A 72089-nucleotide genomic window follows, 5' to 3' on the forward strand; every position below is an offset into this window, starting at 1 on the left:
CAGATTTATATTAGCAGCTAAATTATTTAAATCCTGTGAGAGAGCATAATCAATTGTTTCCATGTAATATTTACATTTGTCTATTTGTGATATGGAATGTTAATTATTTAAAGGCCAAACCGACACGTTCGTTTGTTTCAACAACTGTCTATCTTTTTTAAAGACTTATTTGACGAACTAGAATATTACAGAATATTTAAAGGCATTTTAATCAGATTTCAAAATAATATTTTGATTTATGTAGTATTTTTTATTTTGACAGTGGACCACCAAGCCAGTCGACTTCCTCCTTGCAGACACGCGAATGGGCGTGGCTTCACTCAGGCTCTCTCATTGCGATTGGCCGACTCATTCACATGGAAGCCGCGTGGCTCCGCCTTTAGGGGGCGTGGCCTGCCTCCCAGCAGTCCAGATAAAGGCGCCGAGAGAAGGGAGGAGAGGCTCCGCTATAGCAAGTGTCTGACAGGCGAGGGAAGGAGATAAGGTTTTCAGCGCCTGGAGGACCCCTACGTTGGAGTTCCTTTTCTGGTTCTCAAAAAAAAAAAAAGCTCAAGGACACTTTTTATTCTTTTAATAAGTTTAACAACTAAAGTGTTTAAACTTTAGGTGTTTTTTTTTTCGTATTGAGAAAACCCAAACAGGACGGGAAACGAACGAGGAAGACTGACAACGACCCTCCCTCAACCTCCGCAATCATGATGTCGATGAACAGCAAGCAGCCTTTCAGCATGCACCCCATGCTGCATGAGCCCAAATACACGCCGCTGCACTCCAGCTCGGAGGCCATCCGCAGGGCCTGTCTGCCCACACCATCGGTAGGTCCACCTAATACACTTCTGCAAAAAAAGTCAGCTATGCATGACTAATATTCAACTTTAAACCGCTGAAAACTGCAGAATAACATGCAAACGTTATTATTATTATTTTGTGTATACAAGCAATTACCTTAGCCACTAAAAAGTGTTATCTTGCAGTATGGTTTATGATTATACAAACGCATAAGGAAGCTTCTAGATACAAGTGTCATGCATATTCAAAGTGTCTCATTTCATTGTCGGCACAAATTATTCAAAAAGGGGGGCCATTGTAAATATGAATTTTGGATGAATATTATCCATGCAGACTGACACACATTGGAGATTTGAAATGCACAGATGTTGTTTATTCGAACTTTTGTTTTGTTTTTACAGTAAAAAAAAAAGAAAAAGGTATTTACTGCAAGTATATTCTGCTATAAATTGGACCGATGCATGTCGCAAAGTAATGAATAAAACAAACGAAAATATGAAGCAAAATAATAAAATGTATTCTAAAAATCCATTAAAAATGTTCTGTATCATATAATTAATTTTACAATTGATGACTTCCTCACAAAATCAATTTGACCCATGATGTAGAATGTGCAAGATCTAGTAAGAAATAGTTTATAGCGGATGCACAACACACTTGAATTAGAAAATAAAATGATTCATTTTTATGTCCACATCCTGTCGCAATATTGAATTGATATTGTTGTCAAAATGAGCATTATTGCATCAAGACATAATGTGAACCATCAATCACTTAACTATTTATTTATGAGACGTTAGCACTTAATTATTATTTACTTATTCATTATTCTGTACTCTTTTATTTATTCACTGTTGTGTTACAAATTGAGTAGAAAAAAATGCGTTAAAACTGCCATGATAAGAAAGAGGTAAGGGTTCAAATCTGCTTCCTCCTCCTCCTTTTCGGACACGGTGTAATGTAAAACTGGAAATATGTTTGAGTTTATTTCGAACATGCATGCATACAACATGATACATCACAATTTCCAGTTCCTCTATTCAGCATGTTCGAAAAGGAGTAGGAAGAAGCAGAGCTTATTTAATCCTAACCCTTTTTCTTTTACATAGCATTTGCTAAAACTTTTGTTCACTTTCTGTTCTCAATTTATTCACAATCTAGTCTATACGTAATAACAATACAAATAAATAAATGATAAATAAATAATAGATAAATAAAATGATGTATTATACTGTAATTGTGTGAAATAAACCATAACCATACCTGATGTCTCCGCAGCTCCAAGGCAACATCTTCGCCGGCTTCGATGAGACTTTGCTGCAGAGAGCGGAGGCCTTGGCCGCCGTGGACATCGTGGCCCAGAAGAGCCACCCTTTCAAGCCGGACGCCACGTACCACACCATGACCACCATGACCGGCATGGCGTGCACGCCCACCTCCTCCTCGGCGCACCTGCACCACCCGTCCGTGCTCACCTCGCACCACCACCCGGGCCACCATCAGTCGTCGCAGGGCCTGGAGGGCGACTTGTTGGAGCACCTCACCCCGGGCATCTCCCTGGGAGGCATGACCGGCTCGGACGTGTGCTCCTCGGCGTCGCACAACGCGGCCCACGCCGCCCACATGAACGCCATCAACCACATGCAGCACCACCACCACCACCACCACGCCCAGACCATGAACATGCACCAGCACGGCCTCGCCTCGCACGGCGGCCTGGGAGGGGGCGGCGGCGGCGGGGAGGCCGAGCCGGACCCCCGGGAGCTGGAGTCGTTCGCCGAGCGCTTCAAGCAGCGGCGCATCAAGCTCGGCGTGACGCAGGCGGACGTGGGCGCGGCGCTGGCCAACCTGAAGATCCCCGGCGTGGGCTGCCTGAGCCAGAGCACCATCTGCAGGTTCGAGTCCCTGACGCTGTCGCACAACAACATGGTGGCGCTCAAGCCCATCCTGGAGGCCTGGCTGGAGGAGGCCGAGCGGGCGCAGCGGGAGAAGATGGCCAAGCCGGAGATCTTCAACGGCGGCGACAAGAAGCGGAAACGCACGTCCATCGCCGCCCCGGAGAAGCGCTCCTTGGAGGCCTACTTCGCCGTGCAGCCTCGGCCCTCCTCGGAGAAGATCGCCGCCATCGCCGAGAAGCTGGACCTTAAAAAGAACGTGGTCCGGGTCTGGTTCTGCAACCAAAGGCAGAAACAGAAACGCATGAAGTTCTCAGCCACGCACTAAAACATTTTTTTTTTTGCAAAAAAGACAAAACATGGACTGGCTGCTACTTTTTTTTTTTTTTTTTTTTTTTTTTTTTTTTAAAGGTGCTGCACTTCTTATCTTAACAAGCCATTTAGTTCCTTAATTATTCCAGGACACTAAATGTCTTGTTAAGATGACTCACAACAACAAAGGACCCTTTAGCAGCCTTTTTTTGCTTTTAATTGGATGGACACGAAGGACACTTGTGGACTTAAAAGTTGGATTTATTCAACAAAAGAAGAGTGGGAAAATGACCGTGAAGGCACCGCGCTCGGACTTCTTCATTCCTAAGGCAATTATTGTACAAAAAAAAACATGAGAATAATAACGATGGGGATGGAGGAATATCATCCTCCTTTTAGTTAGGACATATCTTTTTATATTTATCAGTGTACATACGTGTGAACCGATGTCTTCGTTTTTTGGTTGTCAGCGTTTATTTAATGGGGCGAGGGAGGGAAATGAGTGTACTGTTGAAATTCAAAAAAAGAAAAATAAACCACACGCATGGTTTTAAAAGAAAAGGGGGTGAGTTTGGACAATTCCTAGCGCAAGTGAACGCATCGCAATAAGAAGAAAAGGGAGAAAACACACACACACAAAAGCACTAATTCTTATTACACACACATTCACACAGCAGTGTTGTACTGTAGCTGTGTGTCTACCTCATTACTACACAGTGTTTCATGGTGATTTAAACACACACCTTCACTAAAAAATAACAGGAACCAATTTTGGGATTTTTTTGTTGTTGGTTGCACTGGTTTTTGATGGTGAATTTAATCTAGAAGACTCACTGACGTGTAAAGCTGTTGTATGTCCACCACAATGATGCTTCGACAATCAATTATTATTATTATATTTATTTATAATTCATTGTCGACAACCAATCAGTTTGCATATTATTTATTTTAACCCTCGGAAGCACTTTGTCGATAAACTGAAGGGAAATAATAGTTGGCCTTATTTAATTATTTAGAAATTTTTTGTCAACACTATTTTAAGCCCTTATGCTTCTATTTATTTAAATTAATTTATTTTGGACCTTTTTTTTTTAAACGCATCTATTTCATTTGTGAAAGTGTGTTTTCAATGTGTCTGTGTATGACAAACTGAAATAAACCGTGCACGTTTTACTTGATTCTCTGTGTTTTTTTTTGTTTTTTTTTGGTCCGAGGAATTTTAAAAGTTGTTGAAAAAAATAGATATTATGGCGCAGCTGCTGTTGGGAAACAAGAGAAGTAAAAAGACTGCAGGGAAAATCTGTTTTGCAACACTAATGAATAGCATTTGACACTTGGCTGACTTTTACATTGATCAACATTGACTCTATGGAGGAATGTGCTCATGACGCCTTCTAACTTAAAACAATTACAAATCAAATCAAAAATAAAATAAAACAAGGTTTAGAGATTAAACTATTTTATTTGAATTATTTATTTACAAGGTATCATTTCTAAATAAAAACAACCACACATTTGACATAATAACATTTACACCTGGCAAAAAAATTAACAAGTCAATTTATTGGCATTTATATATATATATATATATATATATATATATATATATATATATATATATATATATATATATATATATATAGCATGCATGTAAGAAGACCAACAACTTTCTTCATGCATATTTTCTTCTAGCATGTGGGGACATTACAAGATCTCACAGAAATTAATAAGAAAATCTCAAAACTAAACATTTCAAATATATCCAAATCGACATACAACTTCCTTAAATTACCTAATTTGTGCTTAAAGTTAAATTTTCAACCCCCATCAACTACTGTAATAAACACCCTACTAAAGCTTTTATTGTGAAGACCCAAGAAAAAATATATAAACAGGATCAGGAATATTGTAAGCAAAAATGCAGTACTTTCCCAAATAACTAAGAAACACATTGTTTTCATAAAATCCATTGAAAAAAAAAGCTGACACCTGAAAAGCATAAAGCACAATAAAATCATGATTTTTTTTTATTTCCTGCATTATGCAAATCAAACCATAGCTGCATGCTTATGAAGCCTGAGCAAACAAACTGTAATCCAAAATGTCATTGTTTTTTTTTAAATGTATGTGAGAAAGTGTCTATATATGCTGTGAGTCTCTAGACTCATTACTAATGAATAAAACACATCAGTGTGATGATACTGTATTGATTTCTTGCACGTCTTGGTAAAGACGACACTTTAATCTGTCACAATATTGAAAGCGGAGCCCGGGTTAGAATTTATTGGATTTTGCTGCAAGGGCATGCAAAAATTATATACCCCTTCAAATTATAACGAGACAGTTACTGGCTGTCATTAAAGTCATTAATTGTACTGACCAATGTTGAAGGAGTTGTGTAAACCTCCTGCTTCAGTTCTGCCAATGTAAACCAAAACATAACAGAATAGCTAATGTTATAGGTAGAGGAGGCTGAAAAATAAACATGCTTGCAGTCAATATTTGGCGCCTATAGCAGACAGTGCATGGCTGCCATGTTGTTCTATATAACAAAGAGTTTACAACACGGCTTCATCAAAGTTTAATCAACACGCTGCTCTCCAGTTGAAGCCTATAAATTATATATAATTGACCGTGTAATCAATGTGAATGCTGTATCAGGTTTCCCTGAGACAAAGTGACAGAATGCTCATTTGATGTATAAAATAAAGTCAATGAATCTAAGCTACAGAGTAGGAATCTTGTGATTATTTGTTTTAAACAGTTAAAATCATATTGGATATTTGTTTTATAAAATGACAATCGGGTGTACAAAGACACTTGTGGCTTTTTAATGGCCAGAAGCGGCATATTCTTAAGTAATTGAATAAACAGAGCACAAAATACTAATACCATTTTTTTGTGGCCTAAAACACATATCTTGATCCATTGGATTGTTTAATAAGCATATGGTAAACATATGGGAAGTTTGGACTTATACCATATAACATATACAGTTTAACAATCAATCAATCAATCAATCAAAGTTTATTTATATAGCGCTTAATCACAAGTGTCTCAAAGGGCTGCACAAGCTTCTTATATTTTAAAAGTCTTAATTAAAACAGTGTATATAATAAACTGCATCTGATGCTTTACTTCAAGTTAACTAACATTAGCAGGCTGACAAACAAACGCATGCCAAAGGCAACAGGTGGCGCTGCAGCTACTGATCGAGAGTTCTTATTCTTGAGGTAAAATAGCTTAATAGTTAAGCACATGTTTAGAATAAAATGTACTGTAATAAATGGAGGCCAGTTACAGTATGTATGGTTTGTTATTTGTTTGGAAATGTTGCTCTCGTGATGATAAATGATAACGTTTGGGTTCTCGAGCTAAAATTGTCCAGTCAGAGGGATGAAAAAAGTCATTCAATAATGAAATGGAAACAATGGTAATGTTACTTTGTGGAATCAGTCACAGAATAAGCTATTTCATTATATGCACTGTAAAAAAATGTTAACAACATTTAACATTTTTTTCTAGTGTAAAATAATGTAATACAAATTTACTGTAACATTACAACAAATCAATGAACAACTTGCAACACCCTTATATTGCACAGTAAAATGCTGTAATCATATAGTCCTCTGTAATATCACAACAAATTACTGTCAATTACACATCCGTGTACAGTAGGTAGCAGGATGCTGTTAAAACAAGAGTAATAATTAAGAATAAAAAATACAATTGTGGAGTTACAGCATGTAGCTGTAATTTTATTGTAATTAACTATGAAATTAGAACTGTAAAGTTACAGTATTTTGTTGTAACTTTATTGTAATTATCTGTCAACAGCTGTTAAGGTATTTCACAGTAAAGTACTGTAAACATTTCTCGGAATGTAATTAAATTATTAGCCAGTAATGTGCTGTGAATTTACAATAAAAAAGAAATTCAGGGTGGCTTTTTGATTTATGTTTGTCATAATAAATAATAACTTGGCAATTACTATGTATTGTGTAAGCTTGGGGAAGAAAATCCAATTTCTTCTTTAATGAGTTGAGAAAATGGTAAACAGTTTGATGGCACAACATCCTATACAGTACAGAAGTATACACTCATCACTGAAATTAATGTCATATCTATGTTGGGGTCCATAATTACTGATTTGATGTCCTAAGGTTTGAAGTTTCAGCTTTTATTCCAGAAGCTTAATTTTATCCTGTATTTTATCCTTTTCATGTGTGTTTGCGATTGTTGTCCAGCTCGCTGTGTCCACAGTTCCGCTGTTAATTTGAGGTTAAAAAAAAAGAAGTCTAGTTTTGTATATATATATATATATATATATATATATATATATATATATATATATATATATATATATATACATACACACACGCATATATACACACACACACACACACACACACACACATACATACATACATACATACATACATATATATATATATATATATATATATATATATATATATATATATATATATATATATATATATATATATATATATATATAGCCATACACACATACTGTATGTATAAGCCTGTAATGTCAAATACATTGAAACTTGTGCACGTAATTATTGCTTTAAAAATGAATCGATGATTGTATTCCTTCCTGGTAAAAGAACTGTCCCAATAATTAACTAATAAGACATTCCAGTCTATATGATGGCTGTATGTAAACTTCTATATTATGTGTGAATGTGAGCTATGCATGCAGTTAATTCCACTCTCCTTTCAGATTAGTCCAACAACTCCTCTTCGCCTTGTGTGTGTGTGTGTGTGTGTGTGTTTATTTCCATAAAGCAAGGAAGCACATTTTCATAAATAGACCTTGGCCGAGCGCTGCGGCCATAAAACTTTAATGAAGCACCGAGTCTTGAGTGCAGCGCCAGGGCCTTGGAGAATCAGCCCTCTGTTACATTACTATGGCTCTCTCTCTTTCTCCATCTCTCACGCACACACATGCACACAAACACACATTCAAAATATACACACACATGCAAACAACCCCCCCTCCTATATCTTCCACATCCCAATCACACACACACAACCCAGCGCAGGGCAGCAGGCTGCTTATTGACAGCGTGGCTGGAATGGGACCAGGCGGCGGGAAGACCGTGTGTGTACGTGTGTGTGTGTGTGTGTGCGTGTACAATGGGGATTAAGATGGAGGCAGTGGAAGTCTAATCTGTGTTTTTTTGTTCCCTTATTATCACTATACACTATGTCTTGAGGGGGGCCTGACCTCCGTTAACACTCTGTAATGGGGAAAATTCATTGTGGCAGCCGTGACCACACACACACACACACACACACACACACACACACACACACACACACACACACACACACACACACACACACACACGTTTTCCGACACACAATGGAAGTGTTCAATTCTGTTGATACAATATTTATTACTTATGTACATAGATAAAATCAGAAGTATGATCTTTTTTTTGGAGTAGAGAAACACACACACACACACACACACACACACACACACACACACACACACACACACACACACACACACACACACACACACACACACACACACACACACACACACACACACACACACACGCACACGCACACGCACAAACACAAAAGGCCTCTGCTGACTCACTATTCAGTTTGGTCAAATATTTATCACTGACATACATCCATAAAGGAAGATCCTTAAAGAATGAACAGCACACACGCACACACACACAAACTATGAACCGCAGCACACAAAAAGGAGAAGATTTGTCCAAACATGCACCCCTGCTTTGTTGCCTGTGCTATTATCTTCCTGACAAATAAAACACACAATGGCGCCGTTGTTAAACGTCAAAGTATGACCCCATAAATTGAATCGACTTGAAATTTCTCACACACCTCCTCTACAAAACACTCGCTGTAACTTCGGGGTGTTTAGCCAAATCACCGCCAAATCTGTCAGACATCTTTAGGGGTCTGACAGGCGCATGTCTGTAAAATTTGATCAGGATTGGTTGGAAAAACATGGCGGTCATCGAGCAAATCGTCTTAGCGATTGTCCATAAGTCATTGACAATAATGATTATAAAACCCTTGAGGGTAACTGTATTACTTCCAAAGCATTTTCACCACAACTCATAAAGATATTTTACAGTCATGCCTAAAAAAGAGGATGTACCTCGCTTATCGGAGCCATCACCCATTAATGCTCTACATGTAATTGATCGTGGCACAGAGCCACAGCAAAATAAAAGCCGCCACAAACCCCCAAAAAATGTTTTTGAATCTGTAAACAAATTTGAGTAATATATTGTATGAATGGTTATATATATATATATAGGCCAGGGGTCGGGAACCTTTTTGTCTGAGAGAGCCATGAAAGACAGATATTTTAAAATGTATTTCCGTGAGAGCCATATAATATTTTTTAACACTGAATACAACTAGATGCGTGCATTTTTAAGTAAGACCAACATTTTTAGAGTATAATAAGTCTCTTATTCTTTTTAATAACATTGTTATTCTGAAGCCAACCAATAATAAATAAAATACTTCTTACCATTAATGCGACTTCTTGAACAGGTGCGGTAGAAACGGATGGATTGATTAAAATGCGTGAGAATGTTTTATATTTTGAACGTTATTTTTAACACTGTGATTACCAGCTGAATTATTCATTACTTATCGTGTTAAGCAATGCCAGCTAAGATTTATCTGAGAGCCAGATGCAGTCATTGAAAGAGCCACATCTGGCTCTAGAGCCATAGGTTCCCTACCCCTGATATAGGCTATTATTTACGCACTACTGACTAGTGATGCACCAAAATTATGGCCATCGAAAAAAAGAAAATATTTTGATCACCAAAACAGTACTTGAACATATCGGAGATACACTATATTGCCAAAAGTCTTTGGCCACCCATCCAAATGATCAGAATCAGGTGTCCTAATCACTTGGCCCAGCCACAGGAACAAGCACTTAGGCATGGAGACTGTTTCTACAAACATTTGTGAAAAGAATGGGCCGCTCTCAATTAGCTCAGTGATTTCCAGCGTGGAACTGTCATAGGATGCCACCTGTGCAACAAATTCAGTCGTAAAATGTCCTCTCTTCTATATATTCCAAAGTCAACTGTCATCTTTACTATAAGAAAATGGAAGAGTTTGGGAACAACAGCAACTGAGCCACGAAGTGGTAGGCCACGTAAACTGACAGAGAGGGGTCAGCGGATGAATCACACTTTTCCATCTGGCAATCTAATGGACGAGTCTGGGTTTGGAGGTTGCCAGGAGAACAGTACATTTCGGACTGCACTGTGCAGAGTGTGAAATTCGGTGGAGGAGGAATAATGGTGTGGGGTTGTTTTTCAGGAGTTGAGCTTGGCCCCTTAGTTCCAGTGAAAAGAACTTTGAATGCTCCAGAATACCAAAACATTTTGGACAATTTCATGCGCCCAACCTTGTGGGAACAGTTTGGAGCAGGCCCCTTCCTCTTCCAACATGACTGTGCACCAGTGCACAAAGCAAGGTCCATAAAGACATGGATGACAGAGTCTGGTGTGGAGGAACTTGACTGGCCTGCACAGAGTCCTCACCTGAACCCGATAGAACACCTTTGGGATGAATTAGAACGGAAACTGAGAGCAAGGCCTTCTCCACCAACATCAGTGTGACCTCACCAATGCGCTTTTGGAAGAATGGTCGAAAATTCCAATAAACACACTTTGCAACCTTGTGGACAGCCTTCCCAGAAGAGTTGAAGCTGTAATAGCTGCAAAAGGTGGACCAACATCATATTGAACCCTATGGGTTAGGATTGGGATGGCACTTCAAGTTCATATGTGAGTCAAGGCAGGTGGTCAAATACTTTTAGCAATATAGTGTATGCCCGCGGACAGTGATCTACAAAATGTGCAATGTGCAGTGGCTCAATTCAGGGAGAGAAAGTGTGACGTCCATGAGTGTTTTGGGACAGTAGAGGCCCGCTGCAACTCTCGCTGTTCTACGCGGACATCAAGCTACAGAAGTAAAGAGTCTCCAAAGACAAGTAAAGTCTCCAATAACAGCAGAAAAAGATGCTAGATTTGTTGGTCGTCGTTTATAATAAAGAAAATGTTACTAAAAGGTCTAAAGTCTCTAGGAACTTGAACAATTCTACACCAAGTGCAGCCTGTGTTACATTGTACAATAAACAGCAATAATTGAGAAATGGAGCGAAACAATATAATACAAGAACATATACAGGTGAAACTAAAAAGAAATAGAATATCGTGCCAAAGTCCAAAATATGTCAGCAATTCAACCTCAAAAGTGAAACTAGAATTGTATATAATATAAACTCATGACATTCAAAGTGAGATAAGTCAAGACTTTCTTTTAAAATTTTGATGATCATGGTTTAGTTTTTGAAAAGATTTTCAATTTGAGGTTTTCATAAGCTGTAAACCATAATCATCAAAATTACATTTAAAGAAGGCTTGAAATATATTGAGTTGCACGTTATGAGCCTCTGTCATACATTACTTTCACCGTGTAAATCTGATTGCTGGAATAAACAAACCTTCGCACAAAATTGTTTTGAGTTTCCCCTGTATATGTTGTACTAATAACACAGATTTGTTTTTAAAGGTTTGTATGAAATTGCTTTTAGTCTTTTTAAAGAAAATCTATGCATCATCACTGATTATGCATATAATATGATGACGGAATATTGACTCCAGTTCAAGGTCAAGGTCAAGGTCAAGGTTCAACTTTATTGTCCCCGCGGGGAAATTTGTCTTGGGCACAGTGCATCATTGCTTTCTTAACATACACAAAAACAACAGAACAAAAACACAAGCACAGACACAACCACAACCAGACAACTAACATTTAAACATCAGAACATGGAGCTTGATAGACATAGGTGGCACTTTGATGTAGGCATAAAATCTACAGTATGGAGATAAAGATAAAGTACCAGTGTGCATTGCACTAGAGCTCATGGATAAAGTGCTGTGTGCTAAAGTGCTTAGTTCTAAAGTGCTATGTGCTAAAGTGCTAAAAAAGTGCTAACCTATGTATTAACATTCTATTGCACATTGTTGGTCAGCTTAATGGAGGCTGGGACAAATGATAATTTAAGGTGGTTAGATTTGCATAGTGGGACCCGGAGTCTTCTCCCTGATGGCAGGGTTCCATATTCAGGGAAGAGTGGGTGTTGTGAGTTGGAAATAATTTTCTTAGCTTTTTTCCTAACTGCCTGCTCATAGATGCTCTGTATAGGCTCATATTCTTTCCTCCCTATGATTTTCATTGCCGTTTTATGCATGCCGGCCAGTTTGCTTTTTAGCTTAACGGATAGGTTGCCAAACCATGAGGTGATCCCGTATCTAATGATGCTCTCTACAATGGCACGGTAGAAAATCATCATGATATGGCTGCTTACGCCGTACAATCTTAATCTTCGCAAAAAATATAGCCTCTGTTGCAGTCTATTGCACAGTTTGTCAATATGTGTCTTCCAGCAGAGAAGATTATCAATATGAACCCCTAAATATTTATATGAGGATATCTGGGTTATTTCCTGATTTTTGATGACCACTGGCTCATGGTCAGTCACTTTCCTCGGATCCAAAACATTTCCTGTGTCTTGGAAATGGTTTTGGATCCGAGGAAAGTGTTTTTGTGAACGGTTTTAGTTAACGTACAGGCAAACATGCAAATTACAGACTTAGGCCCTCGGACTAATCTAGACACACACTTTCTTTACAGGGACTACATTTTTGTTTCCCCCACCACAAGGGTACCCAAAACACAACATTCCTTAATGGGAACCAAAAGCCTCCATACATTCTGCTGTATCATCAGATTGTTGTCCTCATAAGGTCATGAAAACAGCCCAAAACACACACCTACACACACAATACAAGTCAATATGTGCTCAGCTAGCCTAACAAAACTTTCCCTTTATAGGGATCAGAATTAGGTATGTAAAAAATGTCCTCAAAGAATAGTGGTGTAGTGGCGGGTTGACAGGGGATATGCACATGAAGCGTAATTAAAACATGGCGGCAGTAATTAGGAACATTGTATAACTAATCAGGCCTAATGAGCATCGGGGGCGGGCTAGGTTGTGATCAAACGGCCGTCTTATCGGGCCTAATGGATGGTGGGCGGGGGGGTTAGTGCGGGGTGACAGCCGCAGTTGGCCTTACAACAATAATGAGCAAATAATCATCATCATCATCACCACCTAAGGTGGATCAGCGGCTTAATGTAAATGACAAACAGCAATATTCGAAGTAGCATTACTGTAATGGAGGATGAAATGGGGGTAGGAGGTGGGTGAGGGTGTTGGTAGAGCCGTAGAATAAATTCCAGACGCGATGAAAAATGCAATGCAATGAATTATGGAGAGCGTAACAACATCGTAGCAGCAGTATCAATATTTACAGAATAGGAATCCCTGATCTTGGGAAAGCCTCCTTTTGTCTGCCGAAGAAGAATAAAATAGTAGAAGAAGAACTGCAGGTATGAAGACGAGGCTTCTTTTCCTCGGGAAGTGACAGATTGGGAATTTCAAGTTAGGTTTACAGAAAAAAATGAATACAAAACTAGAAAAGCACCCAGAGAGCGCTGTCCTCTGCCAGCCCCTGTTCCCCAAAAGTAAATCAATCCTAGAAAACATCCTCGAGAAGGAGGTATACAATTGTGACTTCTAAAGACAATTAATTAAAATTTCCCCAGGTTTTCTGCTTATAACAATAACGGTAGACTCATGACACTCTTTATTATTATTATTTTTTTTATGATTTCGGTATAGATGTTTTTTACAAAATATAATTAGTAGAATGATCGCTCTAGAAACTTTAGTGCAATAGACAAGAAATACTGGCATTTGTGACAATACTCGCCAAATACTAAAAAACCCACCAGGCATTAGACATTGAAACAACGTTGAGAACTTGCTGAATTAGGTCCTGACAATGAGCAACTCAAACCTAACATGCTTTTTGGCGACGTTTAATCAATGTCAGGTTCTTACGTTGATTTGACCATTGAATTTTGGTCATTTCCCAACCAATATTCTACAACACAAATATGTTGAAAAAACATGCTTTTTGACAACGTTTGTTCAATGTCAGGTTGTGACGTTGGTTTGCTTATTGACATTTTGTCATTTCCCAACCAACAACGTGGATCCAACGTTAGACATCAACATTGTCACAATTTACAAATACAACTATTTTGCAACGTTGTTTAGAGGTCAGTTTGAAGGGACATGTTTGTATATTTAACGTTGTTTTAATGTCTTGTGCCTGCAGAGAATGTTCCTTGAAAACACCATTGGCTGTAAAGAAGTTAAGGGGAACTGCCGATTACTAACAATCACAAGTTAAAACGCTTGATTCTGACCACTTTTATTCCTTTGCTAGATTTTGGATACTTGCTTTTTATGAATGGACCAGACTCTTATTTTAAAAAATTGCACACTGTATATCACTGGGCCTTATATTTTATTACGGATTGTGGCAACCTTGTCCACGTTGCACTTTGTAATCAAAGGCAAACTGTCCATTTTGGTTAGTTTGCAGATTTTCTCGATGGATGTTTTTTATTTGTAGATCATTTCTTGGTCCGGTTCCCCCTTATGTATGTTCTTTTATGTGTAGAGACTCCAGTCGCTACAGTTTGCGGTCACAGGACATTCATGGTGTGTTGGTTCCTAGAGCCAACACAAGTCTTGGTAAACAAAAAACCTTCAGATTTGCTGCTCCATGGTCATGGAATAAATTACAAAAGAATCTTAGGCTACCTAAACTGATAACTTTGGGGGAATTTTAGGCCATTTTAAAAGACCCAGAAGCTGTTTCTATTGGGCACTGTACTTGTTTTCATTGAAACATTTAATTTTCTTACCTATTGTGTGTTTTATAGTTTATGTTGTAAGTAATTTGTCCTTTTAACTGTAGTGTGTGACTGCTTCTATTTTTGTTGTTGTTGTTTTTTAGAGGTTATCAGGTGACCACAGATGACGCGCTAGCTGTTCAAAGTCGGGACCCGGGATGGACCACTCATCTGTGCATTAGTTGGGGACGTCTCTGCGCTGCTGACTTGTCTCCATTGTAGATGATCCCCTGCTGGCCCCACTATGGACTGGACTCTCACACTATTAACTAGATCCACTCGACATCCATTGCACCGGTCGCCCAGGGGTTGGGCGTCCCCACATCTGCGGTCCCCTCCAAGGTTTCTCATTGTATCCCATTGGGTTGAGTTTTTTCTTGCCCTGATGTGGGATCTGAGCCGAGGATGTTGTTGTGGCTTGTGCAGCCCTTTGAGACACTTGTGATTAAGGGCTATATAAAATAAAATTTGATTGATTGATTATATGTATTTATGAAACCTGTTTTTGCTGCCCTTTTGGCCAAGTCGCTCTTGTAAAAAGGGATTTCAATCTCAATGCGTTTTTACCTGGTTAAATAAATGAAAATGAAAAATACAATTTGACAATGTTGTAAATTGTAGGTAGGTTACGGTAGATATAATTACTGAGAATGAATAAAATCAAGAGATTCAGTGTTAATATTTGAGTGGGGTCCCAAGCCCCTCTGTTGTGGAAAAGTTGGGCCCCAAGATCAAAAAGTTTAGGAGCCCCTGTTGTAAGTAATGTAGCGTCCCGACAGAAGCGGCACAGTCTGACACTATTTCTAAACATTATTGCCGACCTTAACACACCAAATGCAGCCCTTATAATACAGTTTGCGCACTAGCGCTATCCAGTAGCAAAAACAATAACACAACACTTCTTCGTTATGCACCAATGACAGTTACGACGAGGGAGGTTGCATTCAAAACACCCTAGGAAAAACACGTCGTTTTTTGCACATTCTCTATGTTCTGTATTGCTGCGATAAGTAAGACAATCTTTTGTGAAATTTAATTATTTTTTTAATATGTTTTACTAATTATTTTTATACACAAATGAGCATGTTTTTCAGGTTAAGGAGAGTGAGTCACTGTTCTCCGATGGCAGCGAGCTGTGATCTAATGAGGAGCGATTGTCGAACTGAGAAAATAGAGAACTCTAATGATCTAATCTAGACAAAGCCACACCCTATAAATAAGTATAAGTATTGTGGGATGCAGGTGCATTCAAAGTGACCAGGAAGAAGTAGAACAGAAACCTTTTGAACAATCAATCTTGAATCCAGACATCCAGATCACCCCCAAAATCCAATCACATTTCTAAAGGTCCGCCATTTCCTGACAGTTTCATTATGAGCGACCCATAGCTAGCTAGCTAACTAACTAACTGACAAACAAACCCCAATTGATTACATAACCTCCTGGGAGATATAATAAAATACAGTTTAATGGCATGCAGCAGAATAAAGAAGATGACATCATTTTTACTCAATTATGTAGCAAACAGCAATTATACACATAATACTCTAACTTGAGTGTGTCATGACTTTAGGCCTGTTGGGTTAGTGTTTATTATTTATTAGGTTGTTAGTCTGCGGCCTGTCAACACCTGGATTAAATAAAAATGAAGTTAATTTGACATAATATAAACGAGGGAATGCATATTTAATATAGTTAGTATTTATCATAACTAATACATTAAGCAACATTTGGGACATTTTTAAGAAAAAAAAAAAAAAAGAAAAAAAATATATATATTCAAATATACATACTGCATAATAGACACTATGATAAATGGCAATGACTACGACAAAAACAAACAATTTAGCAGCAAAAAAGTTCCTTTTATTGTTTGAGAAGAAAGTACTAAAACCACACAAAAAATACTGGCACAGCAAGGCAGCATGCAGTACAGCAACACTGCAGAGCAGAGGTACGGAAGTCGTCGTTGAGTTACAAATCTACCCAAAACATGATTTTATAGCATTTAAAAAAAATCAACATTGACATAAAAAACTCAGTATTTTATCGTTCTAAGAAGTACTGCGATTTATTTCTATATCGATATTTTTTCCCACCCCTACAAAATACATTATTGTACATTTGGTAGAATTTACTGTAATATGATTCCTCCCCAACATCAACCAAAAAACATCCAGCAGAAGCGAGCCAAGGCGCTGTTTGGAGAAGCGAGAGACATAAATACAAAGTTGCACTTAATTCAGAGAAGTGTGTTCAAAGTGGGGCTGCACTGCATTGGCGCTCCTCTAATCATGTCTCATCCATAATGCATGCACAAACTGACAAGATGCCCGAAACACGGGCGGCGTGAAGCCTCGTTTTCTCGGACGGACACCGGCTAAACTTCACCATTTAGTGGCGGTACAATTTTAATGAAATTAAAAATCTATTGACTGACTGCCGGGCTTGTGATTTCAGATGCGTGATAGGGCAGGAAAAAAATATGAATAACAGTTTAGTTCAGATTAAAATCACATGAGAAGTAGAATTTTATGTAGTTCCACACAATGTTTTTTCTAAAAGATGTGTTTTATTTAACGCCAAAATAAGAGCTGCATCCAAAATTGTGTTCAGTTTTGATCGACATACATAGTCACAGAGAAAATACTGTATTTCTTACCGTGGACTCCACTTATGGCCACAGAATGGCAAATTCCTGGTACCTGGGAATTGATACCGTTACTCTATGATCCACATTTTTGTAATTTATGTGTGTTCATGTTGTAAAAAAGGTTAATTTGTTTAATATTAGAATATTTTTTTTTTTCAATTTAACACTGAGCTAATAATGATAACTGTTTTGTCCAATTGTTATTGCTTACACTTACACTTCTAAATCTCATTTTAAGTACCGTATTTTTCGGACTATAAGTCGCAGTTTTTTTCATAGTTTGGCCGGGCTCCAGTGCGATTTATATGTGTTTTTTTCCTTCTTTATTATGCATTTTCGGCAGGTGCGACTTATACTCCGGTGCGACTTATACTCCGAAAAATACAGTATGTATTTATTTCCGTTTGTCCTCGGTGAGTTTCCATAGCCAGGAAGTAGTATAAGACATTACGTTAAATAAGGCAGTCTTGTCATTTGTTGAAGAATAGAAAGTTTGAGTTTACTTCGAACATGCCTACAATTACAACATGGTACATCACAATTTCCAGTTCCTCTTTTCATCATGTTCGAAAAGGAGTAATAAGAAGGAGAGCTTATTTAATCATTCCTTTTTTCCTTTACATAGTAGTTGCTAAAACTTTTGTTCACTTCCTGTTCTCAATTTATTCACAACATACTCCATAAGTAATAGCATTAAGACATAAATAAATAAATAATAATTAGTTAAGTAAGTTGTATTTCATATGGTGAGATAAATAAGATTATCAATAAATTCATAATTTTTATCATGGTCCTTCTTATTTGTACTTTGAATAGTTTCTTGAATTGGATCATATTTGTACATTGTTTGATTTCTTTGCTTAATCCATTCCATAATTTATTTCCATCCATCCATCCATCCATTTTCTACCGCTTGTCCCTTTTGGGGTCGCAGAGGGTGCTGGAGCCTATCTCAGCTGCATTCGGGCGGAAGGCTGGGTACACCCTGGACAAGTCCAACACAGGGCCAACACAGATAGACAGACAACATTCACAGACAACATTCACACTCACATTCACACACTAGGGCCAATTTAGTGTTGCCAATCAACCTATCCCCAGGTGCATGTCTTTGGAGGTGTGAGGAAGCCGGAGTACCCGGAGGGAAGCCACGCAGTCACGGGGAGAACATGCAAACTCCACACAGAAACTTAGGACCTTCGTATTGTGAGACACATGAACTAACCCCTGTTCCACCGTGCTGCCCTTAGTCATTTATTTCCACATACTGATATACTAAAGGTCTTAAGTGTTGTCCGTGCATACAAGAGTTTTAAATAAAAATGTTCTGTGAAGTTATATTTCTTCTCTTTTGTTGAGAAGAATTGTTGTACATTCTTCGGAAGCAGGTTATAGTTTGCTTTGTGCATAATTTTAGCGGCGTGCAAATTCACTATGTCGTGGATTCAATAAATGAAGGGTTTGAAAGTTCTCGATGTCCAACATTATGTATAATTCTAACTGATCTTTTTTGTAACACGGTTAATGAATGAATTGTACTTTTGTAGTAATTTCCCCATATTTGTGGGGTGTTTATAGAAGTGTTTTAACTGTAAGTATTGTATTTATTACACACCAGCTTTTTGACTGTAATGTGCATCTTTGTTGTAGTTTTCATTACCAAATTCCGAGGTGTTGAATTTGCCATGTAAAGCGCTTATCAGTAGCATTCATACGGCATATACAATGTAAATTAGCATCGAGCTACGGCAATTTAAAAAGTGAAGCCTTAAAGGCCTACTGAAACCCACTACTACCCACCACGCAGTCTGATAGTTTATATATCAATGATGAAATCTTAACATTGCAACACATGCCAATACGGCCGGGTTAGCTTACTAAAGTGCAATTTTAAATTTCACGCGAAATATCCTGCTGAAAACGTCTCGGTATGATGACGTCAGCGCGTGACGTCACTGATTGTGGAGGACATTTTGGGACAGCATGGTGGCCAGCTATTAAGTCGTCTGTTTTCATCGCAAAATTCCACAGTATTCTGGACATCTGTGTTGGTGAATCTTTTGCAGTTTGTTCAATGAACAATGGAGACAGCAAAGAAGAAAGCTGTAGGTGGGAAGCGGTGTATTGCGGCAGGTGTTGTGCTGGATAACGCACCCCTGCCGTAGAATGCACCCCTTGACTGGTGTGCCGGATAACACAGCCGGTGTTTCATTGTTTACATTCCCTGAAGATGACAGTCAAGCTTTACCATTGGCCTGTGGAGAACTGGGACAACAGAGACTCTTACCAGGAGGACTTTGAGTTGGATAAGCAGACACGGTACAGTGAGTACGCATGCGACTTCCAAACATTTGATCGCTTGCCCATACGTGCGTGCCGCTATGTGCATGTCACGTACGTAACTTTGGGGAAATATATGTGCTGTATGAACTTTGGGGAGGTGAACGATACTTTGGGCTGTGGGATTGAGTGTGTTGTGCAGGTGTTTGAGTTGTATTGGCGGGTTATATGGACGGGAGGGGGGAGGTGTTTGTTATGCGGTATTCATTTGTGGCATATTAAATATAAGCCTGGTTGTGTTGTGGCTAATAGAGTATATATATGTCTTGTATTTATTTACTGTTTTAGTCATTCCCAGCTGAATATCAGGTCCCAACCACCTCTCACAGCATCTTCCCTATCTGAATCGCTCCCACTGCCCTCTAGTCCTTCACTCTCACTTTCCTCATCCACGAATCTTTCATCCTCGCTCAAATTAATGGGGAAATCGTCGCGTTCTCGGTCCGAATCGCTCTCGCTGCTGGTGGCCATGATTGTAAACAATGTGCAGATGTGAGGAGCTCCACAACCTGTGACGTCACGCTACTCGTCTGCTACTTCCGGTACAGGCAAGGCTTTTTTATCAGCGACCAAATGTTGCGAACTTTATCGTCAATGTTCTCTACTAAATCCTTTCAGCAAAAATATGACAATATCGCGTAACGATCAAGTATGACACAAAGAATGGACCTGCTATCCCCGTTTAAATAAGAAAATCACATTTCAGTAGGCCTTTAACCCCGGATTTCCACTCGATGCATAACGACAGCGTAACAGCGGACTCTTTCCGTTTTTATTCAAGTCAATTGTTCAGTTTTCACTACCGCGGAACGGTTCCTGTGCTAAATGTACGCGGAGCTTCTATATTTGCTGGTCGCCGCAAAACAAATCTGTTCAATTTAGCTAAAATCTGCTTGAGTTGGACAGGAAGTCATGCATAAACACAAAACCAATGATCTGGTTTACTTTAAAATAAAATCCTCCTTTTTTAAGGCGGATCTTATTTTACACATTGAAACGTCCCTAATTGGTGGGGACAGACATGAAGTCCACTTGTCGAAGGTTTTCAGACATAATTTCACCTTGTTGATCCAAATGCTGATTCTGGAGGTCCAAAATCAAAGAATCATACACAGGCATATCCTGGACATCTATGAGTCCTGTGTCAAATGTTAGCTAATACAGGGGCCGAGAGGGCAAGGGAGTGGTTCTTAGAATTTGAAAATATTGTGTGTGTGTGTGTGTGTGTGTGTGTGTGTGTGTGTGTGTGTGTGTGTGTGTGTGAGTGCATGTGTGTGTGTGTATACAACGATTGCCAGGGATGATGTTATTGTTGCGTTGCTTGCTACAAAAAAAAAAAATTGGTCGTTTTGCAAGGCCAAGGCAGATGGTGGCGCCATTCGGTGACGGAAACGTTTTGCTGCCGTTACACATCCAGTGGAAATCTGGGGTTGATATTTAATGCATTGCGTTGGGCATGCTTGCTTTGTAGGCATAGAAAACTGCAACATTACCTATATATATATGACTGTTTGCCAGCCAAGTGTTTGAGCTGGAGTCAACAAAGAGTGATGTCACATGCAACAAAGGTATCAACATACTACAATGTTTGATTTTACGTGACTGGGTATCCGGACTGGCTCAAGTATGCGGTTGTCGCCAAACTGAAACTAGGGTTTGATTGCGTATCTACTTTCGCCTAAGACAGCAGAATGGGTGATAATAAAGCATTTGGAAGATTACTTTGCACTGATCAGGAAGTCACTGCATGCAGGTTTTATTGCTATTACCTATACAAAGTTTCCCCTTAATGTATTTTATTGTAGCGGTGAGCCATGGCAAAATATTATCTGTCACACCCTAAAAATGTTTTTTTTACGTGAAAACAAGATAAAGTAATGTAATGTATTGTAGCGTCCAGAAGACGACTCACAAAGTCTGACGCTCTTTTTAGCTTTTATTGCCAATCTCAATTTACCAACAAGTATTTTCTCTCATCACACACATCTGTCTCCATGTTTTACTCGGAGACACACCACAACACTTCCTCATTTTCTGCCAACATGTTGTGTTCATAGACCATGGGAAAAATGTACATCATAACACACAAACATACACTTCAAGACCAGCAGTTACTTACAGTATGCATGGGTGTATATATATATATATATATATATGTATATATATATATATATATATATATTTATTTTTAATTTTTATTATTTGCGCACTATTGACTCGTGATGCACCGAAAATTTGGCCGCCGAAGAAATACGTACTTTCCACCAGAACGACGATGCCGAAACCGGATGTTGGGATGACGTAAGCTATACGCATATGTCTGGAGCAGAGGCAGCATGTCCGCACTGTGGACATACTTTATTGTATCCGTGATATACCCGCGAATGGCCATTTACAAAATCCAAGATGACACTGGTGGCTCTTAGGAGAGAAAAGCCCGCAGCAGGGCGAAGCAAGTGTGACGTCATGCTCACTGTAGCTCGTTTTCAATCGCGGACGTGGCGTGACAGAAGTAAAGAGTCTCTAAACACAAGTACAGTCAACTATAGATGCTAGATTTGTTGCTAGTCGTTTTTAATAAATAGAATGTGACTAAAATGATTGAAGAAATGTCCAGAAAAAAGTCTTACCATAGTACATTGTACAATAAGCAGCAACAATTGAAAAATAGAGCAAAACGATATTATGTAAGACAAAATACATGATAACACTATAATTAATAATTACAAATTTGTTTTAAATGTATGTATTTTAAATATGATGATGTCATATTGACCACACCCCTAGCCACGCCCCCACCGCCACATGTATCTTAGCAATTCAGAGGAAACCCTGCTAGACATAGCACTAGGCTAAGAGATAATGACAAAAACAACACAACTACAAAAACTACAACACCTTAACATAAATGGACCAATCTTTTTATACAAATTAACAATTGGGCTGTCATATTTCATGTCAACAAAAGCGATCCACTATGGATGTCAACACTGACTTAAGCGGACACCTTTTTGTAAACAGAAGGTCACAGTGGACCGGGACTTGTTTTATTTGTCAACAAATGGGTTGTGGACATACAGTAAGGGGGACCAATTTAAATATGTTTCACTGTATTGTTTTATTTTGTTTTGCAAAAGGGCAATGCAATATGTAATGATACAAACTACAATCACATTATAATAATATTAATAATAATAATAATAATAATAATAATGTGGCATTGCGCAAAAATAACCATAAAAGCAAGGATCCTGGCAAATGAACACAAATGTAATGCTGCAGGTGTGACTGGATATAGGTGTCTAACTGTAAACACGGCACACTAAGCAGAACCGAAGGTGTAAAAAATAAGAAAATGCTAAACAGACAAGGAGTAAAAAAAAAAAAAAAGGAGTAAAATAAAAGCTGGGCTGCTGGGCCAGTAATGCAGCAGCAGTACCTTTCAAACTGACAGAGAACCAATAATTGGTGTATATGTGGATTGGTTGGGGGCTTGTGTTTGGGGATTGGCTCCATGCGGACAAACTTGCTTTCTTGCTCTGGCCCATATACCGCACTGTATATAAATGTGTGTACGTGTGTCCGCCTTCACTCTGCTTCCATGTGTGCTCTGGAGGATGCTGCTGCTGAGGGGATGCAAGAAGTGCTACTTTCTTGTCTAGGTGATGAATAATGCATCGCTCCGAGGCCAGCGAGTTTCCAGTTAAATACCAATTTGCTTAACCAGTGTTCCCAGCCTCTGCCAGCTGCACTCTCTGTATATAAATATACATTAGCGCTCTGATAATTACAGCAAGAGCTCTATATCATTCTATCTGTAAGAGGCATACAGGGGGAAGTTGTACAAGTTGCCTTTCATTATATACGCTACTCCTACGCAATCTAATGAGTCCATTTTACAGTTGGTATTGTATTTTTAACTAGGTGTGCACGATAAATACCGGGCGGATAAGTATCAGACCGAGATGAAGCGCTGTCATGTCATAACAATAAATCTAATATCATAAAAAATCGTTTTGATAAGATTACACATACTGTATTGTATGTGAGTTAGGGTGAGCAAATCAAGCACTCATTTTCTTGCTGTAAACTGCCCATTGTTAAAGGGGAACTGTACTTTTTTTGGAATTTTGCCTATAGTTCACAATTATTATAAAAGACAAGAACACACGTCTTTTTTTTTTTTATAGGATTTTAGAGATGATAAAATACGGTTAGAAGATGCGGCTAATGGGAGTCACCGTTGTAGCCTTCAAAACCCTCCAACGTTTTATATACACACACTGCAAGTGTATATATATATATATATATATATATATATATATATATATATATATATATATATATATATATATATATATATATATGTATGTGTGGGAAAAAAAAAATCACAAGACTATTTCATCTCTACAGGCCTGTTTCATGAGGGGGGGTACCCTCAATCGTCAGGAGATTTTAATGGGAGCATTCGCATACCATGGTTTATATAGGGCACAGAGTGGGTGGGTACAGGCTGGCCTAGGGGCGTGGTGATTGGCTCATGTGTTGCCTAGGAGGTGTTTCCGTCTATGGCGGCATGTTGTTACAATTTCACTGCGCTTGTTGAGGGATGACAGGTCTGGACGGTAAATAATAATCAACAAGCGCAGTGAAATTGTAACAACATGCCGCCATAGACGGAAACACCTCCTAGGCAACACATGAGCCAATCACCACGCCCCTAGGCCAGCCTGTACCCACCCACTCTGTGCCCTATATAAACCATGGTATGCGAATGCTCCCATTAAAATCTCCTGACGATTGAGGGTACCCCCCCTCATGAAACAGGCCTGTAGAGATGAAATAGTCTTGTGATTTTTTTTCCCACACATACATATATTGCGCTCTACTACGGTATCGAGCACTATTTTTTTGGATAACCTTATTAAGACATATATATATATATATATATATATATATATATATATATATATATATATATATATATATATATATATATATATATATATATATATCCATCCATCCATCCATCCATTTTCTACCGGTTATTCCCTGTTGGGGCGCTGGAGCCTATCTCAGCTACAATCGGGCGGAAGGCGGTGTACACCCTGGACAAGTCGCCAACTCATCGCAGGGCCAACACAGATAGACAGACAACATTCCCACTCACATTCACACACTAGGGCCAATTTAGTGTTGCCAATCAACCTATCCCCAGGTGCATGTCTTTGGAAGTGGGAGGAAGCCGTATATAACGTAGTAATAGACACGTTTATAACAATATGTAATATGTACAATATTTACCGTATTTTGGTCATTTTAAGCATGACCGGAACTGACTTCTTCCGAACATTGATTTTCGTTTCAATAGCAGCGCACGTCCGACTTTGTTCCTACTTCCGGAAACAAACGCGAGTGTGTTCTAATCATGGCATTCACAGCCTTATTCACAAACTTATTCACAAACGTATCTTTTGAAGCTGAATATACGGAGGATGAACTGCTGGTTAAAGAAGAGAGCACGAAGGAAGGTTGAAATGATGGAGCAGACGGAAGCCGAGAGAGTGAGGTCCGCGTGACACGAAGCTGCACATGTGGAATTTGGAGCCAAGGTATTTGGATATAAATTGAGTGCTTACCCCAAATAAACCAGAAAAAAGTGCATAAGCTGTTGAGCTAGCTGTGTACAAACAAAACATGAAATATGGGCTAATACTTTACAGATACTGTAATATGATTGTTCATGTTTTTCAGTCAGTACAAATTGCTGTTTAATTGCATTGTGTTGTGTATTGCAAACTCGACCGCGTTTTGTGCTGACACAGAAGCTACCCTATGTTAAGCTAAAGTTAAAGTACCAATGATTGTCACACACACACTAGGTGTGGTGAAATTTGTCCTCTGCATTTGACCCATCCCCTTGTTTACCCCCTGGTAGGTGAGGGGGGCAGTGGGCAGCAGCGGTGCCGCGCCAACAACACATTTTTGGTGATTTAACCCCCAATTCCAGCCCTTGATGCTGAGTGTCAAGCAGGGAGGTAATGGGTCCCATTTTTATAGTCTTTGTGTATGACTGGCCGGGGTTTGAACTCACAACCTACCGATCTCAGGGCGGACACTCTAACCACTAGGCCACTGAGTAGGTTGTCTTGCCGTAGTTAGCGTTTACGGCTAATACTGAAGCACACTGATGTGTTACTACGCTAGAAAAAGAGTTCCTCAGTGTTCACTCTTACAATAACAATGTAGCTTGGTTATTTTACAGGTTACAGAATGTAAATGAAGTATTGGTGATGGTTTTTAGATGCATTTTTTTAAATGATGTAGAAGTAGAATTGGTTGCTCCTATTAGCTGCATTGCTAGCCACCTAGAACGAGCTGATTTTTACATGTTCGACTGCAAAAAAAAACAAAGATTTTTTCTTTCTTGTCTCTTGTATGGATTGTGAACGATAGGCAACATTTAAAAAAAAAGTGAAGTTCCCCTTAACTTCCTCTGAGCTCACTGTACATAAACAATGTGTCAATCAAATGTAGACACTTTTTCTTATACTTTCTGATCTCTCTCTGTGTGTCCACTACTTGTTGTACATATCCTACCAAGTCTGTTACAATGTCCATTTCTCTGATGATGCAATTGTTGATGACTAAAGTGTTGATACCAACCAAACCTAACCCCCCCCCCCCCCCCATATCCCACACCCCGGATTGTAAATAATGTAAATAATTAAATGTATATACTTGATGATAGTATATATCTGTATCATGAATCAATTTAAGTGGACCCCGACTTAAACAAGTTGAAAAACTTATTCGGGTGTTGCCATTTAGTGGTCAATTGTACGGAATATGTACTTCACTGTGCAATCTACTAATAAAAGTTTCAATCAATCAATAAATCAATCGTGTGGGACTTCTTCACTGTTTCTGAGGAAGAAATTTTGCGTGCTATTTGTACCAAATGTTCAGAATTTTTTTTCCGCGAGGAGGGGAACAAAACATTGCGCCTTATCAGGCATTCAAACTGCCTGAAATAGTGTTTAAAAAGCCTCTAGGACAGAGGTGTCAAACAAATGGCCCCAACGGGTTTAATCCGACCTGCAAAATGAGTTTGCCAACTATAAAAAATGAGCTGCAATTTTTAAATGAAAAAAAACCTGCTGTTCTAAATGTGTCCACTGGATGTCGCAATAGCAAGAACAGTGTAACCCAAATCACACATCACACTGTTTAAAGGTGACTATCTTCTGACTTTAAGCGCTCTCTGGATTGGCTGCCGCTACTCCAATCAGCGCAGGTGCAAGCAATCAGCTGCTCCTGTTGTGACTGGTGGACAATATTTTTTTGTATTATTGTAAATTATCCACTCAACAGATAAAATAATGAAATGGTAATATGCAAAGACTTAAGTCAACTTGACCATCGTCTTTGTAGTAAGAGTTCCGTGCAGCGCTCGCAATTGGTTGACGGCACGATGTGTACACTGAACTCCATTGTACAAATGTGTGTTTCTACAATTGTTGTTTATTCTATTTTATTTTATACTTAAATCTACCATGTACACATTGATTAAGTTTGTAGGTATGTTGCCTTTGATTCGGCTATTATGGTGTCATTTTGACAATTGTTTTATTATATAATTGCAATATTTGAATGTGTTGTGGCAGTTGTGGATGTGATCAATGGGAAGCTTTGAGGAAACACTCGGTTGGTTTCGAAATACGTCTTTAATATTTAACTGCCAAAATGAGAATGCTAAACAAGAAGTGCTTAAAGTCTATTGGCTTCGTAAATACACTGAGACACAGTCTAGGTTCATTGTGTTCTTCGCGGTGTTTAAAAACTGCACCAATTTTTTGCTCAGAACTTTCAACTAACTTGACGTAAGAATTATTTTCACAATGTGCTTGTTCTACTTTTGGCCAAAGTAAGGCAATGTAGAAGTTGTCTTTATTTTAAAATTATTATGCCATGATTTTACCAGTCCGGCCTGCGTGGGAATACATTTTAACACCCCTGCTCTAGGAAGATGCCTGCACTGCTAAAGAAGCTGCCCGAAAGCCATCTGCAAACAGAGGTGTGCATAAACTACAGTACAAATCTGAATACACTAAATAAACATATAAACAAGTTATTGGTATAGAGATGCAGAAAGATATTTAAAGAGGTATTGCATCAAAACAGCAATTATTTAGATCAGTGGTTTTCAAACTTTTTTCAATAAGTACCACCTCAGAAAAAACTTGGGTTTCTACATAACATAATGACCAACATTAAAATACAGTATTGTAGTAGGCCTAAGTATACATTAAAAACAAGGCCGAGGTTTTATTTAACAAGTACATTTAATATTTTTGGCCAACATTACACACTGTTTAAATATGGGAAATATAACTTTGCTTTAATTAAGTGATTCTCTGGCGTACCACATACCACTAGTGCTACACGAACCACAGTTTGAGAAAAACTTATTTAGATTAGCCGTTATTAGAAAACACTAATGTTAGTAACGCCATTATATTGTCATGCTGTTATTCCTCACAGGTCTTAAATGGGAACATTATCACCAGACCTATGTAAGCGTCAATATATACCTTGATGTTGCAGAAAAAATACCATATATTTTTTTAACCGATTTCCGAACTCTAAATGGGTGAATTTTGGCGAATTAAACGCCTTTTGCTCTTGGAGCGATGACGTCACGTTGTGACCTCACATCGGGAAGCAATCCGCCATTTTCTCACTTTCGTCGGTGTGTTGTCGGAGGGTGTAACAACACGAACAGGGACGGATTCAAGTTGCACCAGTGGCCCAAAGATGCGAAAGGGGCATGAAATTGGACAAAATTTGTTCAAAATACGAGGGTGTGAGGAAAGCCGACGAAATGGTCAGTCGTTTGTTCCGCACACTTTACCGACGAAAGCTATGCTACGACAGAGATGGCAAGAATGTGTGGATATCCTGCGACACTCAAAGCACATGCATTTCCAACGATAAAGACCCTAGCTTCCCTGGCCTGCTGACATCAACTCCAAAACTGGACAGATCAGCTTTCAGGAAAAGAAAGCGGATGAGGGTATGTCTACAGAATATATTAATTGATGAAAACTTTATTCATTACTCGCGGTTTTACGTAAATGATTATACATAAACTGTGTTTACCAATAATTTAGCTAAAAACATTTATTTTTTTCAATCATTCGGGTAGTCTTGTGTAATGCAGTATTTTGTGTGTATTTAGGTATGGTTAACCTGAGTGCTGAAATCGTGGAAAAATATATGTTCTTAGCGCGCCTGAAATGGGCTGTCTGCACTCTCAAAGTGCATGTTGTTGCCAAATGTATTTCATATGCTGTAAACCTAGTTCATAGTTGTTAGTTTCCTTTAATGCCAAACAAACACATACCAATCCTTGGTTAGAAGGCGATCGCCGAATTCGTCCTCGCTTTCTCCCGTGTCGCTGGCTGTCGTGTCGTTTTCGGCGGTTTCACTTGCATACGGTTCAAACCGATATGGCTCAATAGCTTCAGTTTCTTCTTCAATTTCGTTTTCGCTACCTGCCTCCACACTACAACCATCCGTTTCGATACATGCGTAATCTGTAGAGTCGCTTAAGCCGCTGAAATCCGAGTCTGAATCCGAGCTAATGTCGCTATATCTTGCTGTTCTATCCGCCATGTTTGTTTGTATTGGCATCACTGTGTGACGTCACAGGATAATGGACGGGTGTATATAACGATGGTTAAAATCAGGCACTTGGAAGCTTTTTTTAGGGATATTGCGTGATGGGTAAAATTTTGAAAAAAAAATTGAAAAATAAAATAAGACACTGGGAACTGATTTTTAATGGTTTTAACCCTTCTGAAATTGTGATAATGTTCCCCTTTAAGTAGTTCAAACATCAACTGATCTTAGAAATCCTAATGATATTTTCTTTCTTATTCTGGTCACTTTCATAAAAATACATCTAGTTAAACATCAAACAAAAACAAGACATAAACTGCTGTCTTAATCTTCTGCTTTGTGATTACTGTCTTTTTGGGACCCTCAGCCATCATGTAATCTCACCTCATGTGACTATGGAAGTGGTTCCAACCACAGAAACCATTACAGGGGTCATGGCCGGATCGGGCCCCCTGCAAACAAGCAGCAGGCGCCCGGGCTTCAGGTCGGACATCAAGCTGAGTCCCCGCTGAGCGTCCTTTCCTGTGGCGGATTAGAGTGTGAAACACAGTTTAGCGCCACATGGAACGGTCCCTTGGTCACCGACAACCCCTCCGACACCCACCTCCCCCTGACAATCAGCTCACCGAGATGCAGAACAGATTCCTCCTCAGCATACCCCGAAAAAGTAAACAGTGCCTCCTCCCCACCACTCCTGTTCCTCTCCAATTGTTATTCATAGAGCAGATAAATATTTAATTCCATCTAAGGATACCTTTTGTTAACAGAATTACCCGACAAGCCTCGCAGCACGTAAATCCCTCAATGAATTCAAATTCGACTCGTTCTCCGTCGCCGGTGATATCGGTGCTGATCGAGTTTTGACAAGATGGCAAAAAGACGAACGACGGAAATGAAGGTGAAATGCAAGGAGGACATTCTAAGAGCGAAAAACTGTCTAGTAAGTTTGGGATCAATGATTGCGTTGAGGTCTAAACTTTGTGCTAGCGTTGTATGGTGTACCGGTACTAACAAAGTACCACGGTACTAATCAATTGGAAATGGTACTATACTACCTTTAAAAAATACTGACACCGTTTATGCTGCTGTGCGGCGGTGACTACAGAGCTGAGGCGCATGATGTTAAGTGTGTCAAAACGCACACACAAAAGGGGAATTCAAGCAGTAACATCGAGGAGAGGAAGAATGACCTATGTTTTCGTCCGGGGTAACACCCTTCACTTTACCCGCCAATGGGTCTGCTAAGCTCCGCTTTCGGGTCACACTGACGTAGCCGCCGAGTCATGACAAACGCTATATTATTAGTTTTGCAGGACACAACCAGACCCGTTTATCACTCGACTGCGCAGTGCACACGCACGCACTCCTACTCTCTCGTTGCCATTCTCGCAAACAGACATACTGTACGCTACTCTCATAACATCGTTAACCAGCTGCACACAGCTGCTTGGCTTGATGCCAAATAATATCTGAGTTAAAACTGCCCAATTAGCGTCAACTAATGCAAGTTAAATGACTGAATTTTGTATCAAATTGCTACAATTTGTGTTTTATCTTTAACAATGTGTCTTTTGCCTGCTACATGGCTTATCTGTGTACTTGTATCCATAGTTTTGTTTTTCTTACTTACTAATAATTGTATTTTTCTTAACGCACAGACCAGGAATGGCAACCATAAATTATGAAGCATTTAATAAAATGTCAATAAATCTTTGTAATATATTCTAATAATCCTTGATTATGGCAGACTATATGTAATATGGAAAATTGTACATTGTGAGTGCAACAACAAAAGCCCAATTTGTTTAATCTTTATTTTAACCTTTTAAAATTGTTATTTAAGTGCAATAGAAAACATATGTTTAATGTATTGTAAGATTTTCTGTTAAAATAAAGCCAATATTGACTTTTTTTGTAGTTCACTTTATTTTGAAAAGTTTTTAAAAGTATTGATAAACATTTTGGTACTGGTACAAAATTATTGGTATCGGGACCACCCTACTTTGTGCTTTGAATTTACAAAATCATCACATCTTAATGATCAGTTGATTGTTTTTGTCACATTTTTATACAGGAATTGTGGAGCAGAATACGTTTTTGGACTTTTGTTGAGGCTTCCTATACATCAACACTTGATGACTACGACCTGTTGAGTTCTTAACAGCAAACATCAATATGACCTTTAACCCCAGGTTCACTAAATGTGCGATATAACTATGAAATCAATATCTTTCTTAATCTGCCCTTGGAAAAGAATCCCTTGAAGACCATCAAGCACAAAAAACCTCAAACAGATTGTTTTGATTTCTTAGGTCCCGATCGTCTTAGGCTGGATATAATTTAGGATGAAAACACACTGGCTATAAATTAATATCAAATCAACTGCTTCTGAACCACATGTGGTCTTGGAATGGACAACATTTTAATAGTCATTTTCAGTTTTATAACAGCTGAATGAGCACCACAGTTACAGTATAAATAAATATTAACGAATGAATTAGTCATATTTGTTATTTGTAAGCACATGCCTAAAATAACTTAAGCTGCATTCAAAAGTTGATGGTTAAATTAGAGCCATTAAATATGTGTCCGCTTTATTTTCCGACTAATCGTTAATATAATCGTTGACTAATCGACTATCAAAATAATCCTTAGTTGCAGTTCTAATGCATATATGGTAAAGTTTTACCCAAAGAGATTAATTTGCGCATGTCTGCCATTGTAGTCCGACGTTGTGGTCAGTAAGTTCCTTCTTTTTCTCTATCCTCTTGTTGTGGGGCAGACTTACATGCACATGCACCCTCTGCGGTTTCCGTTTCTAATACAAAATATTGTCTAGATGTAACTTATACCTGTCTGTAGACTCCATATGGAAGCGCTAAAAACTACAACATGGCTGACAGAGAGAAGACACAGTCGAAGTGGAGGCACGTAAATAGGACTGTCCACAAAACGGTGCATCCTGAAGAGACGATCAGGAAGAGCCTTGACCAAATTTTGACCAAATAACCACCATTACTTGTTATTTAGGCACAAGGAAGTGTTTTAAATGTAGAAAAAAAGTATTATATGACCCCTTTAAGGGCCAGTGGGGAAGATGTGGAGTCCCCTATCTGCACCACCTGCAGAGTGCTGTAGACAGTCCCAGATTGTGGAGCCTCAGTGCCAGCATGTTCAGGAGGACAGTTTTAAAAGCTGAACTAAAATCCACAAATAGCATCGCAACATACTGTAGGTGTTGTTAGGGTAAAGTTTGTCTAAGTCTATATAACCCTCTTTTTAAAAACACATTTTGAGAAAAACTTTGAAATGCATCGATTTCGGATTGCAACAAGTAGAATACTAATAAAGAAGCTCCAAAAACTACAAAGCTTAGTAACTTAGTGAGTGCTTATCTAAACATTTTGACACACATTATTTGTGTTACTAAATTGATGTATACTTTATTCATCTCCAAGAGAAATTCACATTTCCAACAGCTTTTATAGGTACGAACACACAGTGGCATGCAAGGTTTAGAAGAAAATAAACATTAACTAGAAGAGGCTATTCCTGAAGGGATTGCGTGTGAATGCTCCAATGCTGCAGTTAAACTGAAATGCTGACAGAATGTAGTATAAATGTAAGAATAGTTTGAATGTGGGAATGGTTTGAATGTTGAAGAGTTTGAATTTACGTGAAAACCGGAATTTGGTTTGGAACTTGGGAAAGTGTTAGTTTGAATGTCCAGGATGAGTGGAACGTGTTAATGTTGGAATGGTCTGAATAGGTTGAAAAATATTGGAATTGTGCAACTTGGAAAAATCTCCTATTCATTTCAATGGGAACTTCCTGGAACTTTGGGAAAAGCGAGATTTAAAAAAAAATGATTAGGAGCATGAATGTCTTGAATGAGCTGAATTGGTTGGTGTTGGAATTGTTTAAATCGGTCAAGAAATGTTGAAGTAGTAAATGGTATTAGGGAATTTCAGGAAAATCTGGAATTATTTTGAAAACGGTAAAAAAAAACTTGAATGGTCTGAATGAGTTGAAATGGTTGGTGTTGAAATTTTTTAAATTGGTGGAGAAATGTTGAAGTAGCAACATGTTGAATTGAGAAATTTTATTACGGAATTCCTGAAATTTCGGGAAAACCGGGAATTTTTCCAGTTTACCGATTAAAAGGAATGTTTTGACGGTGGAACGGTTGAAATGCGTTGAAAAATGTGGAAGGAGTAGTCGCCAGAAAAAAGGGCGGAAATAGGGCTTTGGAAAACCAGGAATTCTGGAAAATCCTGGAATTTTTTTTTAACTTGGGAAAAACGGTACTTTGAATGTTTAGAATGGTGAAATGTGTTGAAGGTGGAATGGTATGAATAGGTTGAAAAATTTAGAAATGGTGAAAGTTTGAAAAATGGCCAATTCAATTTGAATGGGGAAAATGTCCCGGAAAAGCTGGAATTCTGGGAAATCTGTGAATTTTTGGAATTTGTCAAGGGAAAGCCTGCCATTCTCGAATAGGCTGAAGAGTTTGAAGTTGGAAAGGTTTGAATCGGTGAAAAATATGGAAGGTAGAACGTGCCAAAATCTGGAGAAGAAGAAGAATAAAATAGATGAATTTGAATAAAAAGTACTAGAATGGCCCAATACACTTCAGAATACACCCATGACAGGCAGGCACTGGGAAAAAACAAAAACCCCAAACAAAGCCTCCATCTATTGTAACTATACAAAATGATTTATGTTAACTACTTTACTTTTGAAATTTGGGGGTTGTTTTCAGTGGCATGAGCAAATGAAGAGATTGCACAGCAGGCTTCATTGATCTTAGAGAGTGAAGATGTAGACTCCTTTGCTTCTTTGTATTCCTTTCTGAGTCATAAATAATGGATCGATGAGCTCTGATGACATTAACGCTGGGATGAGCTTAATGAGCACACAGACTGATCTGAGGGCCTCAACAGCCATTTGAATGAAACCAACTAAAAAAAATCGTATTGATTCCAAATAAAGTAATACGCTTTGATATCAGTTAGTATTTGTTCCACCTGAGGTTTGTTGCAATCGAAGACTTTTGGCAAGGCACCTGAGATTAAGACCTGTTGAGGCCACTGTAATTTAGCATTAAACTTTAATCACTCAGCGTTCATAATGTACACCCGCTTTTTTTTAATGAAATGCTATTTTTTTTTCTTTAATTCCCCCAAGCGTAGCTGAACGGCAAGCAGGAGGGGGGTTCATGGCAGAAAAAGGTTTCACTTGAAACTCTTTGATAGTTGTTAATAATATCCCAATGGTTGACCGATGAAATCAAATGGAATGGTGATTCTTTGATTCCTGATCATCAAACTCGAAGTACCCAAGGATTTGACGGCTTCCTTTGGTATTAAAAATATATTATATCTCTGCATTCTCGTCATTCAATTCACAAGTTGTTTCAGCTGGCACGATCACAAAGATTTTGTCTCTCTATGGTGGCTTCATCATCGAAAAAACTAATGTTTTTTCATATTCAAAATGCAGTGAGAGTTGGACACTGTAAAAATTTACCAGGATTTCACAATATTTAACTGTATTTTTCACAGTAAAATACTGTAATCAAAATGTACAAACCCTACAAACTGTGATAACTGATTATGAGTAAAAAGCAACAAAATGTTTCATTTTACTATAAATAATTAAGGTAAGTGAGCACCCGATCTAATAAAGGTCTCAACTCATTCTCCTTCTATATCTTATTCTATTAATATGGAATGCACTCCCAACAGGTTTAAAAGAATGCACATCTCTATCCTCTTTCAAAACCGCACTAAAAGATCACCTCCAGACAGCTACAACCCTTGACTAACACCCTCCTTCTCCACATCCCACCTCCCCGGATTGTAAATAATCAAATGTAAATAATCAAATGTATATACTCGTTCTTATGCTTTCTGAACTCACTTTGTTCACTGCTCTCTCTGTACATATCCTACCAAGTCAGACCTACACTGTTTCAGTGTCCATTTCTCTGATAATGCAAATGTTGATGACTGACTGAAGTGCTTATATCACCCCCCCCCCCCCTCCACATCCCACCCCCCGGATTGTAAATAATGTAAATAATGCAATGTATATACTCTGATGATTATCTTGTGTGATGACTGTATTATGCTGATATTATGCTGATAGTATATATTTGTACCATGAATTGAGTTACGTGGACCCCGACTTAAACAAGTTGAAAAACTTACTCGGGTGTTACCATTTAGTGGTCAATTGTACGGAATATGTACTGTACTGTGCAATCTACTAATAAAAGCTTCAACCAATCAATCAAACCCTTTGAGGAAAAAAAAGACGAAAACTTTTGTCGGCACAAAATGGTGCCAGGCAAGCCCTGTAAGAAAAATTTGAAAACCAAAACTATATTTCCTTCAATCGGGTGCATTTGTACACTATATTTTACTTTTAGATTTATTATCATCTACAAACCTCTTTCGGCTGTCTTTTTGACACTTACATGTCCCATGCTATGTACCACATAATTTGTTGTTTCATTAGTGTATAATTTACTAACATTATTATCATTGAAAATGTAATGGGTTGTACTTGTATAGCGCTTTTCTACCTTCAAGGTACTCAAAGCGCTTTGACACTACTTCCACATTTACCCATTCACACACACATTCACACACTGATGGAGGGAGCTGCCATGCAAGGCGCTAACCAGCACCCATCAGGAGCAAGGGTGAAGTGTCTTGCTCAGGACACAACGGACATGACGAGGTTGGTACTAGGTGGGGATTGAACCAGGGACCCTCGGGTCGCGCACGGCCATTCTTCCACTGCGCCACGCCGTCCCAATGTATGTAAATGTAAAATTCTATAACATACATGCAAGGAACTCTGAAAACGTTTCCCATTTGGCAACTCTATCCTGTAGCCACGCCCCCTCGGGAAATATACTTCTGGTGTTGTGATTGATTGAGACTTTTATTAGTAGATTGCACAGTGAAGTACATATTCCCTACAATTGACCACCCGAATAAGTTTTTCAACTTGTTGAAGTCAGGGTCCACTTAAATTGATTCATGATACAGATATATACTATCAGATATATACTATCATCATAATACAGTCATCACACAAGATAATCATCAGAGTATTTACCGTATTTTTCGGAGTATAAGTCGCACCTGCCGAAAATGCACAATAAAGACGGAATAGAGCATATATAAGTCGCACTGGAGCCCGGCCAAACTATGAGAAAAACTGCGACTTATAGTCCGAAAAATACGGTACATTATTTACAATCCGGGGTGTGGGATGTGGAGGGGGGGTTTACATCTGTCAAGTCAAAAATTCACCTTCTCGCTGGCTACTGATAAATAATAACAGTGTTTGGATTGTATACATACAAATATGATTAGAGGCAAAGTGGGCAGCCGCCAACGTTGTGACATGAGGAGCAAACGGAGGCGGCAGTCACAACGTTGGCGGCAACATGACTTACCATGAATGACTTAAACAAGTTGAAAAACTTATTCGGCTGTTACCATTTAGTGGTCAATTGTATAGAGTATGTACTGTACTGTATAATCTACTAATAAAAGTTTCAATCAATCAATCAAAAGTACGCTAGATGGTTAGTGCAGTGGTTCTTAACCTGGGTTCCATCGAACCGTAGGGGTTCGCTGAGTTGGCCTCACGGAGGTCAAGACACATCCGACTCATCGTGTAAATAAAAACTTCTCCCTATCGGCGTATTATGTATACGGCAACCGCAGAAGTCACACTGATTTGCAGGTGTGTAATTTGTTGTGATTTCATGCTCTGTGTTGGTTTTGTTCTTTGAACAAGGTGATGTTCATGCACGGTTCATTTTGTGCACCAGTAAAAAAAAACATACAACTTTGTCTTGAATTTGAAAAAAAAGAGTTTATTTTTCACTAAAGAAGGGTTTGGTGAATGCGCGTATGAAACTGGTGGGGTTCGGTACCTCCAACAAGGTTAAGAACCACTGGGTTAGTGGCTATGTTGGTTTGCTGCTCCTGATCGTCTCCCCGTTTGCAACTCAGTGCGGCGTTTAGGCAAGAGGAACAGCAAGTACCTGCAGCTGATGCGAGCGTTCGACACATTTTGTTTGGATCGTATTTTTTTAATATTTCATTAAAAAAACGCAAAAATTTATGTATTCACGGACATTTCACATGCCTGGATGCTGGATGCTACACTGGCTGGAATTTTTGTGTTAGTGATAGATTTATTTTATTCGCGGTTTTGAATTTGCTGCGCCACATAGTCACGGATTTCTTTTTTCACTTATTTCATTCCAGTTTTATGCACCTAAAATCTGGAATAGTCTTCAAGAACATGTGAGACAGGCCTCAATGTTGGCACTGTTCAAATCAATGCAGAAAACACTCTTTTAATTTTGCATATGACAATTGAAATTATTTTATCTATTAACACTCTTTGATTTTCATATGAAGTTGGTTGTTTTTATGATTATTATATTTTAAGATTTTAGTTTGAATTATGATTATTTTATTTCTGTTTTGCTTTCTTGTAATTTTCTGTAAAGAACATTGAGTTGCCTTGTGTACAAATAGTGCTCTATAAATAAAATTGCATTACCTTGTCTTCTTGCTTTAAATTGTAAATAATATATATCTTTTTTTTACTTAAATGTGAATGTGAGTGTGAATGTTGTCTGTCTATCTGTGTTGGCCCTGCGATGAGGTGGCGACTTGTCCAGGGTGTACTCCGCCTTCCGCCCGATTGTAGCTGAGATAGGCTCCAGCGCCCCCTGCGACCCCAAAAGTGTATAAGCGGTAGAAAATGGATGGATGGATGGAAAAGCAGTTTGATGGTGCCGCCTGCTGTATAAAAAGTGATGCAGTTGTCAATCCAGCAGAGGTTGCTGTCTCACATACAGCATTTTGTAGCAAGAAGACACTTTGACAAGACTTGATATTGGGTAACTGCACATTTTGGAAGTACAACACTGTATATTGTAATTTTGTGTAAAATAGAATGTAAAATGTGTTTATTAACAATGAGAGGTTGTTTTCAAATAGAAGACTTTAAGGGCCTTTTATGGGTATGTGTTTATTGTTCATTATCGTTGGGATCTACTGTACAATGATTAGTTCAGCTTGTGACGTTTACCTTGTAAAATGTAAAAATTCAACTGCTTTATAGTGAATGTTTCAGCTTTTTCTCATATTCTTTGAAGATTTAATCCAGTAACATATTTACTATGCCAGCCAAGAAGAAGAAAAGGGGAAAAACGTAAGCATTGAGCGGTGAAAATTGATTCCTTCAAACTTTTACGCCAGCATTCCGACATAGGACTAAGGGGATTTGGAAGTGCAGGAGAAGCGCGAGGATGTTCTTGTAGCCTTTTTTTTTAATGAGTGCAGATTTGCTGAGCGTACGTTCTTTAATATGCATTTTCATTCCTACAGTTATTTTCTTGTGCTAAAACTGGAGTATTATAACGTGTTTGGAAACAGGGCTTGGATGACTGCAGAATTTTAATTTCGGCCAGTGATCCAAAGCATATATTACTCTGGCATGCATGTGGTTGTTTTTTACATCACAATCAAAAGTGACACAAAATATATGCACTGAATGTCTTAAAATAATGGAAGCGGGTGCTGATGGCAGAAGCTCTCTTTGCTCTGAGAGTGAGAGCGAGGCCGGATGTCCTCTCCGATTAGCGGGGCCGTGTGTGAGTGCACTAATGCACCTCGCTATTAGCATGTTTCTCCTGGTTGCCAGGGGCTGCGCTACGCCGCTTTCCCCCGTTCGACGTGTCAGCACACATATCAGTCAGAGCGTGCCGTGGCCCGTGGGCTTCACATCATCACTTAGTAAAAAAGGATCAGAACGAGGGTGTGGTTCCGCGCCATTGAATGCTTTTCTTGGTTGGATTTTTTGGAGTAAAAGTTTTGGGGACTTGCACACAGGTTTAGGAAATTAGATAAAAATGTTAAGGGTTTGAATTAGGCTTTACAAGTATAATAATGACTTAAAAAGTGGTTAAGAACATCAACACATACCTTTATTAAAAGTCATTCCATCTACTATCTCCTCTTCTGGCAGTTATATAATGCTCCTTGTCAATGAACACAGAAAAAAACATGTAAACATTTGGATTTCAATCACTTCAATCAATTACAGGTCTAAAAAAAATAAATCCCCTTTTAGGTTTGAAATCTTGAGTTGCTTCTTCCTACTCCTTTTTGGACATGTTGTAAATAAAATGTAAAAAATGTGACACATCGTTTTGAAACAATATATATGTTCATTAAGGGCTTGAATTAGGCTTTACAAATATAATAATGACTTTAAAAGTGGTTAATCTGTTAAGAACATCAAAACATACCTTGATTAAAAGTCATTCCATCTGCTATCTCCTCTTCTGGCAGTTATGTAATGCTCCTTGTCAATGAAAAAAAACATGTAAACATTTGGATTTCAATCACTTCAGTCAATTACCATGAATTGATTAACTTAAACAAGTTGAAAAACTTATTCGGGTGTTACCATTTAGTGGTCAACTGTACGGAATATGCACTGTACTGTGCAATCTACTAATAAAAGTTTCAATCAATCAATCAATCAATTGCAGGTCTAAAAAAAGATATCCCCATTTAGGTTTGAAATCTTGTGTTGCTTCTTCCTACTCCTTTTTGGACATGTTGTAAAGAAAATGGGGACGGCGTGGCGCTGTTGGTAGAGTGGATGTGCCAGCAACCTGAGGGTTCCTGGTTCAATCCCCACCTTCTACCATCCTAGTCACGTCCGTTGTGTCCTTGAGCAAGACACTTCACCCTTGCTCCTGATGGGTCCTGGTTAGCGCCTTGCATGGCAGCTCCCGCCATCAGTGTGCTTGAATGGGTGAATGTGGAAATTGTGTCAAAGCGCTTTGAGTTCCTTAAAAAAAAAGGTAGAAAAGCGCTATAAAAGTATAACCCATTTACCATCTACCAAAATGTAAAAAATGTGACACATAATTTTGTAACTGTATATACAGGTAAAAGCCAGTAAATTAGAATATTTTGAAAACTTGATTTATTTCAGTAATTGCATTCAAAAGGTGTAACTTGTACATTATATTTATTCATTGCACACAGACTGATGCATTCAAATGTTTATTTCATTTAATTTTGATGATTTGAAGTGGCAACAAATGAAAATCCAAAATTCCGTGTGTCACAAAATTAGAATATTGTGTAAGGCTAATACAAAAAAGGGATTTTTAGAAATGTTGGCCAACTGAAATGTATGAAAATGAAAAATATGAGCATGTACAATACTCAATACTTGGTTGGAGCTCCTTTTGCCTCAATTACTGCGTTAATGCGGCGTGGCATGGAGTCGATGAGTTTCTGGCACTGCTCAGGTGTTATGAGAGCCCAGGTTGCTCTGATAGTGGCCTTCAACCCTTCTGCGTTTTTGGGTCTGGCATTCTGCATCTTCCTTTTCACAATACCCCACAGATTTTCTATGGGGCTAAGGTCAGGGGAGTTGGCGGGCCAATTTAGAACAGAAATACCATGGTCCGTAAACCAGGCACGGGTAGATTTTGCGCTGTGTGCAGGCGCCAAGTCCTGTTGGAACTTGAAATCTCCATCTCCATAGAGCAAGTCAGCAGCAGGAAGCATGAAGTGCTCTAAAACTTGCTGGTAGACGGCTGCGTTGACCCTGGATCTCAGGAAACAGAGTGGACCGACACCAGCTGGACTGCTGCTGAGTGGTCCAAAGTCATGTTTTCTGACAAAAGCAAATTTTGCATTTCCTTTGGAAATCGAGGTCCCAGAGTCTGGAGGAAGACAGGAGAGGCACAGGATCCACGTTGCCTGAAGTCTAGTGTAAAGTTTCCACCATCAGTGATGGTTTGGGGTGCCATGCCATCTGCTGGTGTCGGTCCACTCTGTTTCCTGAGATCCAGGGTCAACGCAGCCGTCTACCAGCAAGTTTTAGAGCACTTCATGCTTCCTGCTGCTGACCTGCTCTATGGAGATGGAGATTTCAAGTTCCAACAGGACTTGGCGCCTGCACACAGCGCAAAATCTACCCGTGCCTGGTTTACGGACCATGGTATTTCTGTTCTAAATTGGCCCGCCAACTCCCCTGACCTTAGCCCCATAGAAAATCTGTGGGGTATTGTGAAAAGGAAGATGCAGAATGCCAGACCCAAAAACGCAGAAGAGTTGAAGGCCACTATCAGAGCAACCTGGGCTCTCATAACACCTGAGCAGTGCCAGAAACTCATCGACTCCATGCCACGCCGCATTAACGCAGTAATTGAGGCAAAAGGAGCTCCAACCAAGTATTCAGTATTGTACATGCTCATATTTTTCATTTTCATACTTTTCAGTTGGCCAACATTTCTAAAAATCCCTTTTTTGTATTAGCCTTAAGTAATATTCTAATTTTGTGACATACGGAATTTTGGATTTTCATTTGTTGCCACTTCAAATCATCAAAATTAAATGAAATAAACATTTGAATGCATCAGTCTGTGTGCAATGAATAAATATAATGTACAAGTTACACCTTTTGAATGCAATTACTGAAATAAATCAAGTTTTTCAAAATATTCTAATTTACTGGCTTTTATCTGTATGTTCATTAAGGGCTTGAATTAGGCTTTACAAATATAATAATGACTTTAAAAGTGGTTAATCTGTTAACAACATCAAAAACATACCTTGATTGAAAGTCATTCCATCTGCCATCTCTTCTTCTGGCAGTTACGTAATGCTCCTTGTCAATGAACACAGAAAAAAAACATGTAAACATTTGGATTTCAATCACTTCAATCAATTGCAAGTCTAAAAAAAAATATCCCCATTTAGGTTTGAAATCTTGAATTGCTTCTTCCTACTCCTTTGATTGATTGATTGAAACTTGTATTAGTAGATTGCACAGTACAGTACATATTCCGTACAATTGACCACTAAATGGTAACACCCGAATAAGTTTTTCAACTTGTTTAAGTCGGGGTCCACGTAAATCAATTCATGTCCTTTTTGGACATGTTGTAAAGAAAATGTAAAAAATGTGAAACATCATTTCGAAACTGTATATATGTTCAAATAAAACCAATCTGAATTTTAAAAAAAACTCGCCATTCTAAACCGGAAAGGCAAACCCGGAAGTACTTTGCGCTAATAAACTTAGCATAAATATACGATTATTTTGTCTTAAACAACCTTCATCCTCAGCTGTACATTATTATGGTAGTCATGCACCTCACCATAGAGCGAAAGATACACTCTCTTACGGAAAAGGCGCACCTAGTTCCATATTTTAGTACAAGATTAGCCATGTTTAGCTCGTAGGCCTGTTAGCAGCCGCCATCTTTGCTAGCTCACACAAACATTGAATTGTATTTGTGCTACTAAACGTTGCGTATTCGTGATTGCTAATCAGGAATGAGATGTGTGTTTCCCCAGATAAATGTTTTAAACGTCGTTTACCTGTTGACAAGAGGAAAAACTTAACAATTGCAGCACTGATCTTTTTTCCTATTTTATACATTCATCATGACAATACACGGAAAGTGTGCCCCCCAGTGGACGAGGGCATACATTACAGGTGTACAAGTTCCACAGGGACTGAAAATACTGTCTTGTAAGCCAGTGGCCCCCAACCAAAAAAACAAAATAAATATGTCAACAAATAAATGTTTCAAGTGTTGTTTACCTGCTGACAAAAGGAACATTTCAACAGTTGCCGCGCTGGTCTGCTGTCTTCTTCTATGCATTTCTCATGACATAAACGGAAATTGCGCCCGCAATGGACGAGGGTGTACATTACAGGTGCACAAATTACACATGGATTTAAATACTGTCTCGTAAAGCAGTGGTCCCAAGCCCTTTTCCCATACTTGCCAACCCTCCCGAATTTTCCGGGAGACTCCCGAAATTCAGTGCCTCTCCCGAAAACCTCCCGGGACAAATATTCTCCCGAAAATCTCCCGATTTTCAGCCGGAGCTGGAAGCCACGCCCCCCCCAACTCCATGCGGACCTGAGTGAGGACAGCCTTTTTTCATGACTGGAGGACAACAGGGTGACAAGAACTAAATCATCCAGACTAGAGATAAATTGTATTATTATGTTTATCTTACCTAAAAATAAATATATTTATTAATTTTAAAAAAAATATATTTTTACTATATTTTGCTAAAAACATCAAAATTAATTGTATTTTTATTTGTATTTTTTCCTGACTCCTTATTACATCCAGCCATAGAATTATACATTAAAATAAACATATTTGAAATAATTGATTTTAAATGATCATAATAATTCATTTAAAATGACCATATTTAATTATTAAAATAATTGCTTGTTTATCAACAACTTTAGCATTTTATTCATTACATTTTCAAACTCTCAGAAGCCAAGTTATGTTATATTCCTTAATATCTATTTATGCAAGTTTGAAGTATCAGTTATCCAAACACAGTTTTGTTTGCATATTTTCAGGATGTATTTTATATATATATATATATATATATATATATATATATATATATATATATATATATATATATATATATATATATATATATATATATATATATATATAAAATACTTGACTTGGTGAATTCTAGCTGTCAATATACTCCTCCCCTCTTAACCACGACCCCAACCACGCCCTGCCCCACCCCCGAAATCGGAGGTCTCAAGGTTGGCAAGTATGCCTTTTCCACTACAGAGGGACATGGCGCATATTCAAATATTAACACAGAATCAGTCATCTTTCTTATTCGAAATCAATAATTGTAAACCCACCAACAGTTTAACAAAAATAAAGCTTCTCACAATAATCACAATAGTCACAAAGATTATTATCAACGCTTAGGCCAGGCTGATTACAACAACAACAAAAATACAAATCTGATATACTGCAAAATAAATAACTCAAAAAAATTAATTTAGGATAATTTAATAACATTAATATAAATTAATATATAATATAACATTCCATAACATGCATGCAAATAATTTAGAAAACGTTTCCCAGGTAATATACTTCCGGTGTTGATTAATTTACATGCAATTATGCAGTGCAATAATGAATACATTCTAACGGAATTAATAATAAATAATTGTAATATAAAATTAAAGTGCAAATGAATATACAGCTTCGCCTCTTTAGTCATATTTTTTGCGCTTAAGGACTTCTTCTGTTTGATTGGGATTGTCATTACGGACCACAGCTAAGAAACAAATAGGGGCGCTCGAATGAAAGACGCACTCCCCCAGTGGACGATGATATGTATTACAGGTGTACAAGTTTCACAGGAACTTATATTACTGCCTTGTAAGGCAAGTGTCCCTTGCTAAAAAAAAAAAAAAAAACAATAAATATGTCGAATTGTATATCCATTCAGGGAAAAAAGTTTTCCTTTATTTGGTTATTTAATATTATCAATTACTGTGATGAGGTGGCGACTTGTCCAGGGTGTACCCCGCCTTCCGCCCGATTGTAGCTGAGATAGGCTCCAGCGCCCCCCGCGACCCCAAAAGGGAATAAGCGGTAGAAAATGGATGGATGGAATATTATCAATTAGAAAATAAATAACTAATAATAAACAAAAAAAAGTATTATATAAATGAATACATAGATGAATAAATTAAATCATATTATCAATTTATCCGATCCCGACATCTAATAATAATAATAATACCTGGGATTTATATAGCGCTTTTCTAAGTACCCAAAGTAGCTTTACACGTAGAACCCATCATTCATTCACACCTGGTGGTGGTAAGCTACTTTCATAGCTACAGCTGCCCTGGGGTAGACTGACAGAGGCGTGGCTGCAATTTGCGCCAACGGCCCCTCCGACCACCACCTATCATTCATCATTCAATTCACCGGTGTGAGTGGCACCGGGGGCAAAGGGTGAAGTGTCCCGCCCAAGGACACAACGGCAGCAATTTTTGGATGGTAAGAGGCGGGGAGCGAACCTGCAACCCTCAGGTTTCTGGCACGGGTGCTCTACCCACTACGCCATGCCACCCCTACATCTACTTGACCTTTTGAGTTTGTGAAGAGACAAACTATGTTAACAAGCTTTTTTTTTTTTTTTTACTGTGGCTGCTGATAGGAACTTCCATCCATCCATCCATTTTCTATCGCTTATTCCCTTTGGGGTCGCGGGGGGCGCTGGAGCCTATCTCAGCTACAATCGGGCGGAAGACGGGGTACACCCTGGACAAGTCGCCACCTCATCGCAGGGCCAACACAGATAGACAGACAACATTCACACACTAGGGCCAATTTAGTGTTGCCAATCAACTTATCCCCAGGTGCATGTCTTTGGAGGTGGGAGGAAGCCGGAGTACCCGGAGGGAACCCACGCAGTCACGGGGAGAACATGCAAACTCCACACAGAAAGATCCCAAGCCCGGGATTGAACCCAAGACTACTCAGGACCTTCGTATTGTGAGGCAGATGCACTAACCCCTCTTCCACCGTGAAGCCCCTGATAGGAACTTCTCAGGTCAATTAGGATAACAGTAGGACACAAAAAAGTAAAATCAAACCAGAAAAATGACAGCACAAAACAGCATTTTCATCGCTGACTAGTACTAAAACAAAGCTGCTGCCTACTATTATCATATTTTCTCTGGAAAATAAACTCCAGGCTTGAAATAATGATGTACTCATATTGTGAGTTTTGTACAGTGTTTTTGCTTTTTCCTAGATGTTTTGGTAAACACTAATTAGATTACTGTAAGGTCTGCTACCAGAGGTGTGGACTCGAGTCACATGACTTGGACTCGAGTCAGACTCGAGTCATGAATTTGATGACTTTAGACTCGACTTGACAAAATGTAAAAAGACTTGCAACTCGACTTAGACTTTAACATCAATGACTTGTGACTTCACTTGGACTTGAGCCTTTTGAATTGACATGACTTGACATGACTTGCTACTTTCCCCAAAACCCAAAGATGAAAAAGTTATTCGGGAGCGCCCCGTATTTTTCATTGTGTACTTGTCTATCAGCGTTGCGTGTGTCAGCTGGTGTGGTCTCAGTACAACAGCCAATCAAATTAGATCTACTTTGTTTTCATCACACAGCATTCATCCAATCAAATTGCAGGACAACCAACGAAGAAGACATGTCCAAACCACACGCCAGTGAACAAAAAAATGATACCTAAAATAATTTTGTTTGGGTATAAAAATTACGAGGTGGTCAACACAAAACGGTTTGCAGTATGCAACACATGCGGTTCGAAAATTACTGATGGAGAGGCAACAACTTCCAACTTCGTCCGGCATTTGAAGTTGCACAAAGAACGGTAAGTTTTGAATGTAAGATAACGTTTATTGGCTAAGTAACGTGACTTTTATTTGCTGTGTAGTTAAATCAGTGAGGCTGTAAACTCACTGCTAACGTTATAACGTTATTGCAAACACGGGAATCTTTTGCAGTTCACTACCTTATTCATACTTTTTGTTCAGTGATTTTTTTTAAGCAGGGTTACGTTAGTCAATATATCACACGTAACGTTAGACGGCGGTCAGCAGCACCGCGTATTTTAGCCACCTAAAAAAAGACAAAAATAGTCAAATAAAGGTCAGTTAAAATGTATACTATATTATGAATATGTGTACCGTTTTAGCTAGCTTTCTGACATACTGTTGGTTGTTTACCTCAGTGGTCCCCAACCACCGGGCCGCAGCCCGGTACTGGTCCATGGATCGATTGGTATCGGGCCGCACAAGAAATAATTTTTTTATTTTTATTTTTTTTATTAAATCAACATAAAAAACACAAGATACACTTACAAGTAGTGCACCAACCCAAAACAACTCTCTCCCCCCTTTTGTTCTGGGCATTGAACATGAAGACTCTTCCTTCACTGTTCCGAGTGGCCATGAGAGTCTTGGCAGTGCCTGCCTCCAGTGCTCCAGTGGAGCGAGTTTTCAGCCATGGTGGCATCATACTACGCCCCCATCGTGCACAAATGACTGACAGACTCTTGGCTAATTTGGTCTTTTGCAAATGCAATGCAGCATAGGGCCCTGACATATAAAAAGTACAACTTTTTTGTTATGTTCACGTATATGTCATGTTTTTTCAATGTTAACACTTTTGTACAAATAAGTACATTTGCACTTTATTTTTCAATGTGTTTGTTCTGTAAAGGAATGAGTTAATGTTTAAAATGACTGGTTGATAGTGCTATTATAAAGTGCAATGTCAGCACAATTTTCTTTCCTGCAATTTAAAATGCACTTGTTTTAATAAATAAATACAGCGTTTGAAAAGCATACACAATCTGTGTTAATATATTAGTCTGTGGTTAAAAGGACTTGAAAGGACTCGAAACTCAAAATGCAGGACTTAGGACTTGACTTGAGACTTTCCAGTCTTGACTTTGGACTTGACTCGGGGCTTGCCTGTCTTGACTCGGGACTTGACTCGGACTTGAGGGCAAAGACTTGAGACTTACTTGTGACTTGCAAAACAATGACTTGGTCCCACCTCTGTCTGCTACCCAGAAAAAGGGCTGAACAATTATGGGGACAGAAAATAGAAATAAAAGCTCTCCACACCAATAATACTTGGCTGGTCTGTTTAATCATTAATAGATATACGGAGTGAATGAAAACGATGCCTGAAGGTGGGTGAGAAGCCTTCACCAGTCCAAGGAGTGATCTGTCTGCCTAAAGAGCTTTGTTGCCATATTAACACTGGCCTATATCCACATGCCCTTGTCCAAAAAAAGACTTGGGCATGGGCGGATTGATGGATAGAAAAGAAGAAGAGGAGGCACGCGTGTCGAGGAGTGAGGCGTAAAGCATGAAAGGATGATTGGATGGCCGAGGAGGCAGGAGAGATGAACTGGAGGGAGTCAAAATCAACTTTACCCCCCTCCTTCCTCCTTGATCTCCCACCTACTATTACATCTCCACCCATGCCGCTTTCTTCTGAAAATCTCCCTGAGGCGACGGCCCTCTCCTGGGTGGCTCGCCCCCGGAGCGGAGCCCTTGTTCCTCGCGCGCTGGCAATCATTTGAGCCTGAACCGAAGCTTTTAGGGGGAGCTCAATCTCCAAAGGCGCCGACGTCTCACCCCCGCCTGCATGCGCCTCGTCCCAGGCCGACTCTGACGCACGTGGATGGCGCACGTCGTTCCTCGCTTTCTACTGTTCATACAGCCATGGAAGAAGGTACTACAGTAGGGCAAATTAAAAACCTGATTTGGTTACATGTTTCCACATCTCAACACGTGACATGGGGTTATATACCCATCCATCCATCCATCCATTTTCTACCGCTTATTCCCTTCGGGGTCGCGGGGGGCGCTGGAGCCTATCTCAGCTACAATCGGGCGGAAGGCGGTGTACACCCTGGACAAGTCGCCACCTCATCACAGGGCCAACACAGATAGACAGACAGCATTTTTTTATTTTTTTTTTGAATTATTTATTTCAAACCTGCACAGTACAACACACACTTTTTTTTTTAAACATTTTGGCAGGGACATTTATGCAAGGCTTGAAAAGGGGTTGGATGAAGCAAATGCTTATAATATCCCAACCCCTCTCACTCATTCCACATTTAACATAAACAATATAATACAAGAACAATACTATACAAACAAAAACAAGAAAAGCTCCTGTACACTAACAATACAATAGTACCACTGTTACTATAAAACAAGACAAGACGAGACAAAACACACACACACACACACACACACACACACACACACACACACACACACACACACACACACACACACACGGGCCCAAACACTCTCTGACCATACACCTCTCTCCCATGGCTCTGTGCTGAGGGCATCACTCTCTTTCCTCCTCGTACTTCTTCAGTACTTCTTTTTTAAACAGTCTTTTAAATGTAATCATGTTAGAACAGGTTTTTAACTCGTCCCCTAAGTTGTTCCACAGACTGACTCCACGCACTGAAATGCACATTGATTTTAAAGTTGTTCTAAATTTAGGCAAATATAATTTGTTGTTTCCTCTTAGACTGTAACTATGATGAGCATCTCTATCCTGGAATAGGTTTTGTATATTGGATGGTAGAGAGTTTTGGGATGCCCTAAACATAATTTGAGCAGTTTTAAAATTGATCACATCGTGCAGTTTAAGTTGCTTTAACTCCATGAATAGTGGATTTGAATGATGTAAGTAGTGAACATTGGACACAATCCTAATGGCCTTTTTCTGCAGAGTGACTAAAGGCTGTAGATGGGATTTATAACAATTTCCCCAGACTTCAACACAATAGTTTAGATATGACATAATAAATGAATGATACAATAAAAGCATTCACACTCACATTCACACACTAGGGCCAATTTCCATCCATTTAATATGCTGCTGAACGATGAACAAAAAAGCTTTGCAACACATACAAAAACTTTACTTAAAATTTTTTGTCTCAACCAGTTCTAAACATTTTTATTACCGTATTTTCCGGACTATAAGGCATACTTAAAATCCTTTTTTTCCCCCTCAAAACTCGACAGCGCGCCTTATAACCCGGTGCGCCTAATGTACGGAATGATTCTGGTTTTGCTTACCGACCTCGAAGCAATTTTATTTGCTACATGGTGTAATGATAAGTGTAAACAGTAGATGGCAGTCACACATAAGAGATACGTATAGACTGCAATATGATGGCAAGTAAACAACGCCAACATTTTATATGTTCCACTGAAAATATAGAGCATTACACACAGCGCTCAAAAATCTATCAAAATGTTTTAGTACGACTTTGGTAAGCTATGAAGCCGCACCGATTGATGGATTGTCGGCGCATTAAACATACGAGCAGGGGCGCCACTAGGGATTTTGGGCCCCATGAAAATAATCTTTGCAGGGCCCCAAACACAGTGTCATTATTTTTTCCGTAATATAATTTCATCATCATTAGGGGCCTCTCTGGGCCCCCCTCCATCATGGGCCCCTAGAATCCGTCTCCTTTACCCCCCCTTTTCGGCGCCCCTGCATATGAGTATTATTATGGTGTGTGTGTAAGGTAAGACTTAGACTTAGACTTAGACTTAGACAAACTTTATTGATCCACAATCGAAATTGTTCCACACAGTAGCTCAGTTACAAAGGATGGAAAGTGTAAGGATGGAAAGGATAATGCAGGTATAAAGTATACTAAAAATGTACCATAGTAGCAATATAAAATATAACATATATGTAATATTTACATATTATATATAAAGTATATAATATATACTGATATATTATATTATTATACTATATTATATTTAGGGATGTCCGATAATGGCTTTTTGCCGATATCCGATATTCCGATATTGTCCAACTCTTTAATTACCGATACCGATATCAACCGATACCGATATCAACAGATATATGCAGTCGTGGAATCAACACATTATTATGCCTAATTTGGACAACCAGGTATGGTGAAGATAAGGTACTTTTTAAAAAAAATTAATAAAATAAGATAAATAAATTAAAAACATTTTCTTGAATAAAAAAGAAAGTAAAACAATATAAAAAAAGTTACATAGAAACTAGTAATTAATGAAAATGAGTAAAATTAACTGTTAAAGGTTAGTACTATTAGTGGACCAGCAGCACGCACAGTCATGTGTGCTTACGGACTGTACCCCTTGCAGACTGTATTGATATATATTGATATATAATGTAGGAACCAGAATATTAATAACAGAAAGAAACAACCCTTTTGTGTGAATGAGTGTGAATGAGTGTAAATGGGGGAGGGAGGTTTTTTGGGTTGGTGCACTAATTGTAAGTGTATCTTGTGTTTTTTATGTTGATTTAATAAAAACAAAAACAAAAAAAACAAGAACAAAAAAACGATACAGATAACAAAAGAAAACGATACCGATGATTTCCGATATTGCATTTTAACGCATTTATCGGCCAATAATATCGGTAGAGGGTAGAGAGGAGATCCAAAAGAAAATAGACAGTACGACAAAGAGAGGTAGCTACCATAGAAGCGGTCAGGTAATAGACAGATCATCTGTTGCTGTATGGCGAGTGATTATACAGCTGGATGGAGTGCGGGATTAAGGAGTTCTTGAATTGAACACAAGACATATCATTTGGCGTTTTGTTTCTCAATATTATGCAAAAGCAACTTTTCTTACCTTCTGGTACCTGCTGATCTGTATTTGGGATCTGCATAAATCCTGAAAAATTGCACGCGTCCGCCTTTGTAGTCTGTGCCGAGACCGTAGTCCAGGGGTCACCAACCTTTTTGAAACGAAGAGCTACTTCTTGGGTACTGATTAATGCGAAGGGCTACCAGTTTGATACACACTTAAATAAATTGCCAGAAATAGCCAATTTGCTCAATTTACCTTTAACTCTATGTTATTATTAATAATTAATGATATTTATCTTTGTGGAAACACTGATCATCTTAATGATTTCTCACAATAAATATATATGTATAAACAGATAAATATCAATATGCAACACTTTATTTTTATATTTTGTCTAAGTGCACATTTTTCAAATTGAACATTTTCAAATGATCACTTCTAAGACAGTCTTGTGAAATCACAATATCCCATTTTAACTAGCTAGCCACTAACATTTTTTAACAAATCATGAATTACTTTGCACCATGTTTGTACAAATAATAACTCATGTAAAATACAAAAGTCAACTCTCAAATTTTTAAATAAATCATGTCACACTTTGAATTGGACTATATTTCTAACAAAGACAAATCATTATTTCTTCTAGATTTTCCAGAACAAAATTTTTAAAAGAAATTCAAAAGACTTTGAAATAAGATTTAAATTTGATTATACAGATTTTCTAGATTTGCCAGAATATTTTTTTTGAATTTTAATCATAATAAGTTTGAAGAAATATTTCACAAATATTCTTCGTCGAAAAAACAGAAGCTAAAATGAAGAATTAAATTAAAATGTATTTATTATTCTTTCCAATAATTAAAAAAAATTACTTGAACATTGATTTAAATTGTCAGAAAAGAAGAGGAAGGAATTTAAAAGGTAAAAATGTATATGTGTTTAAAAATCCTAAAATCATTTTTAAGGTTGTATTTTTTCTCTAAAATTGTCTTCCTGAAAGTTATAAGAAGCAAAATAAAAAAATAAATGAATTTATTTAAACAAGTGAAGACCAAGTCTTTAAAATATTTTCTTGGATTTTCAAATTCTATTTGAGTTTTGTCTCTCTTAGAATTAAAAATGTCGAGCAAAGCGAGACCAGCTTGCTAGTAAATAGATAAAATTTAAAAAATAGAGGCAGCTCACTGGTAAGTGCTGCTATTAGAGCTATTTTTAGAACAGGCCAGCGGGCTACTCATCTGGTCCTTACGGGCGACCTAGTGCCCGCGGGCACCGCGTTGGTGACCCCTGCCGTAGTCGATAAGCTTCTTCTTTTTCTCTATCTTCTTGTTATGGGACATTCATCCTCCGCTGTTGCCATTTCTAATATAAAGTAGTGTAAAGTTCTTACTTATATCTGTCAGTTAACTCGCCATGAAAGCGCTAAAACATAAAACATACTGGTGTAGTGAGTTTACATTATTCACCCAAGGAAATGTAGTTATTAGAGAGTTCCGGTGGAACGGTTTTTCACGGTACACATTTCAGACTTTGTTGTTGTTTCCGGATGAGGAGATGCTGCTCCGTTATTGATTTAAGTAAAGTCTAAATGTTGTTAAAACAGTTAGCTCCATCTTTTGACACTTCTTCCACTCCCGTCCTTGCACGCTACACCGCTACAACAAAGATGACGGGGAGAAGACGCTGCCGAAGGTGAGCCACGTAAATAAGATCGCCCACAAATTGGCGCATCCGAAAGCAACTGTCAGAAAGTAGCTTGAAGATGATCTGTAAAACATAATCAATGCAACATATTAACCAAATAATCACCATTACATGTTATGTAGACCACAAGGAAGTGTTTTCCATTTAGAAAAAATAAATAAATAATATGACTCCTTCAATGCACCCTATAATCCTGTGCACTTTATATATGAAAAAAGATCGAAAATAGACCATTCATTGGCAGTGCGCCTTATAATCTGGTGCGCCTTATGGTACGGAAAATATGGTATGTTATGTTAACACAAAAATATGTCAACATTTAATCAGGGTAGGCCGTAGGCTTTGTGTGGCCCTAAACACAATTTTTTGTGGCCTTGGTTTGGTATTTAATATTACTAATTATTATCATCATTATTTAACTCAGTATGTTTACATGCACTAAAAAAAAGACTTATTGATTTAATTTGGTTGAAACCAGCTTTTTAAAACACATGTAAAACTTCAATAAGGTTTTTGTAAGCATTGTGCCACTGGTAAGCTTGTAATTTCTCCAATATTTGTGATTATTTACTTGAATATGATTATAAATCCGTCAGTTACCCTTTACTTAATTTTTTAATTAAAAAGTGTTTTTTTTTATTAATCAATCCAACAAAATAATATACAATAATACCACAATAATACAGCAACATTCAGAATAGCAATCAACAGAGCAATGGAGAGGACACACAAACATGACACAAAACAATCCAAAAGTAATCAAACAAAAAGGAATAATAATAGCGGCCTGCTGCAGGCTCTTACGGGCGGCACGGTGGGCCTGGCTCTGGGGCCCCTGTCGCTGGCCGGCCTGGCTGTGTGGGGCTGGTGATCCCTGGTGCCCTGGGCGCCACACCTGCTGTTTGTGGGCCGTACTCTGGCACCCACACACACTGGGAGTCAAATATATTGTACATACAAATACACATATACTCACATACATACATACATACATAGGTACCTACGCTCCCACATACATATGCAAATACAGTACATACCTACATACTGAAAGTTCCTTTCAAGTAAATATTTCATACGACCAGGCAACATATTGTAAAAACAAAAAGCACGGATTTATACCCAAAGTAAGCTGAAAACCTGGTACTCTTGCACCAATGTATGCTGGGTAGACACATGTCAATTTTAACCAATGCCAATGACAAGTTGGGCATTTAGCTCAGTCATGGCATAGTGGTCTCAAGGGACCAGTCACCAGGGTTTGAATTCCAGAGGAGCTGACATTTGTCTATTTGTAGTCCTGTTTAACCTACAGCTGCCACTGCAAAAAACCCTAAGAATGGTTCTTCTGTTTATATTTTTCATTTTGATTACTCACATTAACTATCGTAACCTGTTGACAAAGTAGAGTGACAACAAATGCATTTCACCAGAAAGCAAAACAGGTGACATAACACTACTTTCTGAAGTGAAGATGTGACACAGCATAATGACACCTCATCCTGGTACCCCAGTGGCTTGTCCCTGCCTTCCTTATGACATAAGAAGAGCTCCGGGTGCCATGTCAGCCTCCGTCACGCAACCGCAGCGCAAGGGGGAACTGCAAACCCTGACTGTGAGTGTGTGTCATCTTTACGCCAGTTATTGACCTGCAGAGGCCACACATCTCGAGCTGCATTTCCACTAGGTGGAAGAGCAGGTAGAGTACAGTGGGGCTTCTCTGTCCAGCAATCCACCTCTGGCAGATCTTTTATTTAGCCCGCTGCAGCAAACGGCTTCTCCTCATGAATGATGCAACGGTTGGCCCTTGTAACAAGCTCCAGGCCGACTGTACACCTTGTGTGGGGCTTAAAATATAGATAAAAGTCCGACAGCCGACTACAAACATAATTTTTTTCAAGACAAGAAGCAGGCCTGGCAAGCAGAGAGTCCATGCAGCAATTAGACCAGGCCGCAGAATCCGCACGCAGCTGTTGACGGTATAACCGGTAAGGGGTACAGCGAAGTCAACAACCTAACAGAGCAGTAACAACAACATTCATGTGTCATCAGCTCCAAGATGAAGGGCTTTGCTTGTCTTGGTGCTTCGAGGAGGCATTTCTTTGTGTCAGCGAGATGAGCTTGAAGTCGGCTCCCTCGGCTGACTTCATAACAAAGCTTATGCAACTTCCCACACTGTAACAGCGTGTGCGCAGCGTTGCTGTTATTTTCAGTCAAAGGATGAAACAGTCGCCGGCTTGGTTTGGTATGAAAGTGATTTCACCGCCATGCAGGGTTTTGGAGAGACTTATGTTTTGTAAAATAATGTTGGCTACAACGATTAAAGAGCATGTTATTTCCTGTTGTAGACCACTTTAAACAAAGTCTTACAATATTTTTCTATATTTCAATGTGCAATCACTGAACGAAGGAAGCTCAACAGATTCAAAAGTACTCCCACAAATCTACTCCGAAAACTGAAGTAATTCTAAGTGAAACCTAGGAACCAGGGTGGATACGGTTAATAATGTGGGGCCAGCAGGGTCTTGCATGTAGACAGGTCGGGGCACCGAGACGTCACTGACTGATGCATAAGGAGTGGATCCACCCCGTGTTCGGACTTCATGTGAAAGTTCCTGTGGCCCCGTGTTGGCAGTCCTGCGGCGGCCAAATTGAGTGGGGAGGTCTGGGCTCATGGGGGCCCGGTTGCTGGTGGGGCAGGGCGGTCTTCCCGTCCGGCTGCGGGGAGTTTCTGGGACCCTCGAGGCGGGGCGTCCCGTCTTTCTGCCGTCGTGGGGTGTGGTCTCTAGCTGGCTTGGGGGATGGCTGTCCTCTGCTTCTCCCCTGCCTTGTCCTCTGCTGGGCGCGTCTGTCTATGGCCTGCCGCTAACCTTTCAGGGTGCCACGGTTGACCCGACTCTAGGGGTTCCTGTCGCTGGCCGGCCTGGCTACGATGGTCCCTTGTTCCCTGGGCACTACACCTGCTGTTTTGGGTTGGACTGTCCGGGTGGCTGGGGCCATATACTTTGGCTCCCGCACACACTGGAAGACAAATTTATTGTACATACAAATTCACATACTTACTCATATACACACAATTATTCATACATATATACACACATACAGTACATATATTCATTCAATAACACATACGTAAGCGCACACATTGGTACTTACCAATATTTATGGGTTCATACTCTCCCACATACATACACACACATGGCACATACATCCACACGCACATTGACTGTACAAACATACATATACACATATTGTACATATACAAGCACATACACTCATGCGTATAATCACATTTCATCAAACATATTTTTTATTTTTTATTTTTATTAAGGATCCCCATTAGGTGGTTGCCTCAACAACCCACTAGTCTTCCTGGGGTCCACAATTCAATACAATTACAAGTAAAAGCATATGATTATAACTACACAATACAGAAAAATAATAAAAAATAAAAGCATCAATAAGAAAACAAGCAAACAATTTACAGTCACAGAATAATAATTACCATATAAATATAACTACACAATATAAAACCAAACAAATCATCAACGAGCAGACTAATTTAAAGACTCATAAAATATTACTCTCTTTTTAAAAACCTGTTTACTTTCAATGCCGGTGAGAATTCGAGGCAGGTTATATTAATGTTGTTCCTGTAGGGGAAACTGGGTAAAGCACGGCACACTGACAAAGCTTAACCCAATGTTACTATAACAATCTACAAGGTTAATACAGTTAACTTCTTTTTCTTCCCCTCCATTTATAAATGATAAATGGGTTATACTTGTATAGCGCTTTTCTACCTTCAAGGTACTCAAAGCGCTTTGACAGTATTTCCACATTCATCCATTCACACACACATTCACACACTGATGGCGGGAGCTGCCATGCAAGGACACAACGGACGTGACTAGGAGGGTAGAAGGTGTGGATTGAACCCCAGTAACCAGCAACCCTCCGATTGCTAGCACGGCCACTCTACCAACTTCGCCACGCCGTCCCCCATTTATCTGCTTTCTGTTGTACTTCAAGTTATCATTACATACAGGTAAAAGCCAGTAAATTAGAATATTTTGAAAAACTTGATTTATTTCAGTAATTGCATTCAAAAGGTGTAACTTGTACATTATATTTATTCATTGCACACAGACTGATGCATTCAAATGTTTATTTCATTTAATTTTGATGATTTGAAGTGGCAACAAATGAAAATCCAAAATTCCGTGTGTCACAAAATTAGAATATTACTTAAGGCTAATACAAAAAAGGGATTTTTAGAAATGTTGGCCAACTGAAAAGTATGAAAATGAAAAATATGAGCATGTACAATACTCAATACTTGGTTGGAGCTCCTTTTGCCTCAATTACTGCGTTAATGCGGCGTGGCATGGAGTCGATGAGTTTCTGGCACTGCTCAGGTGTTATGAGAGCCCAGGTTGCTCTGATAGTGGCCTTCAACTCTTCTGCGTTTTTGGGTCTGGCATTCTGCATCTTCCTTTTCACAATACCCCACAGATTTTCTATGGGGCTAAGGTCAGGGGAGTTGGCGGGCCAATTTAGAACAGAAATACCATGGTCCGTAAACCAGGCACGGGTAGATTTTGCGCTGTGTGCAGGCGCCAAGTCCTGTTGGAACTTGAAATCTCCATCTCCATAGAGCAGGTCAGCAGCAGGAAGCATGAAGTGCTCTAAAACTTGCTGGTAGACGGCTGCGTTGACCCTGGATCTCAGGAAACAGAGTGGACCGACACCAGCAGATGACATGGCACCCCAAACCATCACCCAACCATGCAAATTTTGCATTTCCTTTGGAAATCGAGGTCCCAGAGTCTGGAGGAAGACAGGAGAGGCACAGGATCCACGTTGCCTGAAGTCTAGTGTAAAGTTTCCACCATCAGTGATGGTTTGGGGTGCCATGTCATCTGCTGGTGTCGGTCCACTCTGTTTCCTGAGATCCAGGGTCAACGCAGCCGTCTACCAGCAAGTTTTAGAGCACTTCATGCTTCCTGCTGCTGACCTGCTCTATGGAGATGGAGATTTCAAGTTCCAACAGGACTTGGCGCCTGCATACAGCGCAAAATCTAGCCGTGCCTGGTTTACGGACCATGGTATTTCTGTTCTAAATTGGCCCGCCAACTCCCCTGACCTTAGCCCCATAGAAAATCTGTGGGGTATTGTGAAAAGGAAGATGCAGAATGCCAGACCCAAAAACGCAGAAGAGTTGAAGGCCACTATCAGAGCAACCTGGGCTCTCATAACACCTGAGCAGTGCCAGAAACTCATCGACTCCATGCCACGCCACATTAACGCAGTAATTGAGGCAAAAGGAGCTCCAACCAAGTATTGAGTATTGTACATGCTCATATTTTTCATTTTCATACTTTTCAGTTGGCCAACATTTCTAAAAATCCCTTTTTTGTATTAGCCTTAAGTAATATTCTAATTTTGTGACACACGGAATTTTGAATTTTCATTTGTTGCCACTTCAAATCATCAAAATTAAATGAAATAAACATTTGAATGCATCAGTCTGTGTGCAATGAATAAATATAATGTACAAGTTACACCTTTTGAATGCAATTACTGAAATAAATCAAGTTTTTCAAAATATTCTAATTTACTGGCTTTTACCTGTATATGTATTGTTGCATTTGAAACAAGTGTATTGTTGATTATAGAGGTAATTAGTGCAATTAATTATTATCAATAGTGTTATTTCTATTGGTATTATTATTGCTCTATTTGTAGTGCAATAATGTTCATTGTCATTTCTGTGTTATTAATATTTACTTCACTAATTGCTTCCTTGCTATCACATTTCGTATCATATTTGTACATGTCGTATTTTTCGTTCTTTTGTTGTTGTTGTTGTTGTTGTTGTTGTTGTTGTCTCTCTGTGGTATACCCTTCTTGTTCCCGCAATTTCCCCCTTTGTCTTCCTTTTTTCTCTTTCTATCCCCTCCTGCTCAGGTCCGGCTGCACCAAACATTAATATAAATCCATTCAATAAAGTCAAATACAAATAAGGCAACAAGAAAAGTATCCAACACTTCTCTTTTGTTAAGTACATCTGTACAGCAAATATGGGCAGCTACATCAACAATATGATTTTCCTGAGTAGCTGGACAGGACAAAAAAAAAAATATTAGTGCTATACAAGCACGGGTTCCCAAACTGGGAGTTGAATGCAGGCTCCCTGGGCGAAAACCAATGATCCCAACCGCTGGACTGTAGGGCACTATAAATGCAAATTGGCTAGCAACATTCGGAGAAACAACACTTGTTGACCTCATTTAAAAGATAACCTGGTGAAGTAAAAAAATAAAAATAAATAAATTCAGGTAGTACTGATGTACAAGCACCCACATACTGGGAGTTGAACCCCGGCCACCAGGTTGAAAACCCGGAATCCAGACCACTAAAGCATATGGGAATGTTAATGGAAGTTGACTATGTATGTTTGAGGGAAAATCACTTGTTGACCTGAACTAATGGATAATATGGTAAAATAAAAACAAGTCTTGTACCACTGCTGGAGGAGTACCAGTTCCCAAGCCAGGAGTTAAACCTGGGCCACCGGGGTGAAAAGCAGGAGCCTGACCGCTACACATACTTGCCAACCCTCCCGAATTTTCCGGGAGACTCCCGAAATTCAGCGCCTCTCCCGAAAACCTCCCGGGACAAATATTCTCCCGAAAATCTCCCGGTTTTCAGCCGGAGCTGGAGGCCATGCCCCCTCCAGCTCCATGCAGACCTGAGTGAGGACAGGGTGACAAGAACTAAATCATCCAGACTAGAGATAAATTGTATTATTATGTTTATCTTACCTACAAATAAATATATTTGTTAATTAAAAAAAAAAAAACTAAATCAATGTTTACTGTATTTTGCTAAAAACATCAAAATTAATTGTATTTTTATTTGTATTTTTTCTGACTCCTTATTACATCCACCCATAGAATTATACATTTCAATAAACATGTTTGAAATAATCAATTTTAAATGATCATAGTAATTCATTTAAAATGACCATATCTAATTATTAAAATAATTGCTTGTTTATCAACAACTTTAGCATTTTATTCATTACATTTTGAAGCTCTCAGAAGCCAAGTTATGTTATATTCATTAAGATTTATTTATGCAAGTTTGAAGTATCAATTATCTAAACACAGTTTTGTTTGCATATTTTCAGGATGTGTATATATATATATATATATATATATATATATATATATATATATATATATATATATATATATATATATATATATATATATATATATATATATATATGTGTGTGTGTGTATTAGAGATGCGCGGATAGGCAAATATTTCATCCGCAACCGCATCAGAAAGTCGTCAACCATCCGCCATCCACCCGATGTAACGTTTGAATAGAACTGCATCCGCCCGCCATCCGCCCGCACCCGCCCGCACCCGCCCGTTATATCTAATATAGACGATGCAAGGCATTAGTGAGGCACCTGCCAACTACTCCGGTTTTCCCGTAATTCGTACGGTTTTCATCAACCTATTCCGGGTTACGGGTGCAGTGATAAAAAATACGGTTTTTCATTAATTAAAAAAAAAAAAGGGTGAAAACTACGCGAATTGCACCTTGTACAGACAAGATTTTTCGATCGGACACGGAGGAATTAGCGATGTAAAAGACCACTTTGGGACAAAAAAACACAAGTCTAATGCCGTTGCTAGCGATACAAGTGGAAAACTTTCAACGTTTTTCGTCGCCCAAACAGATTCTTTGGATGTGATAAATGCCGAAGTTTTATTTACGGAGGCAATAATTGAGCATGGACTTCCAATCGCACTGGCTGATCACATGGGACAGTTACATGTTTGTAATGCAACCTTTAAAAATCATTACGCGGTGATCGCGGTCCCAAAAATAAACTTTTCTTGCATGATAATGTCCAGAAAAATTCACTTTATATTACTATAGAGTCCTTTTAACGAATGAGTTTGATGGTTTATCACAAACCTTAAATGAAAGAAGTCCTTTGTTCGCACCATGCACCATGTTCGATGTCCCGGTTTTATGACTGTCGTAGACGTACACAGCGTCGCAGCTCTTGCAACTCACGTAGCCAGCATTGCTGTCATCCTGATTTACAACCTCATAAAAACGAGTCCACGCTGAACTTTTCTGGCCTTTTTTTCCCCTGGTCTTTAGTATTCCCTTTTTTAGTTTGTCGCGTACCACGTTTGCTGCCGGTGTTGCCATTTTTTTTTTCTTCTTCTGATGTGGCGTGCTGCAGGTGCCTGTGGCTGCTGCAGGTGCCTGCTGATAAATAATTGCCTGTTTCAAAGAGTGCTGCTCGTTTTTCGTATGTGGCTAACAACATTTAACTATGTATATATATTTCCGAATTGGTTTAACAGCCACCCGCAAAAAAAAAAAAAAAAAAAAAAAAAAAATCTCATTAATCCGCCCGACCCGACCCGCGGCGCGGATAAAATCTTATTTATTTAAATTTCATCCGCCCGATCCGCGGATAATCCGCCGAATCCGCGGTTGTTTCCGCAAACCGCGCATCTCTAGTGTGTATGGAATGCTTGACTTGGTGAATTCTAGCTGTCAATATACTCCTCCCCTCTTAACCACGCCCCTAACCACGCCCCCACCCCCCACCCCCCACCTCCCGAAATCGGAGGTCTCAAGGTTGGCAAGTATGCCGCTACACCATATGGAACTGTAAATACAAATTGACTAGCTTCGTTTGGGGCGGACAACACTTGCTGACATCGTATTAAAGATAACATGGTGAAACAGAAAGTATTCAGGTAGTACTGCTCCCATACCAGGAGTTGAACACAGTACACCTCGGTAAAAATCAAGACTTCTGACTGCGAGACCATATGGGACTGTAAATATGTATTGACTAGCAATATTGGGGGGTTCAGCATTTAATGATATCATATAAAAGATAACATGGTCAAGTACAAAGAAACTAGCTATGTTACTGCTGTGCAAGCAATTGTCCCTTTACTGGAAATTGAACACAGGTCAGCTGTTTGAAAACCAGGAATCCTGACCACTAGACCACAGGAAAGTGTTAATGGCAGTTGATGAGCTATGTTCTGGGGAAATTTCTCGTTGACCTCAAATAACAGATAACATGGTGATGTAGAAATAAATCAGGTAGCACTGCTAAAGGAGGACCTGTTCCCATGAAAGGAGTTCAACCCGGGCCACCTGGGTGAAAACCAGGAATCCTGACCGCTGGACCATATGGAACTGTAAATATAGTCTGACCAGCTACATTCGGGGGGGACAACACTTGCTGACTTCATATAAAAGATAACATGGTAAAGTAGAAACAAATCAAGTAGTACTGCTGTTTTAGAATGCGTTCCCATAGACAGAGTTAAACACAGGCCACCTGGATGAAAACAAGAAATCCTAACTGCTAAACCATATGGCATTGTAAATACAACTTGACTCGTTACATTCGGGCGACAACACTTGTTGATCTCATTTAAAACATAACATGGTTAAGTGGCGCTGTACAAACACCTAATCCCATACCGGGAGTTGAACCCGGGCCACCTGGGTGAAAACCAGGAATCCTGACCGCTAGACCATATGGGAGTGCTACTAATAGTCGACTAGCTATGTTTGGGGGAAACATCACTTGTTGACCTTAAATAAAAGATAGCGTGGTGTCAGGCTTGTCCCTGACAGTTTGACTGTGTTTTAGTTTTCCTCTGCGTTTGTCTTAGTTTTCTGTCAGCGCTTTTATTTTGTCTTCATTTCCTGATTGTCTCCCTGAGTGCTGCTTCCCCTCAGCTGTGGCTGATTGGCACCTGGCCACACCTGGTGTCAATCAGCCAGCTGCTATTTAAACCTGCCTTCCCCTCCAGTCAGTGCTGGATTATTGTCATTGTCGATGTCACTACTACTTGTCATAATACTTGTCGTTGTAGCTCTGTCTACTTTTGTTCATTCTGCTCATGTCATAGTTCCTTCGTGTCACAGTAAGTGTTTTTGTTTCTTGTCGACAGTTAGCCTTTGTGCTATTTTAGTTCATAGCCAAGTTTGTTCTCCGCCTTGTGTGCGCCTTTTGTTTGTACCCTTTTGTTTGTTTGTTTTGCTATAGTGTTAAATTAAATCATGTTTTCCCGCACAATGCCTTCCGCCTTCTCTGCATCTTGGGGTTCGTCACCTACAACATACTCTGACACATGGGAGGGACAAGTGGTAGAAAATGGATGGATGGATGGGAAAGTAAAAAGAAGTCGGGTCGCAGTGATGAAGGAGTACCTGTTCCCAGGTCAGGAATTAAACCCAGGCCACATGGGTGAAAACCAACCAAGTTTACTTAGATAGCCCTTAATCACAAATTGAAAAAAAAAAGAAATTCTGACCGCTTGACCAAATTGAACTGTAAATACAAATTGACTGGCTATGTTCAGGGGGCACAACCCTTGATGACATCATATAAAAGATAACATGTTAAATTCAAAAGATTCAGGTAGTACTGCTTCCAAGAAGCTGTTCCCATACCAATGATTGAAACCAGGTCACGTGGGTGAAAACTAGGAATCCTAAACTCGAGACCAGTGGTTTCTTAAACTTCTAACGTCAAATACTACCTCAGAAAGCACTTGGTTCCCCAAGTACCACCATAATGATCAACATAAAACTAGTAGTAGGCCTTTGTAGTCATTAAAAACAAGGCAGAGGTTTTATTTAACAAGTTTATTTAATATTTTTGGCCATTGTAAAGTAGGAAAATAAAACACTGCATTTAAATAATGAATCTTTTCTTTGGCGTACCACTAAATAGAGCTGGCATATTACTGGTGATAAGTGTACCACAGTTTGAGAATCAGCTCATCCGCTAGTTACCACCGGTTGGGAGTCGACCACTCTAGCCATACCACCCAAAACCTTTGGGGGCTGATCTACTAAAATCAAAATACCATGTGCTAAACAGCGTGTGCAATTAACAATTAATGGGCGTTTTGTGTGTGATCTACCAAGACTGTGTGTACAATTAATAACTGGTACAGACATATTTAAATTAGGATTTTGCATGATTTTTCCTTTCAAAATGGACGCGCTCATTTACTGCCCATTCAAGTTATCATGCATACCTGTGGCGTTTTGATATGTTTTAAAACCAACAAACAAAACGTTATGTACTACTTTTTCTGGGCATTTTAGAACCAGTCCTGCAGTGTATCTACAATGGAACCCACTTTTTTAGCACGTTGAAGGTGCACTCTGTGAGATGCTGGCACCAACTATAAGTGCCCATTGGAGTGTTCCAGATGCAAGAAAGTGCCTATTGCGAGAAGTTTTTCTCATATGTATAAAACAACAAATGTTATTGAAATAGTGCCAGCAGACATCAAACACATCAATTGAATTTGTTTTAATCAGCCCCTTAAGTCATCCAGCAGGTATAAAATTAGAAAATGATATTGCTGAATAGCAGAGGTGGGACCAAGTCATTGTTTTGCAAGTCACAAGTAAGTCTCAAGTCTTTGCCCTCAAGTCCGAGTCAAGTCCCGAGTCAAGACAGGCAAGCCCCGAGTCAAGTCCAAAGTCAAGACTGGAAAGTCTCAAGTCAAGTCCTAAGTCCTGCATTTTGAGTTTCGAGTCCTTTCAAGTCCTTTTAACCACAGACTAATATATTAACACAGATTGTGTATGCTTTTCAAACGCTGTATTTATTTATTAAAACAAGTGCATTTTAAATTGCAGGAAAGAAAATTGTGCTGACATTGCACTTTATAATAGCACTATTAACCAGTCATTTTAAACATTAACTCATTCCTTTACAGAACAAACACATTAAAAAATAAAGTGCAAATGTACTTATTTGTACAAAAGTGTTAACATTGAAAAAACATGACATATACGTGAACATAACAAAAAAGTTGTACTTTTTATATGTCAGGGCCCTATGCTGCATTGCATTTGCAAAAGACCAAATTAGCCAAGAGTCTGTCAGTCATTTGTGCACGATGGGGGCGTAGTATTTATTTTACCTTTATTTTACTATTTTTGTCTTTTTTTAGGTGGCTAAAGTACGCGGTGCTGCTGACTGCCGTCTAACGTTACGTGTGATATATTGGCTAACGTAACCCTGCTTAAAAAAAATCACTGAACAAAAAGTATGAATAAGGTAGTGAACTGCAACAGATTCCCGTGTTTGCAATAACGTTATAACGTTAGCAGTGAGTTTACAGCCTCACTGATTTAACTACACAGCAAATAAAAGTCACGTTACTTAGCCAATAAACGTTATCTTACATTCAAAACTTACCGTTCTTTGTGCAACTTCAAATGCCGGACGAAGTTGGAAGTTGTTGCCTCTCCATCAGTAATTTTCGAACCGCATGTGTTGCATACTGCAAACCGTTTTGTGTTGACCACCTCGTAATTTTTATACCCAAACGAAATTATTTTAGGTATAATTTTTTGTTCACTGGCGTGTGGTTTGGACATGTCTTCTTCGTTGGTTGTCCTGCAATTTGATTGGATGAATGCTGTGTGATGAAAACAAAGTAGATCTAATTTGATTGGCTGTTGTACTGAGCTCAGTACAACAGCTGGTGTGCTCTAGAGCACACCAGCTGACACATGCAACGCTGATAGACAAGTACACAATGAAAAATACGGAGCGCTCCCGAATAACTTTTTCATCTTTGGGTTTTGGGGAAAGTAGCAAGTCATGTCAAGTCATGTCAATTCAAAAGGCTCAAGTCCAAGTGAAGTCACAAGTCATTGATGTTAAAGTCTAAGTCGAGTTGCAAGTCTTTTTACATTTTGTCAAGTCGAGTCTAAAGTCATCAAATTCATGACTCGAGTCTGACTCGAGTCCAAGTCATGTGACTCGAGTCCACACCTCTGCTGAATAGATGATATGTCTAACATTTTTATTTTTCACTGTCCATATACTGTATGTCAGGGCTATTTAACTACATAATGAAGAGGGCCTCAGGTTCAAGAGCCCAATGGCTCAGGGGCCAGACATCAAAATGTGGATGTGTTTGGTCAAAAAGTGCCTCCGCAGGTTATATTCCTTTGAGACAGCATTTACTTAATTGCAAAGTAAACACATCGGCTTTCACACTGCACTGTCATTAAATTCATTACTCAGCCCTCACTACTCGATTCCATTGTGTGCAGCTAGACAGATAGTTAACATCATGAAGAAACAGAGGCTCCAGAAGTTTTGTTGAGGGTTGACGTTCCTTCTTTTGAATAATTTTCCCTCCTTATTTTTATTTCTTTACACGTATTCCTTTATTTAGGTTTGTCAGACTAAAATTATAAACATAAAATAAACATTACAAAAGTAAAACATCCATTGTGTATTTTACATAAATATTGTCCATTGTGTATTTTACACAAATAAAATACAAGGTTCAGTGTTAATACATTCACACAATAAACTACAAATGTTTAGGCGTAGAGAAATCAAAAAACATCCACATCAAACATTGCACACACTGTATTTGACTTATCACAATTAAACCTAAGGTGTAGCGTTGTCACCCTGTACTGGGCAAATTTAGCGCTACATGAATTAAACGAGCTTTGATCGACAACGTTACTCTCAGACAAAGAAACAACACAACCACGAATACCAAATACTTACAAAGTCAGCAATTTCAATAAAAAAACAACCAAATATCGTAAAAATGTAACCAAGTTTTGTGATGAAGCTTACACATATGGATTCCTACCGTTGTTGCTGCTTGTCTGGATCAATGTGTCTGTCGCCTAAAAGGTCCTACAAGAAACAATGGCTAGAGCACTTGCTCGGGGCAGAACATTCATACTTTGATGTCCAGTCGTTTTTAAAAGTCAGATTTTTGCATTTTAATTGGATTTTTGTCTGTGTTGAATGAGTAGCCTTCTTCTACTCACCCCACTGCTACTTCATTGTGACACATATGCCTCGCTGTTGCCCCCTGTAGGGTGGCGGGAGTACATAAAAGAGCCACCCTAGTTTAAATTGATTGATTGATTGATTGATTGATTGAGACTTTTATTAGTAGATTGCACAGTGAAGTACATATTCCGTACAATTGACCACTAAATGCTAACACCCAAATACGTTTTTCAACTTGTTTAAGTTGGGGTCCACTTAAATTGATTCATGATACAGATATATACTATCATCATAATACAGTCATCACACAAGATAATCATCAGAGTATATACATTGAATTACTTACATTATTTACAATCTGGGGTGTGGGATATGGAGGGAGGGGTGGTTTAGGTTTGGTTGGTATCAACACTTCAGTCATCAACAATTGCATCATCAGAGAAATGGACATTGGAACAGTGTAGGTCTGACTTGGTAGGATATTTACAGCAAGTAGAGGACACAGAGAGAGAGATCAGAAAGTATAAGAAAAAGTGTCTACATTTGATTATTTACATTTGATTATTTACAATCCGAAGAGGTATGATGTGGAAGGGAGGGTCTTAGTTTAGGGTTGAAGTTGCCTAAAGGTGTTCTTTTAGTGCGGTTTTGAAGGAGGATAGAGGTGCCCTTTCTTTTACACCTGTTGGGAGTGCATTCCATATTGATGTGGCATAGAAAGAGAATGAGTTAAGACCTTTGTTGGATCGGAATCTGGGTTTAACGTGGTTAGTGGAGCTCCCTCTGGTGTTGTGGTTATGGCGGTCATTTACGTTAAGGAAGTAGTTTGACATGTACTTTGGTATCAGGGAGGTGTAGCGGATTTTATAGACTAGGCTCAGTGCAAGTTGTTTGACTCTGTCCTCCACCCTGAGCCAGCCCACTTTGGTGAAGTGGGTAGGAGTGAGGTGTGATCTGGGGTGGAGGTCTAGAAGTAATCTGACTGGCTTGTTCTGGGATGTTTGGAGTCTAGATTTGAGGGTTTTGGAGGTGCTAGGGTACCAGGAGGTGCATGCGTAATCGAAAAAGGGTTGAATGAGAGTTCCCGCTAGAATCTTCAAGGTGCTTTTGTTGACCAGAGAGGAGATTCTATAGAGAAATCTCATTCGTTGGTCGACCTTTTTGGTTACCTTGGTTGCCATTTTATCACAGGAAAGATTAACCTCTAGAATGGAACCTAAAGTTAAAGTTAAAGTTAAAGTACCAATGATTGTCACACACAAGATGTGGCGAAAATATTCTCTGCATTTGACCCATCACCCTTGATCCCCCCTTGGGAGGTGAGGGGAGCAGTGGGCAGCAGCGGTGGCCGCACCCGGGAATCATTTTTGGTGATTTAACCCCCAATTCCAACCCTTGATGCTGAGTGCCAAGCAGGGAGGTAATGGGTCCCATTTTTATAGTCTTTGGTATGACTTGGCCGGGGTCTGAACTCCCAACCTACCGATCTCAGGGCGGACACTCTAACCACTAGGCCACTGAGTAGGCTAGGTAGGTGACCTCATCTTTCCTGGTGATAATGGTTTCATCGAGCCTATTTGCGCATGTTTTAATACACGCAAACCTTTAGAAGATCAGGCCCCTACTGTGTAAATCCAGTGAACTTCACTTAATACTTCGTGGACTATCCTGATTGGTCTATTAATCCAAAAATATGTATCACTTTTGTTCATAGCGCCTGCATCATTCAAAATGAACACTGTAGCAAAGCTCAGTATGCTTATGAATTGTTTAAAGACGCAGCACAAATCCTTTTAGGAACACCATAGTGGTGATTATTCGAAGCACAGTCGCTGTGAATTGAATAGCGAATATGATATCATACAACAGTGAGTTATCTATTCATGGCTCCATTAATGAATCATAGCTTCCCCCCCCTTGACTTTACACTCCAGACATGCCCTCTTTGAATATGTTATAAGTGCTTATTCTTTTTTAATGGCTTGACATAGCCTCCTTTGACAAAAATAAAAAACAAATGCGTAATGCGCAAACATGACATTGCATAAAAGGAAGGAGTGGTTAACAAAGGGGTGGCGTAGGATCGTAGGCAAAGGGGGCGGGATTTATCGTTATGCAAGTTTGTTGAGGTGAGAGAATATCTTGTCTTTTTTCAGATTATATTATTTATACTTTATACCAAGAAGGCTCTTTTAACGCTCTTTTTGTATTACTTTGGAAGGCCGAAATATCACAGCAGGGACAGAACACGGGGTCAAATTATCATTCTGTATGAAACAATCATGGCAGAGATTCTACAAAACCCAAAACCAGTTGTCATGACTTGGTCCTGGTTGTTTGCTTTTCCGGGATGCAACGGAAAGTTGGCTCGGACGAGACGGGAATGTAAGTACATTTTTATTTAAACACTATAACTACAAAAAAAAGGAAGTAAACAAAAGGCGCACACAATGGTGGAGAACCAACTATGAAACCAAAAAGACTATAAACATGGAACAAAAACTTACTTTGGCATGGGACATGAAGCAGGATCTAAGAGGATGAAGAGTCTGTAGAGCATAATTGTGGGCTGTCGTCAGAACGACAAACTGAAAACAATGAACTTAAATACTATAGACATGATTAACGAAAACAGGTGCGTGACTCAAAACGTGAAACAGGTGTGTGACGTGACAGGTGAAAACTAATGGTTGCTATGGTGACAAAACAAAAGTGCACAAAAAGTCCAAAAACAAAACCGAACATGACTAAAACAAAAACATGATCACACAGACATGACACCAGTGAAGTTTGCATGTTGTGTAAATCGTAAATGAAAACAGAGTGCAATGATTTGCAAATTATTTTCAACTTATATTCAATTGAATACACTACAAAGACAAGATATTTAATGTTCGAACTTAGAAACGTGATTTACTTTTGCAAATAATCATTAACTTGGAATTTATTGGCAGCAACACATTGCAAAAAAGTTGGCACAGGGGCATTTTTACCACTGTGTTACATGGCCTTTCCTTTTAACAACACTCTGTACATGTTTGGGAACCGAGGAGACCAATTTTTGAAGCTTTTCAGGTGAAATTCTCTCCCATTCTTGCTTGATGTACAGCTTACCGTATTTTCCGCACTATAAGGCGCACCGGATTATTAGCCGCACCTTCTATGAATTACATATTTCATAATTGTGTCCACCAATAAGCCGCCCCGGACTATAAGCCGCGCCTACGCTGCGCTAAAGTGAATGTCAAAAAAACAGTCAGATAGTTCAGTCAAACTTTAATAATATATTGAAAACCAGCGTTCTAACAACTCTGTCCCAAAATGTACGCAAATGTGCAATCACAAACATAGTAAAATTCAAAATGGTGTAGAGCAATAAATAGCAACATAATGTTGCTCGAACGTTAATGTCACAACACACAAAATAAACATAGCGCTCACCTTCTGAAGTTATTCTTCATTCGTAAATCCTTCGAATTCTTCGTCTTCGGTGTCCGAATTGAAAAGTTGCGCAAGCGTGGGATCCAAAAATGGCCGGCTCCGCCTCGTCGAAGTCATCGGATTCAGTGTCGCTGTTGTTGTGCAGCAGTTCTGTGAATCCTGCCTTCCGGAAAGCTCGGACCACAGTTGTGACCGAAACTATCTGCCCAGGCATTTACGATCCACTGGCAGATGTTGGCGTATGTCGACCGGCGCTATCTGCCCGTCTTAGTGAAGGTGTGTTCGCCTTCGGAGCTGTGTGAAAAAAGCCACCCGGCCTCTTCGCGTAAACTTCCCTTAACCACTCGCTCATCTTTTCTTCATCCATCCATCCCTTCGAGTTAGCTTTTATGATGACGCCGGCTGGAAAGGTCTCTTTTGGCAAGGTCTTCCTTTTGAATATCACCATGGGTGGAAGTTAGCATGGCAAGCTAGAACCACAGTGAAGGATGACTTCTCATTCCCTGTGGTGCGAATATTCACCGTACGTGCTCCCGTTCCACAGGAATATCAGTTGCTGTGAAATACGGTAGTAATCCGTGTGCGGATGGAGAGATTGCGTCTTTTTATGAACCGGATCCTTGTCGCGTAGTAGGAGCCATTTTGTGGTCTTTACAGATGTAAACAGGAAATGAAACGTACGGTGATATCCGCGCGTTTTTTCTTCTTCTTCCGGGGGCGGGTGAAGCGCTTCCTGTTCTATGGGGGCGGGTGCTTTCCTTGGCGGTTGCTTGCGTAGAAGAAGAAGCGCTTCCTGTTCTACCGGGAAAAAAGATGGCGGCTGTTTACCGAAGTTGCGAGACCGAAACTTTATGAAAATGAATCGTAATAAAGCGCACCGGGTTATAAGGCGCACTGTCAGCTTTTGAGAAAAATTGTGGTTTTTAGGTGCGCCTTATAGTGCGGAAAATACGGTAAGTTGTTCATTGATTGATTGATTGAAACTTTTATTAGTAGATTGTACACATATTCCGTACAATTGACCACTAAATGGTAACACCCGAATACGTTTTTCAACTTGTTTAAGTCGGGGTCCACGTAAATCAATTCAACAGTCCGGGGTCTCTGTTGTTGTATTTTTGGCTTCATAATGCGCCACACATTTTCTATGGGAGACAGGTCTGGACTACAGGCAGGCCAGTCGAGTACACACACTCCTTTACTACGAAGCCACGCTGTTGTAACACGTGTCTTGGCATTGTCTTGCTGAAATAAGCAGCGGCGTACATGAAAAAGACGTTGCTTGGATGGCATCATACTGTATCCAAAACCTGTATGTATTTATGGTGCCTTCACAGATGTGTAAGTTACCCATGCCTTGGGCACTAATACACCCCCATACCATCATAGATGCTAGCTTTTGAACTTTGCGCCTATAACAGTCC

General features: G+C 39.1%; 1 protein-coding gene, 1 long non-coding RNA gene and 1 other non-coding gene across 3 annotated transcripts; 1 reads left to right on the forward strand and 2 right to left on the reverse strand.

Moving 5' to 3' along the window:
• Positions 1 to 457: 457 nt before the first annotated feature.
• Positions 458 to 4164, forward strand: pou4f4 (POU class 4 homeobox 4). The gene is made up of 2 exons (XM_061962710.2): positions 458 to 815; positions 2068 to 4164. Exons 1-2 carry the CDS (start codon positions 696 to 698, stop codon positions 3010 to 3012), a joined length of 1065 nt encoding a protein of 354 aa, XP_061818694.1. The 5' UTR covers positions 458 to 695; the 3' UTR covers positions 3013 to 4164.
• On the reverse strand, positions 2815 to 43295 carry LOC133607769 (uncharacterized). Its single transcript, XR_009815446.1, has 5 exons — positions 43240 to 43295; positions 42242 to 42297; positions 39911 to 39966; positions 29941 to 30078; positions 2815 to 2960 (listed from the first exon to the last, which is right to left on the reverse strand). It is a non-coding gene; the product is annotated as an uncharacterized lncRNA (long non-coding RNA).
• A 19596-nt stretch (positions 43296 to 62891) lies between these two features.
• On the reverse strand, positions 62892 to 62963 carry trnae-uuc (transfer RNA glutamic acid (anticodon UUC)). The gene has a single exon. It is a non-coding gene; the product is annotated as a tRNA-Glu (tRNA).
• Positions 62964 to 72089: the final 9126 nt, after the last annotated feature.

Source organism: Nerophis lumbriciformis, linkage group LG09, assembly GCF_033978685.3.
Source record: "Nerophis lumbriciformis linkage group LG09, RoL_Nlum_v2.1, whole genome shotgun sequence".
NCBI classification, from domain to species: Eukaryota; Metazoa; Chordata; class Actinopteri; order Syngnathiformes; family Syngnathidae; genus Nerophis; species Nerophis lumbriciformis.

Excerpts from the sequence above, each read along its gene's own strand:
- pou4f4 (XM_061962710.2), top strand. The coding sequence starts at position 696 with ATGATGTCGATGAACAGCAAGCAGCCTTTCAGCATGCACCCCATGCTG. Across the intron at positions 816-2,067 it reads CCTGTCTGCCCACACCATCG|CTCCAAGGCAACATCTTCGC; the intron begins GTAGGTCCACCT and ends ATGTCTCCGCAG.